The following is a 72,089-nucleotide window of genomic DNA, read 5'->3' on the forward strand; positions in this document are numbered from 1 at the left end:
GTTCAAAGACCTATTAGTTTAAAATTTATATTAATATATTGAAACCTTAATACTCAACAGAATGGTATGTTGAGATGGTGTTTTGGGGAAGTAATTAAATCATGAAGATGGGACCACCTTGACAATATCAATTCCCTTGTGAGAAAAGACAAGAGAGCAAGCTTCCTCTCTCCTTATCGTGTAAAGACACAAGATGATGACCACGTGCAGACCAGGAAGAGTCCCCTCATCGGAAACCAAATCAGTGCCTTGGCCTTGGATTACTCAGTATCCCAAACTGTGAGAAATAAACGCTTGCTATTTAAAACGTTCAGTCTGTGGTATCTTGTTACAGCAAAATGAGCTAATAAAGATAGATTGCTACTCTAATAAAAGAAGTAAAGATCTTTCAAGCAGATATTTCAGATTAGGATACTATCAGGTATCTAAGATTCCTAGCATCAGCTTCCTAAGACTACTGACCTTTTAACATCAAATAGTAATTTTCAATATCAGCCTCGTTTGAAAAGAAAAATGTTGTTCTACACTGACATTATTTTCCTCACTTCCAGATAACAATCTTTTGGTAATAGCATTGCATATTATGCAATAGAATTCTGAGACAGCTTTGGTAGAGATTTAATAACATTTTCCTGGTGCCCACCTATATTGTTGACATGCTGTTTCTTACAATAATAAGTTACCAGATCAGGGGTTGGCAAACTTTGACCAGGAACCCAAATTTTGACCAACCAGCTGTTTTTGAAAATAAAGCTTTATTAGTATGCGGCCTCACCCATTCTTTCCTGTGCAGTCTTTGGCTATTTTTCTACTGCTGATTTATTGTCACTAGATTACTTTTCCACTTTGGGGACCCGGTAATCTGTAGTACCACACGTGATGGGGTACTCTGCTCAGGGGTCTCCTTTCTAAACTTCATGATGCTTTTTCCTGCATCTCATATGTGCATACATAATTTTTAATTTATCTGGAATGTTTTACAGGTATTCAAAGAAAAACCAACATACTATTCACAGGCAAAAGATGAGTAATTTTACCTTCTGGAATCTCAGCTTTAGTAGAGTCTTAATGTTTAAAAAACCTTCTAGGACCGGCAAGTTTGGTTTCATACAGAGACACAGAGCATGCTTTGTTTCATAATCATGATTCTTCATCTAAAAAGGGGAAATAGCTTTTTGTTCCCCCTTCCCCCGTGTTCTCTATGCTTGCATTCCATCTTTTCCTTCAGCTAGTCATGTCTTTGAAACTTTGTGATGACTCCTCATCTCCCCCAGGGTGAGTTTAAATTGCTTAATTAGGCATTAAGGACTTTGCATCCCGTGACCTGAATTCATCTGTCCTGGTTTGTCTCTCACCACCTTTGCACACTCACACTTTGCTCTTGCCACACCTCATGGAGGCTTTCTCACGCCTCCAAGATTTTGCATCTTCTCCTTTTATGCTCCAAGGAACTTGTGCACCTCCACATACACAGTACCATTCATCATTCATTTCTTTATTCCCTCCCATTCATCAAATATTTATTGACCACCTGCTCTGTTTCTGGTTCCATGAAAAGCCTTAGGGGAAAAGGATGAATAAGTATGTGCTGTCTCAAGGAACTAATCAATCCAGAGGGAACTTTAACCATATAAACATTTAATCAAAATGCAGCATCGTATCTATATTAAGATAAATAAACATTTTTGAAAGAAAAGGCACATATGTATTTTAATTTTTGTGCTATAATTTTTTTTTTATAAGAAATGTCCCTTTTCAGAAGGTAAGTGACTCCTGGATCCTATTAAAAATGGCACCAAAATGGTTGATATTACTCAGAGTAGTGTGCATCAATCAGATTATCTTTAAATTCCTACCATTATTTCCTGTTCTCATTTATCAGCTAACTAAACAGCAGTAAATAATCTGCATACAATGTAATGCAGGAGATGTGAGTTCGATCCCTGGGTAGAGGCGATCCCCTGGAGAAGGAAATGGCAGCCCACTCAAGTATTCTTGCCTGGGAAATTCCATGGACAGAGGAGCCTGGTGGGCTGTAGTCCCTGGGGTTGCAAAACAGATGGACTCGACAGAGTGACTAAACAACAACAGAGATGCACTTGGATATATTAGCATTCCACAAATTGGTAGCTCCATATCTGAACTCATCATCATATCCACCAGACATGGTCTTTTTGGGTAAACCATTTTCCTTCCCCTGAACCCCAAATTCCCCATCTGTAAACTCATAAGCATCTTGTGAGTCATGTAAACATACACCCATACATACACGATTGTACACACAACTTAAATTTCATTTAACTCTGAGAGACTGAGGCTAGTCTGTTATATTCATTCATAAATTTCTATCCTTTCACAATATTATTCACTGTAGAATTAGGTACTGCATAAAAAAATATATAATTTAAATTTAATCCCTAACTTCTCCCAACCCCATTAGATTATGGCTATTTGTAGCTATATGAAGAATAAACCATTGCATTCCTAGTATATACTCCAGTCTCTGGCACAGAGAAAATATTCAATAAATAATTATTTGATGAATAAAAAGACACTGGTTTTCATGTCTGATGATTTTCTTAGATTTGTTGAAATTACTTCAATACAAGCATTGCATTGATACAGTTTGCCTTGATTTTTATAAATTTAAATTATTAGTCTTCTATTTTTAATCAATTTGATACAGATAAGTCAAATTACCTCACTTGAACTATTGTTCATGTTTACCTTACTAACTCAAAAATTTTCAATAATTTCACATTAACAAAAGAATAATGCCTAATTTTTTAGGCAGAGAATCAAAGCCTTAAATATTTTTTTTCTTGGAATCTATAATTTTTTTTCCAGCTGGCCTTAAAATTGAGTGTGCAGATACAACTGAGTACTGGTAAACAGATTAAGCCATGGTGGTGTGCCTTCCTTCCAGGAAGGGTCCATGAGAAATTTGAATGCATGAGTCTACAACCTTCTCCATCTGTTTGCTGGATGTCAAAAAAGCAGGACACTCTTGGAAATTTTATATTAAAATAATAGAACACCAGTCTCCTATTGGTTGAATGGGTAGAACAGACAAGCTCCCTTCAATCCAACACATCAATTAAATTTTACATGAATCAGAAGTACATTTCTATTTGGTAAAGCTATTGAGATTCTAAGGTTTATTGATTATATTATCTCATGTTGATTAACTCATGTACCCTTACATCAATATTCCTCTTTAGAAATATTTTCCTCTAGTCAAACCAAACTGTAACTTTTTTTCTCTCTACGTATGTAAAAGGCATACCCTGTACTGTGTATATTGCATGTCTAACAGAAAGAAGACCTTGTATTAATAGAACTATATACCACATTATCCCTCACTGAAGTTGCAGATGATCAAGCAAATCATGGTCAAGAATGAATCAGTTCTATTCTCTCTCCCCACTTTGGGACAGAGAAGAACTGAATTCAAGCTGAATGGAGACTGAAAGCTACCATTCTTGATAGTCACAATGGACCAAATATACTAACAGCAGAGAACACAGATATGCAAAACCATCTTTCTCAGCCTCTACTCTTTCAGTGAAGAAGCTACAGGAAAAAAATCAACATTGAGGAGCAGTGTGGGGCATGTGATGTCCCAGATGCTGACAGGAGGTCTGGAAAGCATTGATAGGGATGTAGGGGAAGAAAAGGAACTTCCCTTTACTCTGTAGAGTTCTCATATGAGACCCCTGTAAGGAAAACCATATTCACAAGAGAAAAACAAACAGAGGTTTATTGACAAGTATGTGTCACATATACAGGAGAGATCTGTCAGTTCAGTTCAGTTGCTCAGTCGTGTCCAGCTCTTTGCGACCCCATGGACTGCAGCACACCAGGCTTCCCTGTCCATGTGAGTAGCACCCAGAGGTGGTTTAAATTTCAGGATTAAATGCCATCTTCATTAGGAAAGTAAGAAGGGGATGTAGACCTCTTAGGGGAGAGAAAATGATTTTTTGAAAAAAAGATGAACAGATGGCCTTAGGTGCCCTTAGGACAGATGGGAGAAATGGTGGCTGGTGACAAAGTTTGTCTGGGTGAAGTGTCAAATTTTTGTCTCCTTTCCTGTGATGAATCAATCTTTCCTGGTTGATGAGACTCCCAGGGAGGGGATTTATAACGACTGAGTTCATTGGAGGATCTGTCTTTATGCTGATTAGAGGAGTTCAGAGAAAATGTCCCCTTAAAAATTTGCTGTTTTTCAAGTGCCTACAATTCAAAATAATTGATACATCAGAGCAATGCATTTTGGGATGTCATCTTCTGCTACCCTACAGGGACATACTCAGATGATAGCAAGGTGTGACCAGTCAGAAAGAATATCAGTGATTTAGGACAGTGTTTCATGTGATTTACTTTGGATGCTACATCCTGGAAGGAATTAAAATGATGAGAGGATTTAAGTAGAGAAACCCAGGTGCTCCACAGCACAGGCAGGAGTGTGAGGCACCTTTGGAAGAACACAGTCTGCACTGGTTACTATATCATCTCCAGACCCTGCCCACGAACTGAAAGCATTTTGTGATATAAATTTGATTAACACAGGATACATAGGAAAGTGTGTCTATCTATTGTGTTGATACTTATTGCCATGCACAGATTCCTTCTCAAGAAATCACATAGATAATCATTTGAAAGATGCTCATGTTAGTAAGAGGAACCACGCAAGCCCAGAGAGGGTGAGCTTTTCTATTCAGACCTATTTCAATGCTACCATCTGGAATCTCACTCTTGGCTTTTGTTTCATTTCTGCTACATTATGTCCAGGCTTTGAAAAGCTTAAATTCCCTCAGCATATTGGAGCCAAACCCAGCACCAGTTTAGGACTGTAACACATTCACACTGGCTCCACGCTCTTTTTATTTTAAAACAATTTCTCCATACCTTTCTGAATGTACCATTGCTTTTCTTCTTCTTCTTTTGAAGAGGGAAGTAGATTCCTACAACCCTGAGTCTAATTGCTGGTTGTAAAGTAATCATGGCTTGTTTCTTTCTCCACAGCAAAAGAGACTGGCCAAATGTACCATGTGGAGAGCCAGCAGAGGCCTTGGGCAGCAGGCAGATGGGTTGTACCTGACCCCAAAGATGCAGGAACCCAGCCATGGTCATTCAGTTCTGGACCAAGCAAATCATACAGAGAGGTTTTTCGCTGAGATGGCATTCCTGCAAACCAAATGGGCTCGAGTTCCCTGGAAAGTAATGGGGTCATTGAGAAGCCAGAAAAATAAAGACTCTTAATGGAGTAAGAGTTACAAATGCCTATGGCATATGGAATAAATTGTGAAGAAGTAATCATGAGACTCAAAACCATAGATTTAATAAGACTCCATTTGCACCACACATACAAACAGAATTAGAAATAAATCCTATATGATAGCTTGGGCAAACTAGCATAAGACCACTTACCATATATAGATAGATACAAATGTATATATGTATATATATTTGTTTATTTTTTAAGAAGGAAGGATAAATTGTACTTTATGTCATTATGTTGACACTTGCAAACAAATGCATGCTATAAAATAAGCATAATGCTTGAGAGATCATTTTTAACATTTAATTAGCTCCCTCTTTTAAACATTTCACCTATCATATGATAGTAGACTTAGAAAGTTTGCTTTGTCATCAAGAAAATTCATGCTTTTATAACCTAATGTAATGGTTTGTATCTCTGTTTCTAGCATTGGAACTGAAGAGAGCTAGCAACATTTGAAAGCTGAAATTTTTCTCTGTGAATTTAATTTAATTTTATGTTTCACTCAGCAGGGTGCATATATAGAGTGATTCATTTAACTTTCAGCTTCTCAGATATTTCCCCCATATTTTTGTGTTTGGATTTCTTAAACTATAGGTAGAGGCTTAAGCATAATACTACTTGAGCTTTTTTTCAATGCAGAAAAGGAATGGTTGTGGGGTGTCCCATATTAACCCCCAAATTATGAATGGAATATCAGCTATAAATCTCAATTTGCTGATATGTTTAGTTTTCCATTTATACAAAATAAAAGGTGATTTATATAAAACCGATTACTTAAAGAATACCTTGTAAAACTCCATAGTTTGTGCTCCAAGCAGTAAAAACTAATGCGGTTTGAAATTAAATGATTTTACTCTTCATTGGTAGCAATTATATTAATGATAGAAACAAATTTTTTGTATTGTTAGTTGTGCATGGTTATCCATTCTCCTTTTCCAAATCTGAATGATACTATTTCAGGATTTGGGTCATATCTTTAAAAAATATAAAATAATATTTTGCACATGAAATTAACATATATTGTGCATTTTTAATATTATGGAGCCATTAATGAACTCCTGTGTATACATTCTCCTTTTAAACTGTCCATGTGCTTACCCTAATCACATTACTCTGGGCTCTTTTCCAGGACCAACCACTCTCCTGCATATGCATATGAAATTTATAATTTCTTTCTATTTTATAAATTATAATTTTACCTGCCTTGAATGTAGTCTTAACCAATATATCACCTAATTACTTTTATTTTCAAGCTTCATAAAAGTGTTATTTTGTAGGTTCAGTTCAGTTCAGTTACCCATGGACAGCAGCACACCAGGCTTCCCTGTCCATCACCAACTCCCAGAGCTTGTTCAAACTCATGTCCATCGAGTCGGTGATGCCACCCAACCATCCCATCCTCTGTCGTCCCCTTCTCCTCCTGCCTTCAATCTTGTCCAGCATCAGGGTCTTTTCCAATGAGTCAGTTCTTTGCATCAGGTAGCCAAAGTACTGGGGTTTCAGCTTCAGCATCAGTCCTTTCAATGAGTATTCAGGACTGATTTATTTTAGGATGGACCGGTTTGATCTCCTTGCAGTCCAAGGGACTCTCAATTAGAGTAGGTGGTGGTCTTGTAGGTCATCATCTTGTAGGTGTTGGTCTCTAATTGGCTTGATTTTGCCTAACAGTATTTGTATGAATCATCCGTTTTTGTTGAATGTTGTTATAGATTGTTTATTTTTACTGCTGTATATATTGCTTTGGGTGGATATACTGTAATTTGTTTATCTGATATTCTGGTGATTAAATTTGTCTTGTTTTCAGCTTTTGTTTTATCTTGGTACTATATGTTGCCCTACTATATATTCTACTTTAGACGTCTCTTGGTTGGTGAAATAGCCTCCAAACTTTACTGATGGTGACCCACCACTAGAAAAATTTCACAATATGGCTAGGCAAATATTGTGAAGACCCGTGCAGAGTGTGGGATATTACCCCACTTGCAACCTAGTGATTATTATTACCACATGGATGCTGGCAGAAGACATGAAATTCTCAGGTCAGAGACACAAGACCTCATTGCTCTGGCAAAAGCACTACCCAGAGCTCCACATTTGCTGGCATCAGATTCCCATGCCCTCAAGTTCCACAGGCGTGACAAGAAGGGTTGGTGAGGGATGCCTGAACATGAAGTGATCTGTGTTCCAAGAGAAAACATGCAGCTTGGGCAAGCTTGCGCTTACACAGTAAGCCTGCACTTTGTCTGGGGGGAGACATTACCTCATCTGTCAAAGCTCTTCACTGCAAACACAACAGTGAGTACTGACCAGGGCAAAGAGCTGCCAGAGCTTTAAGGCCTTGGCACACCCAGCAGGAGTGTGGATACAAGTGCCGGTAGTGGATTGCCTCTCACGACAAATATGTGTATGACTGAAGCTCTTACACTTCACATGTTAGGGGAATGTTGATTTTTTTCTTCTACATTTCATTTTCAAAAATCTGTGTGTGACCCACTGAAACAACTGTACAACTTAAAATGCAGCAACTCTCACTTAAAAAAAAAAACAGAAATATAATATGTAAAAGTCAATATATTAAGTCATAGGCCTGAGAGTGTGATTGCTGGATTACATTCGGCCTTAAAATTGAATGTGAACTGTTTTATAAAGTAATTTATCATTATTTTCACATCAGTGTATGAATATTCTCCTGGTATATATCTTCACCACCACTTGGTTTTGTTAGACGTTTTATGTTTTGATAATCAAGTGATGCATAATTATCTCTGATTTGACTTTAATTTGCATTTTAGCATATTTTTAAATTGAGATACTCATCCCTTTCAAATTGACATACAAATTATTTACATTTGTCAGTTACGTATTTTTCCAATATTTTCTCATTGTTTGTGGTTCAATTTTTCATTTAATTTCTGGTGGCATATATAAATGGAATTTCTTTTAATGTTTTCTATTTTTAATTTACAGTTTGTAAGTTTTTCATGTATAAAAAATCACTCTAGATTATAAATCATAAAAACATTCTCCTAAATGCCCTTCAAAATTTTAAATGCCTTTATTATTCAAATACTGAATATTACAACTGAACTGATCATGTCATTTGAATCAACCAAATACCTAAGAAAAACTGTAACAAAAGAAAAGATAAACCTATACAAAGTAATTAAAAGGCATTATTGAGAACGAGTATAACTTAAATGAAAGCAAATATTCATGAAATGGAAGACTTACTATGGAAAGAGGGCAATTATCTTCAAATTCATCTGTAAATGTACTCAATTCATCTGTAAATTTACTTAATTCATTCGTATATTTACTCAAATCCCAAGAAAAATTCCAACAGAATTTTGTCTTGAAAATTACAAGCTTTATGAATATGAAGTTAAATATGACTTAAAATTCATATAAAAATTCAAAGGGCCAAAGATAGCCAATGCAATCTTGCATAAAGAGACTGAAATAGGACTCCCATATATCATACCTTACTTGAAAGCCACTGTAATTAAAATGGGCTTCCCAGGTAGCACTAGTGGTAAAGAACCTACCTGCTAATACAGGAGACATAAGAGCCATGGTTTGATCCTTGGGTCAAGAAGATCCTCTGGAGGAGGGCATGGAACCCCATCTAGTATTGCCTGGAGAATCCCATGGACAGAGGAACCTGGTGGGTTACGGCCCTTAGGGTTGCCAAGATTCAGATACAGCTGAAGAGACAGCACGCATGTATGCACGTAATTAAAATAGTATGTGACTGGTGCACAAAAGCACTCACGAGAACAGAGTAGAGAGTTTAGAAACAGGCACAGCGATATACAGACATTTGATTAATGGTAAAGGTGGCACAACAGAAGTGTGAGGAAACAACAGTCATTTAAGTAAATTAGTATCAATTGGACATCAAAAACAGATTTGGAGAATTCCCTGGCCATCCAGTGGTTATGTTGCAGGAAGGCAGACCTTTTCCAGGGCCCGAAACTGGGCTCTTGTCTAACACTTGGAAATGAATTGTCCGAGGAGACACATGTACTGTCAAAGCAAGAGATTTTATTGGGAAGGAGCACCCAGGAGTAGAGCAGCAGGGTAAAGGAACCCAGGAGAACCACAGTCTTGGGTTTTATGTGATGGGATTAGTTTCCGGGCTGTCTTTAGCCAATCATTCTGACTCAGAGTCCTTCCTGATGGTGCACGCCTTGTTCAGCCAAGATTGATGCCAGCAAGAAGGATTCTGGGAGGTGGTTGGACATGTGATGTCTACTTTTGACCTTTCCTGAACTCTTCGGGTTGGTGGTGGCTTATTAGTTCCATGTTCCTTGTCAGGACCTCCTGTTGTAAAGCAACTCATGCAAATGGTTACTGTGGTGCCTGGCCAGGGTGGGCAATTTCAGTCAATGTGCTTGCCCTGACAGTTAGGACTCTGTGCTTCCACTGTAGGGGATATGGGTTCGAGCCCTGGTTGGGAAACTAAAATCCCATGTGGCACACAACACAGACAAAAAAAGAAAAGAAAAGAAAAAGCATATCTTGGTACACTCATTGTACAAACTAGTTAACTTCAGATAGACTTTAGATTTTAATGTAAAATAAATATTTCAAAGGATAATATAGAGAATATCTTCATTACTGCAGAGTATATAAAGACTATATAGATTAAACAGGGTGCAATCCCATAATTATTTAAAAAATTAACAAATATTATATAGAAGTTAGGGTTTCCCTAGTGGCTCATACAGTTAATAATCTGCTTGCAACACAGAAGATGTGAGTTTGACCCCTGGGTTGTGAAGATGCTCTGGAGAAGGGAATGGCTACGTACTCCAGTATTCTTGCCTAGAGAACTCCATAGACTGAGCCTGGCAGGCTACAGTCCATGGGATTGCAGAGTTGGACATGACTAAGCTATGAACACAGCAACAACAACAATATGGCAACAACATATGGCAACGATATGGCAATATGGAAATTAAAAAAAAAACAATTAAATTTATATATTGTTTGTCAATATACACTATACCTTGAAGGGAAATGATAAGGCTAGCCCTAGAATGAGAAGTTTGCAATACATATTATTGACAAAAGATTAAACATTTGTTTCCAGGATATATAAAAAGTAATTCCTATAAAGTAATGAAAAAAGAAAGAAAACCCAATAAAAAATGACCAAAAGACTTCAACAGAAATTTCACAAATGAGGATATTCAAATAGAAATAAGTACTTGAAAATGTACTCAACCTCATTAATTATCCAGGAATTTCAAATTGAAACTACAGTGACATACAACTTGAGAGGCAATAAATAAGACGAGTGGAAATCCTCTATGTTGGTTAGAATATAAAGCAGTTTCTTAAGCATTGTTGATCCATGTGAGTAGATAGCTTTCTTTGGCTATCATCCTCCATAGAGTCTTCATAATATATCATGTCCAAGTCATAAGTGGTAAATGGATAATCCATAAAAGAATTCAAGTATACTTTACAACTTTACCATGTTTAATTATGAAAGTAGTTCTTTTTTATTTTCAAAACCTGTGTCCAGAAATTTCATTCTATAACAAGCAATTTCTATGTTTTGTTCTATATTTATCACTTATCTCTTTATACATCCACAATTTAAATTCTTTTTTTTGTTGTTGTTGTTGTTTCTGATACTTTATTAAGAAAACTAGTTATTTCTGGGATTATCTATAGAATTCATGAACTTTTCCCAATTGAAAATGTGGGCAGGATTCATTTATGCTTCATTAAGTTGGTGCAATCCCATGTATGATGATTCGATTGACACGTGGGGAAAACTTCCTAATTTCTCTCTCTCTACCTCTCCTTCTCTCTCTTTGTCTGTCTGTCTCTCATTTATCTGTATGTTTAAATGTGTCTATCTATGTGTTTAAATCATTTATCTCAATTACCACTGGTAAACACTCCATCTAAAAAAATATCTTCCCTCTTCCAGTGCCTGGATCATCTATTTTCACTGCCCATTCTACACTTATTTGACATGGCATATTTATTTAAGAACACTAATAATAGTTGGCAATTTGAGCAGTCTCAATAAAATCCACAAGTCAAGGTTTTTTAGTTTTCATATTTAAATACTTTTCATATTACTCTGTACCTTAGCATCTATAAAAGTTGGAAAGACAAAAAAACAGACCATGAAATGCAGGTTGTCTGGGAAAAGGAAACATATTTCTTTGTGGGACCTCATTGTGAGAATGAATAACTTAAGAAAACACTATAAAACCAAGGATTATATGATCCATGAGAGTTATTCAGCAAAAGATGTAGATGATACATTTTTGAGCTGAAAAAAGAACTAAAAGTTCAACAGAGTTTGAATGGAAAAAACTAATGATGCTGTTGCAGAATTCAAGTCTCTTTTCTTCCCCTTATACTGGGCACATTTTGTTAATTTGTATAATTCTCACTGTGAAGATATGTAAGCATGAGACCTCTGTCCTAAATTATTTGTTTTGTTTTGTTTTTCTAAGGAGTTTTCATTAGTGACGGGCTGGGTTAATTCCTGGAAAAGCTCAAATTTATTCTCCTGATGCAATCATCAAATCTGTCTCATGTTATTAGTTCAGTTCAGTTTAGTCGCTCAGTCATGTCCGACTCTTTGCAGTCTCATGAACTGCAGCACACCAGGCCTCCCTGTACGTCAACAAATCCCGGAGTCTACCTAAACACATGTCCATTGAGTCGATGATGCCAGCCAATCATCTCATGCTCTGTCATCCCCTTCTTCTCCTTCCCTCAGTCTTTCCCAGCATCAGGGTCTTTTCAAATGAGTCAGTACTTCGAATCAGGTGGCCAAAGTATTGGAGTTTCAGCTTCAACATCAGTCCTTCCAATGAACACCCAGGACTGATCTCTTTTAGGATGGACTGGTTAGATCTCCTTGCAGTTCAAGGGATTCTCAAGAGTCTTCTCCAGCACCACAGTTCAAAAGCATAAATTCTTTGGTGCTCAGCTTTTTTTTTTTTTTTATTTTTTTCTCTTTTTTAAATTAAATTTATTTTAATTAGAGGCCCATTACTTTACAATATTGTATTAGTTTTGCCATACATCAACATGAATCTGCCACGGTGTACACATGTTCCCAATCTTGAACCCCTCTCCTACCTCCCTCCCCACACCATCCCTCTGGGTCATCCCAGTGCACCAGCCCCAAGCTTCCTGTATCCTGCATTGAACCTTTATAGTCCAACTCTCACATCCATACATGACTACTGGAAAAACCATAGCCTTGACTAGATGGACCATTGTTGGCAAAGTAATGTCTCTGCTTTTTAACATGCTCTCTAGGTTGGTCATAACTTTCCTTCCAAGGAGTTGAGTGTCTTTTAACTTCATGTCTGCAATCACCATCTGCAGTGATTTTGGAGCCCAAAAAATAAAGTCAGCCACTGTTTCCCCATCTATTTGCTGTGAAGTGATGGGACTGGATGCCATGATCTTAGTTTTCTGAATGTTTAGCTTTAAGTCAACTTTTTCACTCTCCTCTTTCACTTTCATTAAAACAATAATAATAATTAAAAAAAAACTAAAAGCCTATTTTAATTACAGTGGCTCATCAAATTATCCATATTTCTTGGGCATAATTTTTCATCTCCATGTCTTATACAATTTCAATGCAGACTTTCATCTTGGCATCTTTATGAATCTTCCTCAGATTACATCAGGTCACAAAATCCTGACATTTCTGCATACAATTCTAGCTCTTAGAATATATATGTACTAATAGTCACACTCAAGTAGGTAATTTCTATTAATTATATTTGTATAATGTCAAATTAATGTAACTATGATTTTCTTTGTATTCCTCTTACATAATCTACAAACCTTTCATAAAACTGAAGCTAATAAATGAATATTGAGCAAAATCTCAAAATAATGTCACTGAAACCAATTTCCAGCTCAATTTTTCTCCCGTTATGGGTCAACAGTCCAGAATTATTAGTATTATCCATAGACTCTGAGCTATTTGTCTAAAGCAGAGTGATACCCATCCCCATTCAAGTTTTCTTGTGGTTGGTTTAAAACCATTCCTTGCTTCTGGAGATATTTTTTATCAAAATTTCCTCTTAACACCTTCTGTGTTGAGGATTTAATACCAGTGGAATTCTGGAAGTGGAATCATTAGGATGTCCTTTACCAACCTAGATAGCATATTCAAAAGCAAAGACATTACTTTGCCAACAAAGGTTCATCTAGTCAAGGCTATAGTTTTTCCTGTGGTCATGTATGTATGTGAGAGTTGGACTGTGAAGAAGGCTGAGTGCTGAAGAACTGATGCTTTTGAACTGTGGTGTTGGAGAAGACTCTTGAGAGTTCCTTGGATGGCAAGGAGATCCAACCAGTCCATTCTGAAGGAGATGAGCCCTGGGATTTCTTTGGAAGGAATGATGCTGAAGCTGAAACTCCAGTACTTTGGCCACCTCATGCGAAGGGTTGACTCATTGGAAAAGACTCTGGTGCTGGGAGGGACTGGGGGCAAGAGGAGAAGGGGACGACAGAGGATGAGATGGCTGGATGGCATCACTTACTCAATGGATGTGAGTCTCAGTGAACTCTGGGAGTTGGTGATGGACAGGGAGGCCTGGCGTGCTGCGATTCATGGGGTCGCAAAGAGTTGGACACGACTGAGCGACTGATCTGATCTTAAGTCCTTTTCCATAAATGAATGATTCATTGGGACAATGAAAGAAAGGATAAGTTTGCCTGCTCAATATTGCCCATCATTTTTGATGAATGTGGTTCACCTTTGTGCAAGAAGTGCAGTTTAGCACTAGTACCTTTTCTGGAATTTACAGAGAAGGAAACTGTAAAATATCTTAGAAATGTATCCATAGAAGGAACACACTGAGGTGGGAATTTTCAAAATCTGAACTACATCAAATGCAACATAAAGTCAGTCCTGTCCAGGAAATTCCTTACTGGTATCAGTGGTAGGACGCCACTTCCACTGCAGGAGGCAGGGGTTCAATCCCTGCGTCAAGGAACTGAGATCCTGCATGCCACACAGAGCAGCCAAAAAAGAAAAAGAAAAAACAAACAAACAAACACAATGCTGTTTGATATCCAAGATATCTACAGGGTAAAATTTGACGTTTTTTTCTTTTTGTAGCCTTATTGGCTTGGTATTGACTTCCACATAGCAACATTTCACTTCTTTATGTCTTCTATGCATAGGAACCTGGAATGACACGTCCATGAATCAAGGCAAATTGGAAGTGGTCAAACAAGAGATGGCAAGAGTGAATGTCGACATTCTAGGAATCAGCGAACTGAAATGGACTGGAATGGGTGAATTTAACTCAGATGACCATTATATCTACTACTGTGGTCAGGAATCCCTCAGAAGAAATGGAGGAGCCATCATGGTCAACAAAAGAGTCTGAAATGCAGTACTTGGATGCAATCTCAAAAACGACAGAATGATCTCTATTCGTTTCCAAGGCAAACCATTCAATATCACAGTAATCCAAGTCTATGCCCCAACCAGTAACGCTGAAGAAGCTGAAGTTGAATGGTTCTATGAAGACCTACAAGACCTTTTAGAACTAACACCCAAAAAAGATGTCCTTTTCATTATAAAGGACTGGAATGCAAATGTAGGAAGTCAAGAAACACCTGGAGTAACAGGCAAATTTGGCTGTGGAATACGGAATGAAGCAGGGCAAAGACTAATAGAGTTTTGCCAAGAAAATGCACTGGTCATAACAGACACCCTCTTCCAACAACACAAGAGAAGACTCTATACATGGACATCACCAGATAGTCAACACCGAAATCAGATTGATTATATTCTTTGCAGCCAAAGATGGAGAAGCTCTATACAGTCAGCAAAAACAAGGCCAGGATTTGACTGTGGCTCAGACCATGAACTCCTTATTGCCAAATTCAGACTGATATTGAAGAAAGTAGGGAAAACCACTAGACCATTCAGGTATGACCTAAATCAAATCCCTTATGATTATACAGTGGAAGTGAGAAATAGATTTAAGGGCCTAGATCTGATAGATAAGAGTGCCTGATGAGATATGGAATGAGGTTCATGACATTGTACAGGAGACAGGGATCAAGGCAATCCCCATGGGAAAGAAATGCAAAAAAAACAAAATGGGTGTCTGGGGAGGCCTTACAAATAGCTGTGAAAAGAAGAGAAGTGAAAAGCAAAGGAGCAAAGGAAAGATATAAACATCTGAATGCAGAGTTCCAAAGAATAGCAAGAGGAGATAAGAAAACCTTCTTCTGCAATCAATGCAAAGAAATAGAGGAAAACAACAGAATGGGAAAGACTAGGGATCTCTTCAAGAAAATCAGAGATACCAAGGGAACATTTCATGCAAAGAAGAGCTCGATAAAGGACAGAAATAGTATGGACCTAACAGAAGCAGAAGATATTAAGAAGAGATGGCAAAAATACACAGAAGAACTGTACAAAAAATATCTTCATGACCCAGATAATCATGATGGTGTGATCACTGACCTAGAGCCAGACATCCTGGAATGTGAAGTCAAGTAGGCCTTAGAAAGCATCACTACGAACAAAGCTAGTGGAGGTGATGGAATTCCAATTGAGCTGTTCCAAATCCTGAAAGATGATGCTGTGAAAGTGCTGAACTCAATATGCCAGCAAATTTGGAAAACTCAGCAGTGGCCACAGGACTGGAAAAGGTCAGTTTTCATTCCAATCTCAAAGAAAGGCAATGCCAAAGAGTGCTCAAACTACCGCACAATTGCAACTCATCTCACATACTAGTAAAGTAATGCTTAAAATTCTCCAAGCCAGGCTTCAGCAATATGTGAACCGTGAAATTCCTGATGTTCAAGCTGGTTTTAGAAAAGGCAGAGGAACCAGAGATCAAAGTGCCAACATCTGCTGGATCATGGAAAAAGCAAGAGAGTTCCAGAAAAGCATCTAGTTCTGCTTTACTGACTATGCCAAAGCCTTTGACTGTGTGGATCACAATAAACTGTGGAAAATTCTGAAAGAGATGGGAATACCAGACCACCTGACCTGCCTCTTCAGAAATCTGTATGCAGGTCAGGAAGCAACAGTTAGAACTGGACATGGAACAACAGACTGGTTCCAAATAGGAAAAGGAGTACGTCAAGGCTGTATATTGTCACCCTGCTTATTTAACTTCTATGCAGAGTACATCATGAGAAACGCTGGACTGGAAGAAATACAAGCTGGAATCAAGATTGCTGGGAGAAATATCAATAACCTCAGATATGCTGATGACACCACCCTTATGGCAGAAAGTGAAGAGGAACTAAAAAGCCTCTTGATGATAGTGAAAGTGGAGAGTGAAAAAGTGGGCTTAAAGATCAACATTCAGAAAATGAAGATCATGGCATCCAGTCCCATCACTTCATGGGAAATAGATGGGGAAACAGTGGAAACAGTGTCAGACTTTATTTTTCCGGGATCCAATCACTGCAGATGGTGACTGCAGCCATGATATTAAAAGACACTTACTCCTTGGAAGGAAAGTTATGACCAACCTAGATAGCATATTCAAAAGCAGAGACGTTACTTTGCCAATAAAGATTCATCTAGTCAAGGCTATGGTTTTTCCTGTGGTCATATATGCATGGGAGAGTTGGACTGTGAAGAAGGCTGAGCGCCGAAGAACTGATGCTTTTGAACTGTGGTGTTGGAGAAGACTCTTGAGAGTCCCTTGGACTGCAAGGAGATCCAACCAGTCCATTCTGAAGGAGATCAGCCCTGGGATTTCTTTGGAAGGAATGATGCTGAAGCTGAAACTCCAGTACTTTGGCCACCTCATGCGAAGAGTTGACTCATTGGAAAATACTCTGATGCTGGGAGGGATTGGGGGCAAGAGGAGAAGGGGACGACAGAGGATGAGATGGCTGGATGGCATCACTGACTCGATGGACATGAGTCTGAATGAACTCCGGGAGTTGGTGATGGACAGGGAGGCCTGGCGTGCTGCGATTCATGGGGTTGCAAAGAGTCGGACATGACTGAGCAACTGATCTGATCTGATCTGATTTGATGTTCATATTAAAACGTGGCTTTAGGGCTTCCCTTGTGGCTCAGCTGGTAAAAAATCTGCCTGCAATACGGGAGATCTGGGTTTGGTCCCTGGTTTGGAAGATCCCCTGGAGAAGCAAAAGGCTACCCACTCTAGTATTCTGGCCTGGAGAATTCTATGGACTAAACCCATGGAGTTGCAAAGAGTCAGACACTACTGAGCGACTTTCACTTTCATTTAGTGGCATGAGGGCTTCCCTGATAGCTCAGTTGCTAAAGAATCCGCCTGCAGTGCAGGAGACCCCAGTTTGATTCCTGGGTCAGAAGATCCCCTTGAGAAGAGAAACGCTGCCCACTCCAGTATTCTGGCCTGGAGAATCCCATGGAATCACAAAGGGTGTGACACAACTGAGCCATTTTTACTTTAGTCGCATGGCGTTCAGTAGTATATTGGGTTGACTTGCAACAGTTTCTGAGAGCACTGTGTGCATTTCTTCCTGATTCCATTTTGAGTGGCATTATGTTTACAGCTTGTAGTTGGTCACAGTGAGAGCATTTATACCATGAAAACTGGCATACCCCTTATTATCAGAGCTTCCCCATTTCCAGCGACCCATTGGGCTAAGAATTAATCATCACAACACTACACTGCTACTTTCAAAGGGTGAATTGCAGAAGCCTCTCACATTGTCACCAAAGTGCCGATGAAAACTGCCAGTATAATATTTTGTTCATCTATAAACACAAAACTGTTTTCCCATTCACAACTTTGCTTGGCTATTACCAACTAATGACTCAATGAAATGAAATATACCAAAAAGAGTAATTGGTATACACTTTCTCAGGTAATATAAAATATATTGTGTTTAAATATAATTTATCTTTTGCAAAGTAAACATAGCCAGAAGAAATGAAATATGGAGAAACCCCAGGAGACTTCAATTTAATTTGAATTTCATCTTTTATGCTTATAATGGAAGTGATCTTAAATTATGTAATTTCTTTAAGCTTCAGATAGTTTGTAAGTAAACTTGGAATTGATATTTACATTTTAGGATTATTGTGGCTGTATGTTTTCCAAATTGTAGGAAATAAATGCACATAACTACTCACACATCAAAGAAAATACCTAAATCCTTTGAGAACACAGTCTACAATCCTTTGCATTGTTGCAATGTTTAGGGTGTTAATTTCTTAAATCTTGCCTCAGTCCAACCTCTTGGGACACATTGAGCCAATTCCCCCTTTTTTTGAAATCTCAGGTATGTCACTAAGTAGTTCAAGTAGTTGTGTGGTTCTGGGCACAGCACTTAATTGATATAAGCCTTGGTCATCTCATATGTAAAATAAGGATAGTAAAACTTACATACTTCTAATAAAAATATATAAAATAATGTTAACATAATTATCCCAGGAATGTTTCCGCATAATTACTTAACAATGACTATTTGCTTTGTTATTATTAGAATTACTATTATCTTTGTTGCTACCATCACTTTTACTAGCAGGAATTTGTATGTTGTGTCTTGGGTGCACACTTCTGTCAAAAATATGAATAGAAGGTAATGGAAAAATGTATCTCCCTTTCACGAAGGGTGTATTTAGCAAAGGGATACAGGTCCGTCTAGTCAAAGCTATGGTTTTTCCAGGTCATGTATGGATGTGAGAGTTGGACTATAAAGAAAGCTGAGCACCAAAGAATTGATTCTTTTGAATTGTGGTGTGTTGGAGGAGGCTCTTGAGAGTCCCTTGGACTGCAAGGAGATCCAACAAGTCCATGCTAAAGGAAATCAGTCTTGAATATTCATTGGAAGGACTGATGCTGAAGCTGAAACTCCAATATTTGACCACCTGATGCAAAGAACTGACTCCTTGGAAAAGACCCTGATGCTGGGAAAGATTGAAGGTGGGAGGAGAAGACGACAACAGAGGATGAGATGGTTGGATGGCATCACCGACTCAGTGGGCATGAGTCTGAGTAAATTCTGGGAGTTGGTGATGGACAGGGAAGCCTGGCGTGCTGCAGTCCATGGGGTTGCAAACAGCTGGACACGAATGAGCGACTGAACTGAACTGGACCGACAGGCCACCTGTCAGAGGTTGCAAACCTGACACTGATACTGACCCGAATATCTATCACCATGTCCTCGAGTGATATCGGGATGCCTAGTCCTCCTAACTTCACATTTCATTTCCAAAACGCCTCAGGAAACAAATGCTAAGGTGTCTTCCTTCACTGGGTACAAAGTCACGAGTTCTGGAAAAAGGAAATACGGTGTGCCTTGCTTGAGGCACTGGAGGAAAACAGAGTCCTACTGGAGTGAAGGCAGTGTCTTGCCTGTTCTTAAAGATGTCATGTTTATCCTTCATCTCAGAATTTTTCTGAGGGGCTGAAGTCAAGGCTGTGGTTTTTCCAGTGGTCATGTATAGATGTGAGAGTTGAACTATAAAGAAAGCTGAATGCAGAAGAATGGATGCTTTTGAACTATGGTCTTGGAGAAGACTCTTGAGAGTCCCTTGGACTGCAAGGAGATCCAACCAGTCCATCCTAAAGGAAATCATTCCTGAGTGTTCATTGGAGGGACTGATGTTGAAGCTGAAACTCCAATACTTTGCCTACCTGATGCAAAGAGCTTACTCATTTGAAAAGACCCTGATACTGGGAAAGATTGAGGGAAGGAGGAGAAGGGGATGACAGAGGATGAGATGGTTGGATGGCATCACCAACTCAGTGGGCATGAGTTTGACTAAACTCCAGGAGTTGATGATGGACAGGGAGGACTGGCGTGCTGCAGTCCATGGGGTCGCAGAGAGTAGGACACAACTGAGCAACGAACTGAACTGAACTGAAGTAACAAGAGAGGCAGTAAAGGCTGAGGTATAGTTTGCGATATTTGATAACAGTGGCATTTAAGTGGGAGGGGAGTGGACCTACCAATTCTTCCACCAGTCATTCACATACTCTGAAACCTGAGCTAATCTCACTGTCACCACGGCTTGCCATGTTTTCTACCTTTAAAAACCAACACGTCTTCTGTACTCTCACCTCTCTGCTTTTCCACAACTCCTAAAACTCCTCTAAACTCCTAAAGTTTCAAAGTTACTTTCTTTCAAAAAATTCAAAAACTTTTTCCCAATATGTGTCTAGATTACACTGGATGCATTTATGTATTATCTCCTATGTCACAGGAATTCATGTTCTTTTTTTAATGAGAGTAGGTGATAGAATTTGCCCATGACCCCCAGCTGTTTAATGGTACAGGAGGGATTTTTACAAAAAATTGATTTGTTTAAAAGTACCTGCTTTTTCTGCTACAGTTCACTAGCCCCACGGGCAAGGTTGGATAAAATGAGAGGATTCAGGCAACAATTCTAAATAACTCAGTTGGCTCTCTAAAGGGTTGTAATTAAAGTTGCTCTATTCTGAAAATTCTTTGTGAAGAAAAGAAAAAGAAAGAGCTTACCGTGGACAGCTGGAGCTGATGAAGGGCGTCCAGAGAGAGAAAAATCCAGACAAATGAGACTCTTGGGAAAGACAGGGTCTGGCAGAAGCAGGATAGAGCATGGGTGGAAAGAATATCATTCCTAAAGGCAAAGAGAAAAAGAAATGTCATTGTGAGGTTTGGGGCATTAGTCTCTCTTTTCTGGTTGAAGGAACTTTATTCTTATCTGGCAGGAAAGAATTATTTATTCTTTGGGAAAAGATGGGTCTTCTAATCTTCCATTTACTTAGAGTGTTAACAGATTCCCAAATCCAGGTGCTAGGACAGTGGAGTGGAGAAAAAGCCATTATGCAAAAACACCTGCAGCACTGGCTTCAGACTTTTTTTTTTTTTTCCCGAACATAGAATTTCCTTTTTCTAATTATATTTTGTGGACCATAGCAGTCTTCAGGGGTGATGCTACTCTCCTCCTTGATGGGGCTCTTTGAGAAGAAAGAAAGGAGCTTGTTTCATTGATTTTGAGGTTTCTTTTTGTTTAGAACTGATGATTGTGCCATATATATATATATATATATATATATTCTGTTTTCTTTATTCTTCCTTTTTATTGCAGCATGCAGTTTGACTTTACTTGTTAAAGTGAGTTGATCAGTGTGAATGCATACCCAGTTTAGTCTGCCTCCTCATTGGCCCCTGCTTGCTCTGCAGACCAGAGATACAGGGCAGAGCCTAAGGAGGCTTCAGCAGGGGAAAAGAAGGAGCTTGTTTTTCGAATACATTTATTCTCCACTCCCCTGTCCACCCTGATTTCTGACCTGAAGGGATTAGAATTGAATTTCTTATTCTACCTAATACAAAATGAATTTTATAAAATAAGTGTAGATTTTCATTGGAACCCAAATTAGATCAGCCTCTTGGTTTAGCATTGCTAAAAGGAGAGGAAGTCTATAATAGCCGTTATTCCTATACACTCAGCAGTCAGATCTGGTTTTGAATCCTCTTATAAATACAACAGCGGACAAGTCACATATTCTGTCTGAACCACAGGATTCTCATCTGGAAATGGTGATAATATTAGTCCTCAAAATAATCCGAAATAATCCTTACAATAACTCTAAGGATATATGAATGAAGCTATGAATTTTGAAGATGATTATGAATATCTTAGTACGTAGAACTTAGTGCAAAACCTTGCATAAATTGTTAAATAAATATGATTTTCTTGTCATTATTTTTCCTCATCTACCTCTTCATGTACATCATTTTCTTCTTCTTCTTCCTTTTTTCTCCTTTAACAAATTCCATACTCATGACCTCAAGATGGGCTTTCCAGGTAGCATTAGTGGTAAAGTACATGCCTGCCAATGTAGGAGATATAAGAGAAGTGGGTTTGATCCTTGGGTTGGGAAGATTCCCTGGAGAAAGTCATGGCAACTCATTCCAGTATTCTTGGGGAGGATAAGAGAAAAAGAAGAATCAAATTTAATTTGCATTTTTTATTGTTGCCAGTACTACTGAAATGTGATTGTAGAACTCAGGCTTTTCTACCTCAGCCTTTGTTTACAGGTCCTGAATTACTCTTCCTTTCAGTAGCCATTGACAATTATACTTATTCTGGAGAAGGCAATGGCAACCCACTCCAGTACTCTTGCCTGGAAAATCCCATGGATGGAGGAGCCTGGTGGGCTGCAGTCCATGGGGTCGCTAAGAGTCGGACACGACTGAGCGATTTCACTTTCACTTTTCACTTTCATACATTGGAGAAAGAAATGGCAGCCCACTCCAGTGTTCTTGCCTGGAGAATCCCAGGGACAGGGGAGCCTGGTGGGCTTCAGTCTATGGGGTCGCACAGAGTCGGACAAGACTGAAGTGACTTAGCAGCAGCAAGTGAAGAAATTCATGGGGTTGCAAAAAGTTGGACACAACTGAGCGACTGAACTGAAGTGAAGAAAATTCAGGTAAAGTTCTCTGGCTATAAAAAAAAAAAAAAATTCCTCAGCTATTAAAATCTACTCTTTGAACAAAAAGAGATGCAACCTGGATCAACTGCTTCTTTAATAGTATTAAATATTCTGAGAGATACCTGGATATCAGCAGGGACTGACAGAGTACAACTGTAATGCCTAAAAGGAAATGGATATTTATTATACACAAAAGAGTACATGTAGAATATTTATTTTGGTGAGGGGAGTATGTCACTTATTCTATGTATTCTTATTCTATATATTTGTGGATATTCTATGTATCCACTTATTCTATGTATTCATAGATAAATATAAGAATACTGGGATGAAGACATAGATCTCATTCCAGGGCATAAAATGTAACAGTAGGGACAAAGTTCTGACTGTATAATACAACGCTTTCTTAGTTCTCTTTGGGAGACAGTTGACAAGCAGAATATTAAATTCTGAAACCTGTGGGTTGTGCTTAGAAGAACAGAGGCTGGCATGTAAAAATTGCTTCTTCTTTGCCTTTTTTTTCTCCCCAGTGCCTGTTGATGAGTTCTCTAGATAATCTCTTTCCCTAAGATGTGCTTTATATTAACAGAGTCAGTATATTTTGCCAGGTGAAAAGAGCCTAAGATTTTCAGTGGTATACATTTATTATATTAACTGTTTCAACTATTTATATGCCTTATTACTTAGTTAGGAATATTCTTTGTGATTTTCTTTTGCTATTGTGCCGAGAATATTTCAACCCATGCTTTTCATAGCCAGAAAGGAGAAATAAATTTTCTATGACTCTTATTTCATAAGGATTTCCCTTTTTATTTTCTTCATGCATGAACACTTTCCAAACACATCTTGGTGCATAGAAATCAAAATGCATTTATGTTAGAAGATTCTAACATAAATGACTGAACAATAACTAATGTAAAGTCTACTTTGCACAATCACCAGCGGTGGACTTAGGTCTGGTGGGCGTTTTTAATAAAGAAGAAAATATTTCTTAGCCAGGCTTAGTCCTTTAGGCCAAGCCTAAGAAAAAAATCAATCTACCTCAACACAGATTTCCTATTTTAAAAAAGAAGAACAAAAAGAAATCCTGCCTCTGTGAGGATCAGTGTCCTGGCTGAAAGAGAAGAGTCCCTTCTTACGGTCTGTAAATGTCATGTCTCCATTGTCAAGACTCTTGGGACTCGAAAATCACTGTACCTGCTCTATGTCATGAAAATGTATTTGGCAGTAAAGTGAAATCAAAAATAGTAGACTTTCTTATTTGTTTCTGATAAAGGCAATTTTTCACGAAGAGTCTAAGCATTTAAGATAAAGATTGTTAAGCCTTCCTTTTATACACAGTTGATCCAGTCTCTAAAGTTCATAGATCTATGGAATTTCTATGCATGGAAAGACATTAGAAGAGAGATCCTGATGGAGAGGAAAGCAACAGAGAGCTGACAAGGCAGGGAAGAATTGCAGGGCAAATGTCTAAGGCAGCTGGTAGCTCTGAGGGATGAGCTTAGCATTGGGTGTTGCTTTGTCCTAGAGGTACCTGATGATACATGAAGATGTAGTTGGAAGACTGAGTAACTGAATGGAATTTTTGAAAATTTGGGCAGGTTAGGGTGGGAGTGGTTAGAGCTAAAAAAAAATAAATAAATGGAGCCCAATGCTTGCTATATTGGAAGAGGTATCCTGGCAAATCTCAGTGGGAAATATATAAGCATAATCTCTGCAGATTAAATATATTTAAGATTTAAGATTGTGCTTAAACATATAAGCACAATCAAAATACATCATGAGGAATCAAATGCATTGAAAATGTTCTGTAATCTTTTATTTAATGTTCTAAGTTATGTTAGACTTAACAAGGCTAGGGTTCATCTTGCAATTTTAAGAGTAAGTGATTCTAGAGAGTAAAATGCAGATCTACTTCAATTTATGATGAAGTTATGTCCCAATAAACTCATCATGGGTTTAAAATATTATAGGTCAAAAATGCACTTAATACAGCAAAGCTACTGAACATCACAGCTTAGCCTAGGCTACCTTAAATGTTCTCAGAAAAATTATGCTAGTCTGTAGTTGGGCAGAATGATCTAACATAGAACCTGTTTTACGGTAAGATGTTGAACATCTCATGGAATTTGTTGAACACTGTACTGAGGGTTAAAAGCAGAATGGCTGTGTGGATATAAAACAGTGGTGTGTCAGCTGTTTGTCCTGTGAGCTGGCTTTGCTGGCTGCTTGGCAGCTCACTGTTCATGCCCTGCCTCATGGGCTGTGTATCATGGCATGGAAATGATCAAAATTAAAAATGTGAAGTAAGGATTTTATTGAATCTGTGTCACTTCCATATTATCATAAAAGAGAAATATATTAAGTGGGACCCTCAGAAGTAGGCATTTATCTGTAAAACTCAACAAATTACTGCAGGAGAAGAAAACATTTTTAAGTGAAAATACATAAAGGAAGAAGCTAAAGAAAATATGAAAAATAAAAAGCAGATAGTAAGAAGAAAGATTCATAGTTATATAAGAATAATTTAATTAATATAAAAAAGTAAGCTGTGATATTATAAAGATAATTTGGCTGAGCTAGGGGGAAAAAAAGAAGCTATAATCAAGTTAAGAAACCGGAATGTAAAAAAGAAGGTTAGGGAAAAATTGAATGTGAGAGATTTTAAAGACATGTAGCATGTAAACATTAAACATGAAAAGGGCAAAATATTGCTACCTTAATATTAAAAATGTATTTTTAAATGTAAATAGTATTGCTAGAAAGAAAAGAAGGATCAAAATGAATAAATATCTAACCTGGAAGGTTATACAGATATTAATAGAGATTAAAATATATAAAAGCAAATATTAATAGAAGTGAAAGAGCTATGCACACTTGCAATCACAGAGGGATCACTCTTTTAGTGAAAAGAATAAACAGCTAAAAACAATTAATAGTGATACAGAATATTTAAATAATAAGCAAATATGGCCTAGATTATACTTTGGAGATACTGTACTAAAAAAATAGAATATATATTCTATTGAAATGATTATAAAAAGTTTGTCAAAATCATATGCTAAGGCATAGCACTGTCTCTATAACATTCATGGAAATTAAATCATCAACAGTGTTTTATATGTTCTTTAACCATAATGCAACTAATAAAGTAGTTAATAATAAAGACTGTAACTAGAAAGTTACTATATGTTTGCATATTAAAACATATGCTTGTATATAACTTTATATTACTTTATATAACTCAATAATTTAAAAAATTACTGATGCTTTTATATTTAGTTTTATGGAAATGTAATGATAGTATTTTCAATAGAGCTCTTGTCACTGATGAACAGAGGAATAAAGAAAGTATAATGGGATTCTAAGATTTTTGTCTCATATATTTATGTCATTTAGAAACGTTCAGTTCAGTTCAATCCCTCAGTCATGTCCAGCTCTTTGTGACCCCATGGACTACAGCACGTTAGGCCTCCCTGTCCTTCATCATCTTGCTCAAACTCATGCCCATCAAGTTGGTGATGCCACCCAACCATTTCAACCTCTGTCATCCCCTTCTCCTCCTGCCCTCAATCTTTCCCAGAATCGGGGTCTTTTCTAATGAGTTGGCACTTCTCATCAGGTGGCTGAAGTATTGGAGCTTCAGCTTCATCATCAGTCCTTCCAATGAATATTCAGAGTTGATTTCCTTTGGGATTGACTGGTTTGATCTCCTTGCCATGTGAATAACAGTCAAGAGTCTTCTCCAACACCAGAGTTCAAAAGCATCAATTCTTTGGCAGTCAGCCTTCTTTATGGTCCAACTCTCACATTCATACATGACTACTAGAAGAACCATAGCTTGAATATAGGGACCTTCATCAGCTTAGTAATGTCTCTGCTTTTTAATACACTGTCTTAAGTCTGTCATAGCTTTTCTTCCAAGGAGTGAGCATCTTTTAATTTCATGGCTGCAGTCACCATCTGCAGTAATTTTGGAGCCCTCTTGGAGAAATATCAATAACCTCAGATATGCAGATGAGGAACTAAAGACCCTCTTGATGAAGGTGAAAGAGGGAGTGAAAAAGTTGGCTTAAAACTCAACATTCAAAAAAATAAGATCATGGCATCAGGTCTCATCACTTCATGGCAAATAGATGGGGAAACAATGGAAACAGTGATAGGCAAACAGTATATTAATTTAAATTAGACAATTAGAATATGGGAGACCATTATTCCATGCTTTAAAAAAGAAATATTCTTTGCTCTGAAACATAATCAGAACCATGTCAATAATTGCATTCATACTGTTTCCATCTAGCCAGCCTCTCATTGCTCTGTGCTGTAATGTAAATCAACAAGCTTTTGAAGTGTTTGATCTGGCTGTCATTCTTTATGATAATGAGTGTTTTGTCAATCACTGCCATGTTAGTTTTTGTTTTTTGCATCTGGATGAGTGTTCCCTCTTTGAGACTGGACAAGGGATGCAAATGAAGGACTAGGAAAAAAACGAGAGGTGATTTTAAAAGACAGCAGGGGTGTCAGAAATGAATTTGAAAATACAATCTTTTTTGTGTTCTTGTTTTTTATTTGCTACCAAGACATTGATCTGTGATAATTATAGGAATAGGTTATTTAGTATGTCTTTTGGCAAGGCATTTCAAACTCTCCTAAGAGGATTGCTGTACGAGGTATTTCCCATGAAATAGCTACTGCTGATATAATTATTAAGTATGGATAGAAACAATAATAACAAACATATTGGCAAATATTTAATTTTTTGTAGCTTTTCCAACTTCTACAACTATTACTTGAAGAATCACAAAATGTAAGTTGCAGAAAAGCTATAAACATATAATATAACCCAAGAAAGCCAACTAGCCAATAATTTCTTTATCCAAATTGTCATGCAGAACTAGCTACATTCTCTACAGAGGATTGTAACATTTCAAATTGGGTTCAATGACATTATTATAAAGATTAAAATGAAATAAGGTATCTTCCAGATTGCCTTGGCAAAGGAAGGCCTCTAAAAAGGGCCAAGATTTGTGTGGAATTTTGGAATCTATTATGTAAAGCAGTGCAATATTAGAGCTTACAAATATTGTCAGCACTAATTTTCATAGCTTGCCTGTTAATGCTCCATTTGGCCTAAATTTCCTCTAGCTTCAGTTAATCAAATCAGTTTCTACTTATGGGAATGAAGATTCAATGCACTTTATAATTATTATCTAACTTGCACTTTAATACCCATAAATAGTGAATCCTCTAAAAGTTACCAATACATTTGCCTCAATAGGCAGCCATGACAATTTGGGAAAACTCCTTCGCCTAACAGATTTCCTTGTGAGATTGTTTCGGTTGATGACAAATGAATTTGAAAGTGAGGGCATCATCGAACTCTCTAAGGCTACGCAAGGAGAATTCTGCTATCTAAGAAGACACAGTTAATTTTGGTATATATCTTAATTTAGATTAACTTCATAACCATTCACAGTGCCATTATTTATCATCTTTCCTTCAACTCGTTAGAATGATTGCATTTCTTATAATGTAGAGCTTGCATTGCATTTAATTCTGTAATCTCAGTAGAAGTTAGCAACACGTCTTTTCATTATGCACCTCTCCCAGCTCCCCCCAGATTCTCCACAGAGATCAAGTCATATAATCATAACAAAAACTAATCAGCCTCCACTTGGGAGAAAGAATGTCAGGGAAAGTAAATAGAAGCAGTAAATCAGGAGACAATTGTGAAGGAAAATAGAGCACGGAGGTTACTAAATAATCCAGAAAGAAGCACTCACAGAATTAACTTTTGCACTTTCTATGATCGCATTCTTTACTCTGGATGCTTGGTGTTCATTCTGCCTGCAAATTAGAAAGAGAAGAGTATGTTTTTCTCCCTTTTCTCTAAATAAACTTTGAAGTAATCGGTTTTGTGCGTTCTCATTTTGTCCTCACCAATAAATGCATGGAGAGAGGGAAGAGTGAGATTTCGTTTGCCTGAATCTATCGTTTTTATCTTTTCCTATCCAAATCTACCCTTTGAAAATGCCTTTTACTAATGATGGTACTTATTATAACTAGTTAGTATATTCACAGGATTTATTTAATTATATTGAATCTTAAGACAGTTTAGAAGGCTGTTACTTTAAAGAAAAAATTTGATGGGTGTATTAATTGTTGTTATTTTAGTTATAATTGAAGACATTATTTAAAGCTTATTGCCCTTCTCTTTAAATTATGCTAATCCATCAGCTTTCAAAATTATCTGGCTTTTTATTTCATTACAAGGATTTTCAAAAAGATAAATTGTCACTAACTAGTTCTCAATTTTTCCCTTAAAGGGCTCCTGGGCATGTGTCCAATTCTTCGCCACCCTATGGACCTTAGCCCTCCAGGCTCCTCTGTGCATGGGAGTCTCCAATCAAGAATGGAGTGAGTTGCCATGCCCTCCTCCAGGGAATCTTCCCAACCCAAGGACGGAACCTATGTCTCCTGCATTGGCAGGCAGACTTTTTACCATTGTGCCACCTGGGAATCCCTGTGTCAAATGAGAAATATTTGTTTTTATATTATCTAAAATATTATCATTATTCATATTTTTCTCTTCTAAATTAAAATAAAAAAGGCAATTTATAAATTGATATAGTAGAAAAAGACTACAAAATATCTCTTGGAGGACAATAATTGTTGCAATATTTATTGACTTATGGACTATATGACATCAAGATCATAGGGCATAGTTTTTGTGATATCGCTGCCCTATTAGTTATTTAGATACAACGATTCTAGTCTCTGATTTTATCTTTAAATCATTGGCTAAAGGAAGAATTATAAGTGAGAACGGGTGGCTTACTATATATCACAGGATCTTCACTAGAAGCGGATAGCAGCAAAATTGATAGGGAATTTTTATCTTAGGTTGTGAGCACACACATTGGAATTTATTGCTGCTAATTTACCAACCAAATACTTCAAGTCATTCATCTATTTTTCTCACATGTAAAATAGAAATAACTGCAAAACTCAGCTTTATTCTTCAGAGGAGACTAAGAAAGAGAGTCTAGTAACATGCAATGAAAACCAGGACTCTGTAGCATTGTATAAGCTATATGTAGAAAATACCTGAAGAATTGTGAGGTCAACTGAAAGTTTGCTATGCAGTTGAATAAATCAAATGTAGAGAATTGGCACGATGTTCATCACAGTTAACCTTGAAGAGAGCTATTTCTGCATGGCAGTGAACACTTCTGTAAATCACCTATCTGCAGTATCTTTCTATATTTGGCTGTGTTGGAGGTGAGAGGCTGGGCCCGGTATTTTTGACATCAAAGGTAGAAAGAGTGGGGTCAGGAAGACCTTGGCCATCTTGTCAGCCCATGTATGATTTTCTTCTACTAACACATAAGATAAACTTATCCCAACATTATGCTATTTGGAGGAAATACCATGTTTCATAAAATCTGAGATACTATCTGTCACAGGGCACACCATTATTCTGTGTATCACTAATAATAAAAAGAAAAAAATGAGCAAAATCTTAAATTATGATGAAATGAAGTTATGTCAATGCCATCAATTGCAAGACATATACCAATTACAGAGATGTTAAGATGTAGGGAAATTTGTGTCTCTGAATTGATGATGTACTATAAATCTCCTCTTAAATAACTTGAGTTATTACTTTTGCATTAAGCAAACTCACAAAGAAATCAATCAGGAAATAAAGAAATATTTCCAAGCCAATGATGAATTCCTTAATGGCCAAGCAATAAATAGAAAAATGTTCCCTCACAGTGAATAGAAATCCATTAAACAGAGTACAGAAAAGAAAAGAATATTCGGTGTTATAGTGTATACACAGTTGGATCCTGCAGTGTGTTTACCTTGCTTATTTTAGTGTCTGCGGCACAGGATATATTTTGATGAGATTTGTATTATGTAGATTAATGCAAACATGGATGAATTACTTTTAAATGGTAGTATTATCTGATGTTTTTATTTCCAGGTCACTGGAAGATAAATACTTTGAGGAAAATAAAAATATAAATGTTGAAAAATTGGTGATGTTAAGAAAGAGTTTACTTGTATCTTGGTAGCAAAAATGGACACAATTGGCATGATGTTTTTATGTGATAAAAAGCATTTTCTCCTTTCTTTAGTAGTTTTAAAGAGGTGAACAACTCCAGCTCTCCCCCACCCACCCAGCCAGCTCTCTCTCTCTCTGTCTTCCTCCTAACTGTGCTTGTAGCCAGTGGGGGATCCCTTTGAATGGCATAACAAATTCAATTTCAGAATGTTAACATGAGTCTGTGACGTGGATTGGGAGTACTTCTTAGAAGTAATGAATTCACAGATTATAGGCAGAAACAATACTTTATTACTTCTTTGAAGGATATTTTAAATGCTAACATTATCTTTATTCATTCCTTTGACTCAGTGTAAATGTCCCTTAGGTTTTAAATACTAACTTTGAAACTGGGTCCTCTGGATTACTAGTTATTACCTTATTAGTCTTTAATAGAAGGAACTTTGCCAACAGCAATATATTGTAATATAAAATTTTGAGAAAACAGTATGTGAAAAATATGCATATTAAAGAATGAAAAGTCTTTCAAGTTCAACATTATGTCTTCCACTTACAGTCTTTAAAAGTAAGAAAACAATATATTTTAGTGGGTTTATACATAGTGGTATACTCAATGGACATAAATTTGTGCAAACTTTGGGATATGGTGGAGTACAGAGGAGCCCAGCTTGTTACAGTCCATGGGGTTGCAAAGAGCTGGACGCGACTTAGCTACTGAACAATAACATACATAGTGGTATCAGGCGACTTACTTCACACAGATACAGAATTTATTGAAAGCATGACTTATTTACCTGGAAGAATTGCCGTCTTAAATTATATATTCAGAACATTATGAAAGTTTTGCTAATAGCTATACAGTTGTTGGTCATAAACACAAGCTGGAATCAAGATTGAGGGGAGAAATATCAATAACCTCAGATATGCAGATGACACCACCCTTATGGCAGAAAGTGAAGAGGAACTCAAAAGCCTCTTGATGAAAGTGATGATGTGGAAAGTGATGAAAGTGAAAGTGGAGAGTGAAAAAGTTGGCTTAAAGCTCAACATTCAGAAAACGAAGATCATGGCATCTGGTCCCATCACTTCATGGGAAATAGATGGGGAAACAGTGGAAACAGTGTCAGACTTTATTTTTCTGGGCTCCAAAATCACTACAGATGGTGACTGCAGCCGTGAAATTAAAAGACGCTTACTCCTTGGAAGGAAAGTTATGACCAACTACTGTATAGCTATTAGCAAAACTTTCATAGTGTTATGACCAACCTAGATAGCATATTCAAAAGCAGAGACATTACTTTGCCAACAAAGGTTCATCTAGTCAAGGCTATGGTTTTTCCTGTGGTCATGTACGGATGTGAGAGTTGGACTGTGAAGAAGGCTGAGTGCAGAAGAACTGATGCTTTTGAACTGTGGTGTTGGAGAAGACTCTTGAGAGTCCCTTGGACTGCAAGGAGATCCAACCAGTCCATTCTGAAGGAGATCAGCCCTGGGTGTTCTTTGGAAGGACTGATGCTAAAGCTGAAACTCCAGTACTTTGGCCACCTCATGCGAAGAGTTGACTCATTGGAAAAGACTCTGATGCTGGGAGGGATTGGGGGCAGGAGGAGAAGGGGATGACAGAGGATGAGATGGCTGGATGGCATCACTGACTTGATGGACGTGAGTCTGAGTGAACTCCGGGAGTTTGTGATGAACAGGGAGGCCTGGCGTGCTGCGATTCATGGGGTCGTGGAGAGTCGGACATGACTGAGCGACTGATCTGATCTGATCTGATACAGTAGTTGCTTATTTCACTTTTTAAAAATAACTAGGTGGTTAGTACTAAAAAGATGTGAAAACTGTGTATATGGAAGTATTTTAATAACTTTGAAAGAACACATGCTTATCATATCCTTCGATTGAGCTAGATTTTATAGAAGAAAGAAATTAAACAAAAGATAATTATGTAATAATAAGGAACAGGAAATATGTTTAAGATTTACAGCTTATCTATAAGACAAGTAAGTTAGCTAATGACTTACTTGTATCTGGAAAAACAATCAATAACCTGGAGGAAAGTTTTCAGAGGAATTTGTCTAGGTAAGAAAAATATACGTAAAATCTGTCTAATAAGAAAAAAGAGGTGTTATTACCAAGGGAAAAAAATCAATAGTGAATGGCATTTCAAAAGAAGGCAATATAATAGGATTACAAATAGTGCATATGATCTCACAGTGTCCTGCTTTAAAGAATGTGGACAACATGAACCAAATAAAGTTGAAATGTTTAAAAAAATGATAAATTGTACATAATGGTAAAAATTTTTCGTTAAAATTTGACAGAAGAGGAAAATGTACTGATTATACTTTTTGAATAGTGTCTGCGTGTGTGCATGTGTTTGTGTAGATGTGTAAAGTGAGGTGAAATGATAGTCATTCAGTCGTGTTCGACACTTTGTGACCCATGGACTGTAGCCCGCCAGGCTCCTCTGTCCGGAGGAGCCTCTTGTCTGGAATTCTCCAGGCAAGAATACTGGAGTGGGTTGCCATTCCCTTCCCCAGGGGATGTTCCCAATCTAGGGATCAAATCTGGGTCTCCTGCATTGCAGGTGGATTCTTTACTGTCTGAGCCACCGGGAAAGCCAATACCCTAACTGTTATTCTATGATTCTACTATAGCTATTGTAGGAAAATAAAGATTGATTTCAAAACAGACTGAAAATTACTGCCAAGAAACAGTGTCATTAGGAACTTCTAGCATTTATCTCTCATGGATGTGTGACTCAGCTAGGAGGGAGTTCTATAAACTTCTGAAATGACAGCAAAATCAATCATAATAACCACAGTAAAATTGGTTGGTGACATGAAAATAAATACAAATTTGAATGTGAAAATCTATCTATGAATGCATATAAAAGAAAAACTTAGAAATAGGTGAATGTGAAAAAAGTAAGATCAGAAATACGTATATTCTAAGAGAAGGATTTGAATTTTGCCCTGAAGAAAATTAAAATTTATGAGTGATTTTTAAACATTAATATGGACAAATTTATATTTTCAGAATATTGTTGTGAGGCCCATTAGCAAGCTTCCCTCTGATCACCAGAGTTACATGCTCTAAGAGCATCCTTCACGTGGTCTGCACATGCAGACACCTACTCTGGTGCTTTGGTAGCCAGGGTAGCCCCTGAACCCTTGGCTGCAAGGCCTTGTCTCTTATGATAGCTGTGGGTCCGTTGGGTCCCTGCACAATTTTCTGCAGGAATGGGAGGCTCGGGGTTGGTGCAGCTTGCTGGTGTGCAGGGTCAGACTCCTGGCACTAACAGCCTGGTACTAGGAGTCCAAAAACACGGTTGCCAGTGCCAATGTTGACTTGGTAGAACAAGCGCCCCAAATGATGCTTCCAGAATCTCTGTCCCCAGAGGTCTCCATCCTTAGGAGGCTTTCCAAAACTAGCAAGTGAGTGATTCAGGCTCCTTTCAAATGATGATTGCCTTTGTGCCTAGACTCAGAGAGTATGAGAGTTGGCACTTTGAGAGCAGAGTCCCCAATTCTTTGAGTCCTCTGGTCTCTCCAAGGCAAGACTCACTGTTTTTCAAGCAATTGTCTTTCCAGGGCAGTACATCCAGACTGGACACTCTGATGTGGGGCTCTGACTCCTTGCTCCTTGGGTAGAGCATCCGTGGCAGTTTTAATCCACCTCTTTGTGGGTGACCAACCCGGGGTGGTGTGGGCCCTGACTTTATCACATCTCTGCCCCTCCTACTCATCTTGTTGTGGCTCCTTTAGTTTCTTTAGTTGTGAAAAATCTTTTCTACGTATCCTCAGGTCATTCTCATAGATGGTTGTTCTGTAACGGTTGTGATTTTCATGCTGTTCATGGCAGGAGTTGAGTTCAATGTCTTCCTATTCTATTGGCTGGGTCCACATCCTCAGGAAATATTTGACATGGTCATAAGAAATTCATTTATTATTCAGTGGTTTTTGTATAAATCTGTTAAATATTTTAGGGGAGGTACTATCTTCACAGGCTTTTGAGATGAAGTTTTAAAAATGCTTTATGTGTGACGTGAAATTTTTGATACATTATTTTTGTAAAATAGATCATGGGAAAGTGAAATGATCATAATTTTTTAACCTGTTCTATAATTTAAAAAAAATCTGCTTTTCTCCAAATACATTCTATGGAACAATTATAGGCCACAGTGGATGTGTTATGTTTTTGGTTTTGAAGTTCAGCACTATTTTTTGAAGCTTAAGAGGAGATGTTTTCAATTTGCAAAGTGACTCTAAGTGGTTTGAAAAGCTTTACAGGGAAAGATAATATGCCTAAAATATCACTTTGTCTAGTTGACAGAATTTAATGAGGAATTTTCTATCTTAAGACTCAGACATGAGTTTTCAATCAGACCATTATCTTTTCTGCAATAATCTGTCTTCTAGACTTAAATTAGGGCAAATGTGAGAGGCTGACCACCTGGTGAAATTGAAAATAAAACTCACTCCCTTTTTTTCAACATAACCATATGTATTCTGAAATATGTACATTCAAAAACTTGCTGCTATTTTGTTACAAAACTAGTAAGGGCCATCTATGTAGATTTTCCTCTCTCTCTCTCTGAATGTGTGATCATGAGAAATGCAAGAAAAATTTTAGTATATCCATTTAATATGGTGTTTATAGTATAGATGTGATTAAACTTACACGTCCTTATATATATTCTAATAAATGCTACTCCTATACTGTCTAAAAGTAGGCACAAGCTTTCATTTTGGGTATAGGATAAACTTGGGCTGGATTCTTAGCTCTGCTATTCAAGTTCATGAATTGGAGAACTTTCTTAACTTGTCGGACTTTCGGTCTTACTATTTGTAAATTAATGTTCTAGTACTACCATGTAGTTATGTTTTGGGAATTAATATAAAGGTATTTGTGACAAAACCTAAGGGCTAGTTTCACATAAGCCCTGACTTATGGGCTCTTTCCTGCCTTTCTCTTCTGTAGAACTTGAAAATGCAAGTCTCTCGCCTTCCCAGACCATTTGGCACCTAGATGTGCACCTGTTGTGAATTCTGGGTAGTAAGATGGAGAGCAAAACCTCATGGGAAGGCTTTCTGAGAATATTCCTTTTATGAAAAGGGTTCACTTGGCATATCCCTTGGGCTTTTAGCCTTTCTTCCTGCTCAGAATGTAGAAACAATACTTGGAGGTGAAAGAATCATCTTGCAAAGAGGAAGATGGAAGCCATGTGCAAGAGATAGTGATATCAAAGATGAAAAAAAATCTCTCCTAATAAACATCTTTAAACCTTTGAACTAACCCTAGATTACTGCCACGAGAATTCTTTTATGCTGGAATAAAATATTTGCTTAGTTAAGACACTGTTGGGCATGAGTCACTCAGTTGCGTCTGACTCTTTGCAACTCCATGGACTGTAGCCTGTTAGGCTCCTCTGTTCATGAGATTGTCCAGGAAAGAATCCTGGAGTAGGTAGTCATTCCCTTCTCCAGGAAGGTACTGTTAGTTTTTAGCTTTTGTTAGTTTGCTTTTGCTTGTGGAAAGCATTCCTTGTTTTTATAAGGTGTAAAGTGTCTAAGAATTTTGTTGACATAATGTGTTCTTTAATATATTTTAATCCTCTCCTAACCACTTTACTGACTCTGAAAGTACATGAGAATAAAACAAAAAACTAACAAAAATTAGAAAATATTCATACTGCACAGTTAGATTTCAATAGGTATTAGCTTGTTATTTTGAAGAACAGAATTTAAGCGTAGCAGAACTTCTCAGGATCACTGTTGCTGTAATATTCACTCATTATAAAGAAGCATACCACTACGAAACACATCACAACAATTGATCAGATCAAATCCCCATCTCATCAATAAGTATTTTAGTAAGGAGATGAGACACACATTTTATGATTTGTAATTTTTACAGAAATTTCATCCCATTCTTTTTAAAACAATTCAGTTTTTCTCCTTTTTCAGCTCATTCATTTCTCAATGTCTTTGCAAAATAACCTTTCCTGCCTAAGCCATTTAGTTCTCACTCCCATCCTGACAAATATAAGCTACAATCTTGTGCTTCACAATCATGTCCTTGGTGAGAGGGAGATGATATAGAGGGTGAACCTCAGTTTATCTTATAACAACTACAATGAAATGAAAGTGAGGCAAATAGGAGCTCTTTTAAATGTTCATAATTTTATAAAATTAGGTACTTTAAATGACAGAAAGAGTTACTTATAGTAACTCATTGCTAGAACTGTTCCTAAAGGGACTGCATTTTGTTGCCAAAAGGCAATTGAGTATGACTACTTCACTTACGCATATTTGTGTATAATTTAGCAGCAAAAGATAGAGTGAAATAAAATCCCTTAAGCTTGTGCTTCCTTTCAGTTACAAGGACTTGGGTACAGGGGAATAAAGAAGTTTTAAAACCCAGATATTTTAAATCTCAAAAGCAATGCTATGCTATGTAAAAAGAGCAAGGTTACTGAAAGCTGTATCACCACTGACTGTGTGGAGGACAAGTTTTAATGAGGTATCTTTGTCCTCTATGAAGTGCTGTTTGCTGTGCTCGGTCATTCCATCAGGTCTGCATCTCTGCGACCCCATGGGTTGTAGCCCGCCAGGCTTCCCTGTCCATGGAATTTTCCAGGCAGGAATACGGCAGTGGGTTGCCATTTCCTGCTTCAGGGGATCTTCCTGACCCAGGGGTCAAGCTCTGTCTCTCGTACTTCAGGAAGGTTCTTTACCATTGTGCCACCCGAGCTAATCGGAAGTTTAAAAAAGTGTTTGGATAAAATCAGTTCATTCAAACAAAACACACTTTTCCCCTCCAGTTTCTTTATGTCTTAGGCCTATTGCTTATTTATTTATATTCTACCTTTTCAGTGTTTGAGCATAAAGTATAATATTAAGGTTCTGTTTATTCACAAGTGCGTCCTGAATCAGAATGGGCTGACTCATCCAGTTAGAGAAGGAGTTTGTTCTTTATTCCTCTCCTCCAAACAGAACTCCCTATTTTATGCCACCAACCACGATTGATACTCGTGCTTTTTTTCATTTTGTTGAAACTTGGCAGAGGAAGCAGGCTGCAAACAAAGATGGGCTTCTCTGTGCTTTAGTGGCAGATTAGCTTCTTGTGCGTCTTAACGTATAAGCAAATCCTACTGAAAAGCAACTCAAAGACTATTCATTGTGGAGGGTTTCTAGTTTCTAAAAGGTGCTTTATTAACACATATACATATACTTTTGGTTTGGTGTTCATATTTATAAAACAATATTTTCATCACAAATCTTTATCTTTGTCTTCCTAGGAGACACAGGGTGCCAAATAAGGTTTGTTTCATTCTTTATTGCTCTGAAAGTTGCTAAATGATAGAAATGACCAAGAGACAAACCCTCCCTTCCCATTTTTTCAAAAGAATTGGGTGATTACTTTAGTCTTCTAAGACTCGTTTCATTCTTATGACTTTCAGAGCTATGAAACAGTGAATCTGTGTTATTTAATGCCACTGAGTTTGTGGTAATTAGTCATATCAGAAATAAAAAGATATACACGTATCTACTGTAAAACTGACTTCCAGAAGATTGGTAACAAAAATTAGAAAAATCCAAGTCCATGTCTCTGTTAAGATGTTGCTGTCACGGGATCATCTGCTGATGATAGAGAAGCAGATAAGGGAAGCCATCTAGTGGAATGTGAGGAAGTATGACTGGGAGTTAAGATAACTGATATGAAGTAGAAATAACAATTATCCAAGACAAAGGAATGTTGTGCGGAAATATTCAAGAAGAGGGAGGCACTTCTGTCAAAGGGAAAAAGTATTTGTAAACAGTTTATGTTGGTTAAAAGCTTGGAGAATATCAGAACTGAAAGAACTCATATCTCTAAAATATTCAAAGTGATGTGAAAAGCAGTGTGCAATGAGACAGGTAAGCTGGAATGAGTGGAGAACTATTTGTTATTTTACATTGGACCGTCAAGGAACTTGTCTTTATTTTAGGAACACGTGGAAGCCAGCAATGGATTTTACTGCACACGCTGGGGTAGTTTGGACTTTTGTTTTAATTAAACTATTTAATTTTATGACTTTCGTCCCACATTAGTCATTCAAATATTTCAGTGCTTTTCTTCACCTCAGCATTTAAAAGCATCTGCAACAAATATATGACAAGGGCGATGATAGTTTTAGGATATCATCCTATTAAGCACTTGTAATAATGCAAATACCATAAGTGATTGTGATGTTTTATATAATAAAATACAATGATTAAATGCCCATATTTCTGGTACTGAGTAGGCAGTTTAGATAATTAATGAAAGTCAGTTAGTTGTCCACATCATCTTAATCAATAAGGTTAGATGGCCTCAATATTTCCTCCTGCCCTTTTGCCCAGCCCTAATGTAAATGGAGATGAAAAAGAAAAATCACTGTGATTAAAAACAAATCTTCTTTAAGTGAACTTTAAAATTAATGTGCCCCTTGTGATAGTCATGGTCTGAGTTTTACTCCCAATTAAGTGCAATGTAAAAATGAAATAAAAATGACATTTGTAAATGGATGGAAAAGAAATCCTATATAAGAATGATTTGATTTTAAATACCTAATGATATTATCTCTTTAAAAAAGTCTGAGGGTAAGAATGAATTGGCCTATAAAATTTCTGATGTCAGTATTTCCCAGAGACAGATGAGGCCTTGCTAATTTTTGCTTATTTGAAGGGAACTGCTCTAAGTTTGATTAAGGGTCTTTCTTAAGAGGGGTACAGGATGACACGGGGCTTCCCTTGTAGCTCAATTGGCAAAGAATCTGCCTGCAATGCAGGAGACAGGGGTTCAATCCCTGGGTTGGGAAGATGCCCTTGAGAAGGAAATGGCAACACACTCCAGTATTCTTGCCTGAAAATGTCCATGGACAGAGGAGCCTGGCGGGCTGCCGCCCATGGGGTCGCAAGAATCAGACAACTCAGCAACTAAACCACCACCACCACCACATGTATATTACTTTTTATAACTTTTATCAGTCATGATAAAAAATTAAAGTGGGGAGAGTCCCATTGAAAATGGATTTCAGAAAGGATAAAGAAAATTTCACGTGATGGCTCTAGTTACAATCAAGCTAAAGCATCTACTTCGCTATCACATATTTCCAAATAGATTTGAGTATACTTTTTAAAAATTAAGATGGGTCCAGATCTTTTTTGTATATTATCATAAACCTCCTACTAGTAGATGAAAAACTCAGGGTGAAGCAGGAAGACTCAAAGTCTCTCTTGGGCGTCAGGATATCTCCTCTTTGCTGGCAATAGTTAAGCTTTTCTCTAGTCAAAGTATGTTCCCTCATTTTAAAATCAGAGTCACTGCATTCACATAGAAATACTTCAAGTACTATGAACAAGTCATACAAACTCAAGGCACCATGTTCAATCTTGGAGATAGAACATCAGATTCTGAGAAGAAGGTCAACGTATTTCCACTCTGTCCTCCACTCATTGACTTCAATTTACCCCCATTTCTCCCATTCAAGTAATTATTTTTTTTTTCCTTCATGCTCCATTTCTAAAGTAAGACCTTGTTGTTTATGGCATTATGTTATTCTTAAAATGATTTTAAGTGAGAGACTGAGTATAATGGTTGTGGTCTATAAAGACATTAACATTTCTGGATTAATTTTCTTATGAATTTCATATTTAATTCATGGTCTTCTGTTTTAGGAGACATTCATGTGTATATATATATATATTTAACTCCATCTCCTTATTCGTAAAGTCTTCAGGAGCTTTGTGATAGTTAAGACCAAAATTTTCCCTAGAGAAACACCTAATATTCACATAAGACAAAATTGCATGCTCTATCATGTCTGACTCTTTGCCACCCCATGAAGTCTTTTTATAAGCAGGAAAGATATAATTAAACGTGGTTGGTGTTTAAAGCTGGATGCTAAACAAATGAAGTTTAAAATAATTTAAATGGTGAGGTGAATCTGTCCCTTGGAAGATTTTATTTTCATCTGGATAACTTAGAAATTAATTTCAAAAATAAGTATATAATCATAGAAGGTGAAGATTAGTGCAGGCCACTCACATCCACTCTTCTCTTGGGGACAAATCAGAACTGGAGAAACCAGTTTAATCACCTGTAAATAAAATCATGTGCTCTCTAGGCATTTAAAATTGTGGCACTAGTAATTTGGAAATATGCCTTATTTGTTTATTGGAAATGAAATTTGAGGAAAAGAGGACTTCAGTATCTCCATTTGTAGCTGAGGGAGACTAGCACTCATGCATGTTCATGACCAATGCCACACAGCTATTTAAAGTCCCAGTTTTCTTTTTTTCTTCTTTTAAAAATTATTCATTTTAATTGCCAGCTAATTACTTTACAATATTGTGGTGGTTTTTGCCATACATTGACGTGAATCAGCCACATATGTACATGGGTCCCCCATCCTGAACCCCCCTCCCACCTCCCTCCCCATCCCATCCCTCAGGGTTGTCCCAGTGCACTGGCTTTGAGTGCCCTTTCTAATGCATTGAACTTGGACTGGTCATCTATTTCACATATGGTAATATACATGTTTCAATACTATTCTTTCAAATCTTCCCACCCTCGCCTTCTCCCACAGAGTCCAAAAGTTTGTTCTTTAAATCTGTGTCTCTTTTTCTGTCTTGCATATAAGGTCATTGTTACCATCTTTCTAAATTCCATATATATGCATTAATAAACTATATTGGTGCTTTTTTTTTTCTAACTTATTTCACTCTGTATAATAGGCTCCAGTTTCATCCACCTCATTAGAACTGAGTCAAATGTGTTCTTTTTAATAGCTGAGTAATATTGCATTGTGTACATGTACAACAACTTTCTTATCCATTTGTCTGCCAATGGACATCTAGGTTGCTTCCATGTCCTGGCTATTGTAAACAGTACTGTGATGAACATTGTGGGACCAGAAACTATAAAACTCCTAGAGGAACACATAAGCAAAACACTCTGACATAAATCACAGCAAGATCCTCTATGACCCACCTCCCTGAGTAATGGAAATAAAAGCAAAAACAAACAAATGGGACCTAATTAAACTTAGGTTCAAGCTTTTGAACAACAAAGGAAACTATAAACTATAAGCAAGGTGAAAAGACAGCCTTCAGAATGGGAGAAAATAATAACAAATGAAACAACTGACAAAGAATTAATCTCCAAAATAAGCAGCTCATGCAGCTCAATACCAGAAAATAGTGACCCAATCAAAAAATGGGGCAAAGAACTAAACAGACATTTCTCCAAAGAAGACATACAGATGCTAACAAACACATGAAAAGATGCTCAACATCACTCATCATCAGAGAAATGCAAATCTAGACTACAATGAGGTACCGTCTCACACCAGTCAGAATGGCTGGTATCAAGAAGTCTACAGCAATAAATACTGGAGAGAGTGTGGAGAAGAGGGAACCCTCTTACACTGTTGGTGGGAATGCAAACTAATACAGGCATTACGGAGAACAGTGTGGAGATTCCTTAAAGTCCCAGTTTTCTATTGATGATCAGAATTAATGATTGACAAAGAATGCTAGAATGAAAACTGGGGTGAGTAAGGCCAAACTGGAACCCATCAAATTCACAGTGGAGATATTTACCTAAATAACGATGACCTTCAGAGTGTCATGGCAACTGCTACTTCTTGTCTTCCAAATCCTGTACAACTTTATTTTGACCAACTCTAATCTGGAATTGGCTTCCCTGGTGGCTCAGTGGTAGAGAATCTGTCTGCCAATGAGGGAGATGAGGGTTCAGTCCCTGAGTCAGGAAGATCCCCCAGAGAAGGAACTGCAACCCACTCCAGTATTCTTGCCTGGGAAATTCCATGGACCAAGGAGCCTGGCGGGCTACAGTCCATGGGGTTGCCAAAGAGTCAGACATGACTTAGAGACTAAACAACTTGGAATCACCCAGGAAAAGGACATTCTATGAACTTTACTGCCTAGAGTAACCAAGTTGGCAGAGCCACAATTCAGCATATTCTCAATGTTAAAGCAAATATTTTGACCAGTTTGTCAAAGCTCTTTTCTTTTTTCTTGTTTGATGCTATTTCTAATTGAGTTATAACTGACATGTAATATTATTATATCAGTTTTAGTTGTATATCACAATGATTCAATATGTATATGTATTGTGACATGATCTCCATAATTAGTCTAGTTTAAGAGAGAGCATGTTCTCTGTATGTAGAAAGAAGGAGTAGCATTAAATAGAAGATATGGTACCCTTAGTATTCTTTTATAAATCCAGGTAATTACCAGTAAACAGTTTTCTAAAAGGCATAGTGGGACCCTGTTTTGAAAATATTAATAATGGTGTTAAGGATCAGAGAGAATAGATATTCTACAGTCAATCGTTTGGTAAGTACGGTGCTAAGCAAAGTTTAGCAAATATTAAAAATGATGATGTTTTTAACATTTTGGTATTTATTTTGATTGAAGGAGAAAGGAACATAGGAGATAATATAAGGAATTTCGTTAAATTACATGTCCACATAGCTGCTACTTTTTCCTTCACCTTGATGACATCTCTAAGAACAAAAAAGGAAAATTTTCTAAAGGTTTAAATATCTGATACAAATTTTCACCTGCATATCTTATTCTCTGTATTTAAAAAGTAAATTATCTCTTCAACATGAAAGATGAGGAAGGTTGATGATCTTTCACAATACACAGTCATTTTCTGACAATTTTGTATTGCCTAAAAAGTAAAGAATGGATGATTTAATGCAAACGAACCAACAATTAAGGGTCATTGTTAGTTAATCAGCAATTTAAAAACTTCCATAAGGTATCCTCAGAGTGGAATTCTTTCCTTGTCCTTGATTCATGATATTCCCATGACTTTGCTCAGGGGGAGACTTGGCAGAATCACGCTGCAGTCAATCATAAAGCTATTATTAAATGCCCATGTTAATGACCAGTTTCTAATCATATTGTGGATAAAGTTAATCAAAGGTAGAGACGTGCTTTGTGAAAAAAAAATTACTCATGAAATTGGTTTTGAGTGAAAAGTCACACTTTTGCTTATAAAGTTAAATTTTAACTTCACCTTTTATTTTTAACAGTAGTCTACTCACACTTCACAGTCTGAAAAGACATGTAGCACTGACAAGGTTTCTTTATATATTATTTAAACATCAAGTCTGTACAAGGACTGCGATGTCTTAAAAGCTCTATTATATTATATAATAACCCAAATCCAATGTGAATGATAACTCAAAAATGGCATCCCGAAGAGACATATAAGAAAGGTCAACATTTTATATCAACATAGGTCTTTTTATGCATAGATCAAAATTAGTGTTTATAAATTTGGTGCTATGAGAGTATTGCAAGAATGCTAGAATTAGAAAAATTAAACACATAAATAAAATTTATATTGGTGATATTTTCCCAGTGTAAATTTAATAAACTTATAATTTCCATATAAATTTCAATATATTCCAATATAAATTCCCAATTCTTTTATATTTGCAATATGATTGATTATTCATTCCAGATGGTCAATGATCTGATTTAAATTCTATCAGGTCTTCTCTAATCTGTCCCTTCTATTGATTAAAGAGGACTATTTAAAATAAAATTAGCTTGGATATGAAAATAAATATATACACTATATATGCAAAAATATATTTTTACAATATTCACATATATTATGCAATGCAATATTATATAAATGTTTGTATATACTATAAATAGCATATTTAAATTAATTCAGATGTAATAAAGGGATGTGAGATTGAGATGAGGTGATATTTCCTATATTTGTAGAGTTGTCATATACTTTTATTTTCTGATCTTTCTGAATATAGTCTATATATCTTTAGTTAAGCTATCTTGTAGCAGAGAAAATTAACTTTTTAAAATTAGATTTTCAAATTGTTGGTAAAGAAAATTCACTGAATTTCCCTGAATAATTCTTCCAGAACAACTGATACCATTATGATTTGAAAACATATTTAAATTTTACAAATTTAGTGAAAGAAAACCCACTGGAAAGAAATTCTAATCAGAATTTCCAAAACTAAATTAGCAAAACTTGAAACTATAAAATATCAGTAGTTATCAAGGTAGGTACATTTGCAGGAAAAAGACTGAATAGATGCTATTTGATAGTAAAGTTAAATGCTTAGCTTTTAAGATTTAAAAGGAGATCACTTGGGAAATAAAGCAAGAGATTCTTTGATGAATAAAATAAGTGCAATTTTTTATTGAGTTAATTTTGAGTAAATTGTCCACTAGAGTATTTATTTGGGCTTCCCTTGTGGGTCTCCTGGTAAAGAATCCACCTGCAATGTGGGAGACCTGGGTTCGATCCCTGGGTTTGGAAGAACCCCTGGAGAAGGGAAAGGCTACCCACTCCAATGTTCTGGCCTGGAGAATTCCATGGACTGTATAGTCCATGGGGTTGCAAAGAGTCAGACATGACTGGGCAACTTTCACTTTCATTTTTCACTTTCAGAGTATTTATAAACTCCAAGAGAAAGAATTTTACTAATTCGGGATATAGTTATTAAAGAAGATGAAAAATTCAATGGATCAATCCTATTAGATCATTTTTTTCTGACCTAGGAGTACAGAAGTAGGTGGGTAGAATGTAGGTCAATCAGCTGATGTAACTGCATCAAGACTCAAGTTCCTTCAACCTTGAACTTGTTTTCTCTAAGGTGTTCTATTAAAGAAGAAATCAGTGCCATCTCACCTACACATTGACTGTTCTATAGTCACTGAGATGGGAGACAGTGATTTCCTTCAAATCAGTTAAAGTCAAGAAACACGTTCCTTCACAAAGATTTGACCTGGAAGTCTCACCCCTTGCTTCTGCTCACCTTTCACTGCTGGAAGCTTACTCATAAGCTGCCACACACAGTTTCAATGGAAACCCAGGTTTGTATTCTCTGAATTAGGTCACCATGTATCCAGCGATACCCGAGGCAGGTGTGGAGAGAGAACACAGGAGACTCTGTGGCTGAAAGAAGATGGAGACAATGAATATCTGAGGGCTTTAGCAGTCTCTACCCCAGGAACCTGGACATTGTGTTCACTAATGTATCCTCTCCTGAACAAGGTTCTAGTTCACTGTAGTTGCTCAATGAATATTTTCATTTCAGGAAAATCAAACCACAAAAAGAAAGTATTATGTTTCACCCAAGGTGAATTGCATTTAACTTATTTATAACAAAATTCATTATTCCTGACCTTGCTGCTGCTGCTAAGTCACTTCAGTCGTGTCCGACTCTGTGCGACCCTGTAGAAGCCAGCCCACCAGGCTCCCCCATCCCTGGGATTCTCCAGGCAAGAACACTGGAGTGGGTTGCCATTTCCTTCTCCAATGCATGAATGTGAAAAGTGAAAGTGAAGTCAGTCGTAGTGACCCTGTGGACTGCAGCCTACCAGGCTCCTCCACCCATGGGATTTTCTAGGCAAGAGTACTGGAGTGGGGTGCCATGGCCTTCTCCAATTCCTGACCTTAGTTGATTTTAAAAGTGTGTTATTCCACTTTATTGGATGTGTACACTAATGTCTTTTGTAAACTTTGAGAAGTTTTGGCTCTGATTTTTTCAGTTTTGTTTCCTTCCCTTTCTACCTTTCCTTTCTTTCTGGAGATCATATCATGTATAAAAGAGTCCAACAGGACTGAGCAACGGAGCATGCACACGTATATTGGTGTGCCTGATTGTATCCAGATCTCTGAGGCTCTATACATTTTCTTTATTGCTTGTATTTCTTAGACTAGAAAATCTCATTGATAAAAATTCAAATTTGCTGATTTTTTTATTCTTCCAGTTAAAATTTGCTTTGAATCCTTTTAGCCAGTTCTTCTCCAGGATTTCTAGTTGTTTCTTTTTTTGCAACGGATGTTCATGGTTATTATCTAGTTTGTGAGACATTATTCTCCTACTTGCTTTTGATTCTATAGACATGGCTTCCTTTAGTTCTTTCAATATATTTACAATCGCTGATTTAAATTCTGTCCTAAGTTCAATATATGAGCTTCCCCAGGGACAGTTTCTATTAACAGTATCTTTTCCTGTGTATCTGCCATACATTTCTGTTTCTTTGTGGGTCTCAATTTTTTTTTTAATGAGTATAGAACGTTTTTGAAAATATACTGTGGCATCTCTAAAAATCACATTTACCCACCTCTTCATGGATTGTTTTTGTTGAAATGCATTGTTTTTGTCTGTTTGGACTATTTTTATAAAGTAAAAGTCTACATTAAATGTCAGATGCAGCAACTGAAAACTTTGTTCCAGTTACCTTAATGATGAGCCTTTCATTGGACAGAAGTATAATTAAATACCTTGAATCTTGCTGAGCGCAGACCCAGCACTTTCCAACTCTGCCTTAGTCTTCAATGTTATTCAAAGACAGCCAGAGAGGAACAGTTAGGACCTTCTTATGTATGGGGATGTACACGGTCTTGCATATGTGTGCGGCCTTCTAAATTTTCAGAAATATATTAAAGTTTTTAAAAGCCCACTATGGACATGGTTTTCCCCAATTTGTCCTTTTAAGATTTTTGGTGAACCCCTTATTCTCCCAGACTGGTTTTGCTGCTTCAGATCTCTGTGATTAAACAATTACCAGAGATTATTTTTGAAAAAAAAAAACAAAAACAAAACCTTGAATAGTAGTCTTTTTGATGAGAGCATGCACTGACTCATATCAGAACAGATGATTCTGAGAAGAGAGCTTTTCAGGAACCATCCTGACATGTTAAATAATGACTCTCCCTTGGGATTTTTGAAGTGGTGCAATCCTGGTCTCTTTAATGATTGCTGAGCTGCTGGACTGCTGGGTTTTAGATTCTGTAATTGAAAATTTGTTAGTTTTCAAGGATATAAAGAATACATAGAGGAGAAGTATGGAAAGATTCGTGGCATGTTAATGTCCCAAGACTTGCTCTTATTTAGATTTCACCATTTTTCTTGATAGACTCTTCTTGGGTTGTTACAAGCTTTTGGTTGATTTCCAGAGTTTTTAAAAGGTTGATTAAGGACAATTTTGACCAATGCTCTCAATATTTTATAGAGAAACAGATTGTTAGATTTCCTTAATTTTTTTGTTTGACATCTGGTTCTTATAATTGGATATAAGTACCCTAATGCTCATTGCAACAATATTTACAAAAGCCAGACATGAAAGTAACTTAAATACCCATCGACAGATGAATGGATAAAGAAATTGTGATACATTTATAATTGAAATATTACTCAGCCAGGAAAAGTAAATAATTTGAATCAGTTGTAGTGAGGTGGATAAACCTAGATATCTCACCTTTCTCAGACCCTTTGTTATACAGACAAAAAGTTTGAGGTTCTGGAAATTTAAATGACTTTCCAAAAGCAACCCAACTGGCATATCCTTTATCTAGATAAAACCAAGGCCCAAGGCCTTCTGCATCCTTGGAAAACTCTGGTCAACACATTTAAGAAAAAAAAAAAAAAGATAATGTATGAAACTAGATATTATATCTTATGTATGTAAATACAATATTATTTTATTTACAATTATAAGCATACAGAGTAGAGTCCAAAGCTAGATAATGGCAGGGAATGCTTGGAGGAAAGACCAGAATAAGTTTCAGATCTCAGAAGACATGATCTTGAATGTCACGAGGATGTTTTAGTCTTTGAAATAACCCATTATAGTAGTGAAAATGAGACTTGACTTTGAATGAAAATTCGTTGTTTGGAAATTGTTTCAAGGATGACGTGTTTTTCTTTAAGTTGATTAGAAAATTGCTTTTTTCTTAAGTAATTGTCTCCTCTTTGCAGTTAACTGCTGCTTATCAAAGGTAGGAATGTGTGTGTCAGTGATGTCAGTTAAGGGTAACTTAATTTTACTTACTTAAAAGTTTAAGAAAGTAACATCTTACAGTTCCACCAAGACCCCCTTCACAAGTTTATCATCATCAGCTTAGATAATTGCCATTCATGACCAGCTCCCCCAGATATTCTTTGGACAGACACATCAAATTTAGCTAGTTATTCTAGAATACAGATCCCCAGCATCCAAGATCTAATGCCTGATGATTTGAGGTAGACCTAATGTAATTATTCCAAGAAGGGGGACCCTTTCCAGGGCCCAAATTGAGCTCTTGTCTAACACTCAGAAATGAACTGTCCGAAGAGATACATGTGCTAACAAGGAAAAAGATTTTATTGGGAAGGAGCACCCAGGCAGAGAGTAGTGGTAAGGGAACCCAGGAGAACTGCTCTGCCATGCGGCTCACAGTCTTGGGTTTTATGGTGATGGGAACTGTTTCCGGGTTGTCTCTGATCAATCAGTCTGACTCAGAGTCCTTCCTGGTGGTGCCTGCATTGCTCAGCCAAGATGGAGGCCAGTGAGAAGGATTCTTGGAGGTGGTCTGACACGTGGTGTCTCCTTTTGACCTTTCCTGAACTCTTCCAGTTGGTGCTGGCTTATGAGTTCCGTGTTCTTTACCAGGACCTCCTGTCATAAAGCAACACATGCAAATGGTTACTGTGGTGCCTGGCCAAGGTGGGTGGTTTCCCTGTGCTTTCCCTAAGATAATAATAATAGAAATAGAGTGCATGACATATGTGGCATGCTTGAATCAACCCGAAACCGTTACCCCTCTTACCCCTGGTTCATGGAAAACATGTCTATCAAAAAACTGGTCCCATATGACAAAAAGGCTGGGGACTGCTGCTCTAGAATTTAGCTAATGTAGTTACTGGGGTGTCTTCTGCAGCTCCTCCAGTCAAATGGTCAAATAACCTTCATGAAGATGTGGGGAAAAAAAATATATGAAGATGACTGGCTCATCATTGGCTACCCACCCTCAGTCTTTATTTTTCCACTATTAGTCAAACAGAGGATGAGATGGTTGGATGGCATCACTGACTTATGGACATGAGTTTGAGCAAGCTCCGGGACATGGTGAAGGACAGGGAAGCCTGGCATGCTGCAGTCCATGGGGTCCCCAAAAGTTGGACACAACTGAGCGACTGAACAACAAGCAAGACAAGTAACTGAGTCTGTCCTGCCCTGTTTTGGAACACATAGTGTGTAGATCTGACATTTCTGTTGCTTTTTTCCCCTACTTAAAGTTGATTTAATTTAGTTTCTTCTGGAAAATTGTTAGTGTTGTGACAGAAGGGAAAAGCCTGTGTCAATGTTTGCCTCTGTTCAGCTTTCATCGGAGGGTTTCCTGTGGCTAAGAACCCTGGGTGAGTTTTATGATGCAGATTCTGCTCACAGACCTGTCATCATCCCTGGGAGAATACCGAGGAGGCAGACGCTCATACTAAACAGAAAACCCCAAGGACTCTGGTCACTTGTCTCTCCCTTAAGCACATAACCAGGCTATCAGATGATCCTTTGAAACAACACACATGGCTTTCACTCATCTGGTTATGTCCCTGTTTCACCAGAGCATTAGGCTGAAATCTGCCTTTGACATTTTCTGTGGTTGCATCTCCACTGCTGGCAGATTCTTTGATTCTTTGTGCAGCATCTTTTGCAGAACTTGTAAAGCTAGACCAGAAATACCCAAGTGGCAATACATTTAAAATGTCTTATTAGAAGCAACTTCACAGGCACCTTTGCCATAGTTTGTTCCAGAAGCTTGAACAAGAAATCTATTTGCGCACACACTGTGCTACAAAGGCCAATGTGATCTTTCCAAACTTGAAGTGCTGCCCCATAAACAGTCTCAAAACACCTAAGTCAGCTGTGACCTACTATGAAAATCTGTTTGGAACTTGGACCACACATTTGTACAATTTTTTTTGGAGATATTAATGTGTTAAAGGCTTGAAAGAAGACAGTGCACTTTCTTTGAGTAGAATGGTTCTCCCTCTTCAGGGAAGCCTAGGTAAACGGATTTTCTGAAGAATTATTACAAGCGAGCTGTTTTTGTTTCAGCTGTAGGAATTTAATTGGTTGATTTGTTAATAATTGCTGTTACATGCTATGCTCTATTTTCTGAAAAGATAGATGCAAGTGTATTTTTAAAGCCTGCTTAAATAAATTATGTTGCTTTTTAGACCTTTTTAAAATGCATAGAGCTGCTTCAAAAACCAAGCAATAGGTGCACTGGTAATTGAAAGGAAAGTGGTTTCCTTAATTCCTTCCTATTGTATGTGGTGATGATGTTAAAGAGGCAGAAATTTGCCATTGGCATTGTAAAGTGTCTGAAGAGGTTATTCTCCGATATTTTAAATTAAATTGTTACTTTGATTTATAAATGAACGGGTAAATACCAAAAAATTAACAGCTATGCCAGCTGGAGCTCTAAAGTAGAATTCAAAAATCTATGGAATGCTGCTGGAAATACTATGTGGTATTTTTGCAGGGAGTACAGAAACAAATTTTCAAAATGTTTTCCAAGTGTTGCCAGGAGAAAATGAAATGGACATTTCAGGTAAAGCTATGAACATTGACAGATCAAGCGTCTAGGATTTCTTTCCCTGATATCATCTAACACAGCATCCTATTATTCCCATACATAATTCTTTCTTCAACATTCAATTAAGTAATGTTTGTTGAACTTTACTATCTTCTAGAGACTGTTTTATACACCTGGATTATGTCAATAAGAAAAAACAAAAAGAAAAAAAAAAAGAACTATGGAGCTTAAGTTTTAGTTTGACAATAAATGATTGTAAGAAATAAATTTTAAGGTATAGATGACAATTGACGTAGTTAACACACACACACACACACACCAAAAACAATAGAACCTAGTAATGTGAGGAAAAAAGGAATAGGTGGAGGGATGGAAGTAAATCTTTCATTGTTAAATAAAGAGATCAGGCTTTGAGAAGACTTAAAGAAAGTAATTGGATTGAACAATGTTTTCATCTAAAGCAGAGCTCTCCAGGTACTGGAGAATGAGTAGCAGGGTCCTATTGTTTCGGAGTCCAAGCTCACTCAGCTGCGTGGCTGTCAGAGGCCAATGAATCCGAGGGAGGAGTTGTTGAGCAAGGAATACAAATTTATTCAAAGCCAGCCAACTGACCAAGAAGATGGCAGACTAATGTCTCAAAATAACCAACATGTTGAGGTCTGGATGTCATGTTCTTTTATGGGTCAGAGATGGGAGAAGTGAGGAAACAAATTATGAAAACCATTTAATTCTTGCAAATATCTCCTAGAATAGAAAACCTCAGGCAGTGGGATGTGTTAGTTTTTGTTTCTTACAGTTCTTCAGGGGTTAACAGTGTAAGATTATCTCCCAGTCATGTAACAAAGGCACTTTAGTTTAAGGGTCAGGCAGAGGCTTCTGAGGCAGGCCATTATGTATGATTATAATAACAAAAGTGGCAAAAAAGAAAAATGGCAAAATCAAAGAAACAGATCTAGCATGGAAGAGTCAAAATCAGCTCTTTCCTGTTACACTATTGCTCCTAGAAATATGTGGCTGGGACAAAGCGGAGACAGAGAGTGATTGTAGGAAAGTAAATTAATGAGATTTTAACATAATAAGGGTAGGGAGATCATTGTAGGTTATTGTAAAATCTCTGGCTTTCACTGTAAATGAAGTTGAGAACTACTGCTAAGTTTTGAGCAGAAAATCTGACTTTCTTGTTTAAAAGATATTTCTTTTGTAGAAGAGAGAGACAAATTTATAGGCTACTTCAGTAGTCATTTTTAGAAAAGTTGGTGACTTGAACCAAAGGGTAACTTTAGTAAATGTGGTAAGTAAATGTGGGAAGAAGTGCTCAGCTTCTGGATAAACCTTGGATGTTAATCCAATAAGATTACTGACAAATTGGATTAAGATGCCAGAGTAGTTTGCAGGAAACTGAGATCAAAGAATCAGAAATTTGGTAATTAAAAGAAAGAAGACAGGATCATTGGAAGACATGGTCAATAATGTATATAAGTATGCATGGGTTTCCTTGGTAACTTAGCTGGTAAAGAACCCACCTGCAATGGTGGAGACCTAGGTTTAAACCCTGGGTTGGGAAGATCCCCTGGAGGAGGCATGGCAACTCACTCCAGTTTTCTTGCCTGGAGAAGCCTGATAGACTTCTCCAGGAGCCTGGCGGGCTACAGTTCATGGGGTTGCATAGAGTCAGACATGACCACAGCACATGTAAACATGTATGCATTATGTCAACTAACTTTTAACTGAGTAAATACTTCAAAATTTTGTAGATTAAGAAAACTAAAATTTGCTTGGTTCATGATTATGTGGGTTAGCTGGATGATTCTTCTGATGTGGGCTTATTTGGATAAACCCCACTGGGCTTTCTCATGCGTCATAGTCAGCTGAAGTGTCAGCTGGTAAATGGATGATCTAGGATGACCTCACAGATAGTTCTGGCAATTAGCAGGCTGTCAGCCAAGGCATTAGGAGTGATTTAGCTGTGGTGTCTTTCATTGTTTAGCAGGCTAGCCTGTCCTTTCACACAGGTCAATGTTAGTTTTTCCAAGACAAGGGTGCACAATGCACACACATTTTACAAATCTCCACTTACTTTATGGTTGCTAATGATCCATTGGTCAAAACCAGCCACATAGCCAACCCACATTGAAAGGATGTTGAACCAGACTCTATCTTCAGATGGAAAGGGACAAATTTGTAGCCATTTTTAAAATTAGCCATATGTATTTATTTTCTGTCTTATCTGCTACGTTCTAACTTCCATGAAACTAAGTCAATCATGTTCATTTATTAAACCTCTATTGCTTTGTATGATATTTGAAAAACAGTGTTCATTGATATTATAAATGCCTATTTATCAGTGTCTAAATATACCCCAAACAAAGTTACCCACTTCCCCAGTAGACCATCACCACTTCCAATTTCCCAGCTTTCAGGAAATACATATCTGTTTCCTAACTCTTTAGATCAAAACATTGATGTCACTTCTAGGCATTCCTATTATCTCTTGCCTTATCAGATCCAGTTCCTTGTTTATTCTAGTTATTCAGTTACTCTCAACTGTACATCTTTCAACTTCTATTAGTTTTATCTTCTTATAATTAAGAGGTCAGATGATCTGTTTACTAGATAAGTTCTAGCTTGACTTTCGGCTACTACAACTCCTTTCATTGTTCACCTGACCTCCCATCAAATCCTGGATTAATCTTTCAAAAGCCTACTACACATTATGCCAACTCTCTGTTCAATGATTTTCAGTACTTTCTTTTTTTTTAAACAACTTGTCAGCTGCATACTGAAAGGTCAAGATTCCATGAAGTTAATCAGCTTAGAGCCTGGCATGCTACATACAGTCCATGGGGTTGCAAAGAGTCAGACATGACTTACTGACTGAACATCAACAACCAGCTTTCACAGTGCTTACTTTCAAGCTTTCAAGTATCTGATATTCCTGATACCTGGACTACAACTCTTCCCCTCAATATCCATATTCTTTTTCTTTCCTCTGTATCCACTAGCATATCAAATTTTGCTGTTGATCACTCAGTCATGTCCAACTCATTGTAACCCCATGAACTGCAGCATGAACTCGTGTCCGTTGAGTCAGTTATGTCATCCAACCATCTCATCCTCTGTCATCCCCTTCTCCTCCTACCCTCAATCTTTCCCAGCATCAGGATCTTTTCTAATGAGTTGGTTATTTGTATAGATGTCCAAAGTACTGGGACTTCAGCTTCAGCATCAGTTCTTCCAATTAATATTCAGGATTGGTTTTCTTTAGGATTGACTGGTTTGAATTCCTTGCTGTCCAAGGAACATTCAAGAGTCTTATCCAGCACCACGATTCAAAAGCATCAATGCTTTGGTGTTCAGTCTTCTTTATGGTCCATCTTTCACATCAGTATATGACTACTGGGAAAACCATAGCTTTGACTGTATGAACCTTTGTTGGCAAAGTGATGTCTTTGCTTTTTAATTTGCTGCCAAGTTTGTTATAGCTTTTGTTTCAAGGACCAAGTGTCTTTAATTTCATCGCTAGATTTACCATCCAAAAGTGATTTTGGAGCCCAAGAAAATAAACTCTGTCACTGTTTCCAGTTTTTCCCCGTCCATTTGCCAGATGCTATGATCTTAGGTTTTTGAATGTTGTTTTAAGCCAGCTTTTTTGCTCTCATCTTTCACCCTCATCAAGAGGCTCTTGAGTTCCATTTTGCTTTCTGTCATTAGAGTGGTATTACCTGCATATCTGAGGCTATTGATATTTCTCCTGATAATATTGATTTCAGGTTTTTGTGTTATCCAGCCTGGCATTACTCATAACGTACTCTGCATATGAGTTAAATAAATAGCATAACAATATATTGGCTTGATGCACTCCTTTCCAAATTTGAACCAGTCCATTGTTCCATGTCCATATCTAACTGTTTATTCTTGTCCTGCATACAGGTTTCTCAAGACATAGGTAAGGTGGCCTGGTATTCCCATCTCTTTTGGAATTTTCCAGTTTGTTGTGATCTACACAGTCAAAAGCTTTAGCATAGTTAATGAAGTAGAAGTAGTTTTTGTTTTGTTTTGTTTTTAGAATTCCCTTGCTTTTTCTATGATCCAATGAATAAAAATTTTCCCACACTCTGTGCTTCTCAGTGGTCAAATTCCAACTCTCTGAACATTGTTCTATTCAAGACACTTCACAATTTCAAACAAAACATAAAAAAAAACATAAAAAATATTATGAAGTTTTAATAGCAAAAGCAAAATTTTCTTTTTGTGGGTTGGGTGCTTTAGACAAATTGTTGAAAAAAGTGCCAATGAATGTATGATCTTTGGTGTTTCAATGGAATTAAGAAAGAAATCTAGAAACAAAAGTTTTGTTACTCAAATAGGTTAGGAAAAACTGTGTTCAGGTTATTTTAATGAAAACGTTTTACAGTGTTCTACTTTGCTGATTTATTTGATGAATATCAAAGGAAAGGATATGGTTATTCTCAGAATTCTATAACACTTGAAACAACTATATTTTTCCTTCTTCATATGCAACCATGGATCTACTAACATACTGAGGATCACATTTTGGAAAATAGCTATTGATAATTATTGGCTACTTTATATGTTTCCATATCTGTGTTTGCCATTTACATTTTACTAATGATATTGGACATTTGCTGTCCATGGCTGCTTGCATTCATTCATCTGGTTCCTATGAAGCAGGGGCCTCAATATACTTTCAAGCAATTCCCTCATTTAGTATAGAATTGATGGGGGTGATGGCACCATCTGAGCCAAGCAGGGGATGTAATGACCCAACCTGGGCTATTTGTACTTTTTGGAATTTTGAATCTTTAGTAGAGAGCCAGAAAAAATAAAGAGCTAACTCATTCCAGTAGCAGTAGCCTGCCAATACCATTAATGCATGACAGGTAGAGTAGACACTCCTGCTTCCCGCCACCCCTCAACTTAAGATAACCATGTCTTAACCCCTATAACCTGTGAAAAGGTGAACCAGGTGGGCCAATATAATTACAAGTGTCTTTAAAGATGACAGATGAAGAAAGGCACCTAAGCTAAGGAACCTGTGCAGGCTCTTGAAGTTGAAAACTTAAGGGAATGAATTCTCCACAAAGTCTTAGAAGGGAATGGCATCCTGCTGACCTGCGGGTTTTAGCTCAGTTGGATCTGTTTCTGGCTCCCCAAATTACACAACAGTAAGATAGTACATTAGTGTTTTCAGCCAATGTGCTTGTAGTTATGTTTTATAGCAGTCAGCCATAAAAAACAATGCAACAAACCTATCTTGATTCTTGAAATCAGGTTGGGTCTTATTTATTCTTAAATGGTTCCTCAACTTTCTTGTACATTGCCTAATACTTCCTAAAACATTCTGATAAATTCTGTCTTTGCTAAATGTATTCAGAGTCAGTTTCTGAGGCTTTATAAACAAAACATACAGTTTAAAATGTTTATCCATGTATTTTTGTCATTTTTTATCCTTATTAGATTATAAAGTCTCATGGAAAATATCTTCATGTGTTTTATATATACATATGTAAATATAAATGGAGTCTAATGTAGTCATTAATTATTTGCTGTTCAATAGATGTTGCTAATCCTTATTAATTGGATTCATTAAAAAATACAAAAAAAATCTTATGGAGCAACATACAATATAGGTATTTTATTAGAAAAAAAATGGAATGATGCAAAATTAGTAACAAAGCATAAAATTTCCTCTGAAGTCTTGTTTAAATGTATGAATACCATTACATAATTCCAATATAGCTGTTTTACAATTTTTATTTTTATTTTTTACTTAAGCATTTTGTGTGTTAGCATGTGTTTTCATTACTTTTATTTTCACTGGCAATGAATTTCATTAAGCCAGGTGGTGTAGTGGTAAAGAATCCACCTTCCAATGCAGGAGACTCATTGGACTTAGGTTGGCTCTCTGGTTTGGGAAGATCCCCTGGAGAAGAAAATGGCAACCTACTCCAGTATTCTTGCCTGGAAAATCCCATGGACAGAGGAGACTGGCGGGCTACAGTCCATAGGGACACAAAGAGTCAGACGTGACTGAATGACTAAGAAAAAACACACATTACAATCGTTAGAGTTTGCACTGTTTTAATTTTCTAGAAAACAATTTATACTGCTTCTCTTATAGTAAATGTCCACGGGCTGCAAGATTTTGTCCAAAGTAATTAATCTGATTATTTTATTTATATATATGGTGTTATCAAAAAGTTGGCATTAACTGTATATGAATGCAAAAATATTTGCTACACTTTTGCAGAATTTTAAATCAATAGCTTTTATTTGTTTCTGTTTTTGTCTTTTTGTTACTGTTATTCTTGTTCAGTTGTGCCTGACTCCGTGACCTCATGGACTGTAGCAAGCAAATTCACAGGAAAACAGGATAATTCATTCCTTCCTACTGGCTTTTGTCTGAAGTGTTGCTGATAACAAGGCAGCTGTCAGTTAAACTGTCATATCTCACCTGGCTCAGTGACTCAGTGACTCACCAGGCATCACAGGCTCAGTGGATTGAGTTTGAACAAACTGTGAGAGATAGTGGGGGCAGGGAAGCCTGAGGTATTGTAGTCCATCGGGTGACAAAGAGTTGGACATAACTTAGCGACTGAACAACAATAGCTGTGTGCATTGTATATGTGTTTTCTAGATGCTTCACAGATTATATGGATTTACCTTATTTAATCTTATTGGGATTATAATTTGAAATATTATTTTTATTGATTTACTTGGGTGACTAGATCTGAGAATGTGTTTCTCAACAGTTCTGGAAATTTCCTGGCTAATAGTTCTTTAAATATTGTTTCTTCATTGTTTTTATGTTTTGGAACTCTGATTATATTTACATTTAAAAATTTTTTGGTCTTTTCAGCTCCTTTTATATTTTTCCTCTTGTTTTCCTTTCATCCTGAAATCTGCTACATTCTTTAAATATAAAAAAGCATTTTATTAATCTTTTTACTGCAATTAATACTTTTTCTAATTTGTTGTTTACCTATCTTTTGATAATTTCAGTGATTATATATACATATATGTGTATATGCATATGTGTACCTACATTTATATTTCTACTTTAAGAATTTATAATCAGTTTTTTCTTTTTTCTTTTTAAATTATATATTTTATTACTTTGAAAAAATTTATTGGCATACAGTTGATTTACAATGTTGGGTTAGTTTCAGGTGTACAGCAAAGTGAATAAGTTATACATATACATACGTCTACTCTTTTATGGATCCTTTCCCATTAAGTCATTACAGAGTATTGGGTAGAGTTCCCTGGGCTATGTAGGGGGTCCTTATTATTTATTTATTTTATGTATAATAATGTATATGGTGACTGCAGCCTTGAAATTAAAAGACGCTTACTCCTTGGAAGGAAAGTTATGACCAACCTAGATAACATATTAAAAAGCAGAGATATTACTTTGCCAACAAAGGTCTGTCTAGTCAAGGCTATGGTTTTTTCTAGTGGTCATGTATGGCTGTGAGAGTTGGACTGTGAAGAAAGCTGAGCACCGAAGAATTGATGCTTTTGAACTGTGGTGTTGGAGAAGACTCTTGTGAGTCCCTTGGACTGCAAGGAGATCCAACCAGTCCATCCTAAAGGAGACCCGTCCTGGGTGTTCATTGGAAGGACTGATGCTGAGGCTGAAACTCCAATACTTTGGCCACTTCATGTAGAGTTGACTCATTGGAAAAGACCCTGATGCTGGGAGGGATTGGGGGCAGGAGGAGAAAGGGACGACAGAGGATGAGATGGCTGGATAGCATCACTGACTCGATGGACGTGAGTCTGGGTGAACTCTGGGAGTTGATGATGGACAGGGAGGCCTGGCGTGCTGCAATTCGTGGGGTCACAAAGAGTCGGACATGACTGAGCGACTGAACTGAACTGAGTGTGTATATGTCAATCCTAATCTTCTAATTTATCCTTTTCCCACTTTCCCCCTTGGTAAAGGTAAGTTTGCTTTCTATATCTGTGATTCTATTTCCATCTTGTGTATAAGATCATTTGTACCATTTTTTAGATTTCACAAAAAAGTGACATCATATGATATTCATCTTTGTCTGATTTTACTCAGTATTTATTTATTATTTAGATATTCACACACTTATCTTTATAAATATATTCATCTTACTACTTTATCTCCATGCTTGATAATTAAGATATAAGCATTTTAAACTCAAATTCTGACATCAATTTTATTTTATTCACTGTAAATCATATTACTTCATGTCCTTAGCTGTTTTGTGATTTTTGACTATAAAGTCGTATTCCTTAGACAATCTGTAGAAATACAGTAAGCTTATATTAAAGTTAGGCTTCTCTGCGATGCAGGAGACCCAGGTTCAATCCCTGGGTCTGGAAGATCCCCTCGAGAAGTGAATGGCTACCTACTCCAGTATTCTTGCCTGGAGAATTCCATGGACAGAAGAGCTCAGTGGGCTATGTTTCAAGAGGTCTCAGAGTCAGACAGAACTTAACAATTAACCCTTTCACTTTTTAAATGTTAAAGTTGAGTTACTCTGGACAGGGTTTTTGTTTGTTTGCTTGTTTTGCTATCACTTGACTGGAGGCACTACAAATCTAGGATCATTTTAAATGAAACTATATGGTTGCATGTGTGATAAGTCACTTCAGTCTTATTTGTCTCTTTGCGACCCTATGAACTATAGCCTGCCAGGCTCCTCTGTCCAAAGGATTCTCCAGGCAAGAATACTGGAGTGGATTGTCGTGCCCTGGTCCAGGGCATCTCCCCAGCTCATGCATTAAATGTGTGTCTCTTATGTCTCTTGCATTAGCATGTGGGTTCCTTATCACCAGCACCACCTGGGAAGCCCAAATTATTTGGTTAAGATTTTTCAAAAGAAACAGACTGAATTTACGTTACAAATCTTCATGAAATCCAGATGGTTAAAAAGAGAGAAAAAAATTTTAATTAGATCCCATTTGTTTATTTTTGCTTTTATTTACAATATTCTGGGAGGTGGGTCGTAGAGGATCCTGCTGTGATACAGAGTGAAGTAAGCCAGAAAGAAAAACACCAATACAGTATACTAATGCATATATACGGAGAAGGCGATGGCACCCCACTCCAGTACTCTTGCCTGGAAAATCCCACGGATGGAGGAGCCTGGTAGGCTGCAGTCCACGGGGTCACTAAAAGTCGGACACGACTGAGCAACTTCACTTTCCCTTTTCACTTTCATGCATTGGAAAAGGAAATGGCAACCCACTCCAGTGTTCTTGCCTGGAGAATCCCAGGGACGGCGGAGCCTGGTGGGCTGCCGTCTATGGGGTCGCACAGAGTCGGATACGACTGAAGCGACTTAGCAGCAGCAGCAGCAGCAACACATGTATATGGAATTTAGAAAGATGGTAACAATAACACTGTATTCGAGACAGCAAAAGAGACACACATGTATAGAACAGTCTTTTGGACTCTGTGGGAGAGGGAGGGGTGGGGATGATTTGGGAGAATGGCACTGAAACATGTATAATATAATATAAGAAATGAATCGCCAGTCCAGGTTCAATGCATGATACAGGATGCTCCGGGATGGTGCACCAGGATGACCCAGAGGGATGGTATGGGGAGGGAGGTGGCAGGGGGGTTCAGGATTGGGAATACATGTACACCTGTGGCAGATTCATGTTGATGTATGGCAAAACCAATACAATATTGTAAAGTAATTAGCCTCTAATTAAAGTAAATATATTTAAATTTAAAAAAAAGAGAAAAAAGATTTTTGAAAACTATCTTTTACTTCTATGTAATTTACATATATAGTTAATAAATATGTTTTTATATTCCCTAAGAATATTTGAATAGGGGGAGTGTCATGCTTTGAGAAATTTGATTTTTTCTCTAGAAAAGTGAATTCCTTATAATATTAATGCATTTCAGTAATAACTTACCACAGGTGATTTTTCAGAACCCATAGGGACCAGATGAATAAAGAAGGAGGGCTGGAGAGATACGGTTAACAGAGAATAGATGTTATAAAATAGGAAAGTACAGCTCAGTTATCACCATCCTTTCCTTGATCTTTTGATAGTAGAGGCACAGTATTGTTAGAGTTCCAAATTTTATGGAGGAACTAGAATTCTAAATTTTGATATATTAGGAGCATATTAAAAATAAACAACAGAATAGCATAACCAAAAATGGTGTGATATGGACTTCTGAAAATATAACCCTCCTTAAAACCAATGAAAAACATCTGTCAAACGTTGTCAGAATTAGCTATTTCAAAACTATGAAAATTAAGCAAAGACTTGCAGCAACACTTATTTTAAAAATTGCTGAATGTTCATATTAGCAGCAAGCTTTATGGTTTTGTAACTTGCTCTATATCTGTGTCCTACTATCTAGCCTAGGAATAGATTGCTAAAATAACAAGTTAAACTTCCTGGTACCAAAAGGAAAAGCATGAAGCTCCAGCTTTTTCAAAACCTTATTCTGAAACAAAAATGAAATGATTATTTTTTTCCTTCCCTGGAAATGCTCCAGATGAAAATTTTGTCTTTATTAAACATGACTTGAATTCATGCATTACTAAAGTTTATCCTTACATTAAAATACTTACAGGAAAGTATTTTAATGTTGCAGTTGCTGCAGGTGAAGATAAAAGTTGGGCCAAATAATAAACCATCTAAAAATCTTAAAAAGAAAAACTGAGGAATAAGATGTTGCCCTAATAAAATGCCATAGCCTGAGTGTCTTAAGCAGCAGAAATATTTTTGCCACAGTTTTAGAGGCTTGAAGTCTAAGATCCAGGTGCCAGTATGGTTGATTTCTTGTGAGAGTACTTTTCTTGGCTTGCATAAGCCACTTTCTCACTATGTCTTCACTTGACAGTGAGAGAGAAAGAGGGACATCTTTATTTATCTTCTTATAAGTCCACACATTCTGACCAAATTATGGTCACCCTTAAGACCTGATTTAACTTTACTTCACAAAGAGCTTATCTCTAGATATGCTTATATGGAGGGGTAGGGTTTCAACAAATGATTTTGGGGAAACACAATTTTGTCCACATAAAATGTCACAGAAATTTTGGAACTCTCTGATATATTGTTGGAGTCTAGAATGCTGTGACCATTTGTGAACTTGTTTATATGTCTAGGAAGGTCTTGAGAATGTCTTAACATCTCACTTACAAATGGACTTGAAACTGCACAACCAGCAATTAAAGGCCAAGACAGAGTGGTAAAAGCTTGTAATGGTATGCACACAGATATTGCAACAAATATGGAGAGATTTATGAATTCTGGAAATTTAGGGAAAGTTCTAGCCACTAAAGGAGAAGGCAGTGGCACCTCACTCCAGTACTCTCGCCTGGAAAATCCCATGGATGGAGGAGCCTGGTGGGCTGCAGTCCACGGGGTCGCTAAGAGTCGGACATGACTGAATGACTTCACTTTCACTTTTCACTTTCATGCATTGGAGAAGGAAATGGCAACCCACTCCAGTGTTCTTGCCTGGAGAATCCCAGGGACGGGGGAGCCTGGTGGGCTGCCGTCGATGGGGTTGCACAGAGTCGGACATGACTGAAGCGACTTAGCAGCTAGCCACTAAGCAGAAAACTCAGTGGAGGTTTGTAGGATTCTAAAATTACTGTGCCACATGTCCTACGGTAATATTGAGAGATGTGTCTTGAAATCTGTTGGGTGATATCCATTTTAGCTTGTATTTTTTTCTTAAAAATATTGTGTCAGGATCTATGGAAAGTGAGTTATATCCTAAAATTCTGGGTACCCCCAAGTGTTTCTGTTTTTGAAAAAGAAAGATAATAGGTGCCTTTCAAGACTCATTTTGAATATCTAACAAGTAACTTGCTGTGAAACACAAAGTACATTGAATGATTTTTCTTTGTCTTTACCATCAAGAATACCACTGAGTCCATAGATGAAAGCCCTCAGACGAAAGACCAATCAGTAAATTTTAGACCCTAAGCATCATATAAAATAAAAATCCATCTCTGTGTGAGTCATTATCAAATAGACTTTGTCACACACTTGAAGTCAGTTCAGTTCAGTTCAGTCGCTCAGTCATGTCCGACTCTTTGTGATCCCATGAATTGCAGCACGCCAGGCTTCTCTGTTCATCACCAACTCCCAGAGTTCGCCCAAAGTCATGTCCATTGAGTTGGTGATGCTATCCAGCCATCTCATCCTGTTGTCCCCTTCTCCTCCTGCCCTCAATCCCTCCCAGTATTAGAGTCTTTTCCAATGAGTCAGCTCTTCGTGTGAGGTGGCCAAAGTATTGGAGTTTCAGCTTTAGCATCAGTCCTTCCAATGAACACCCAGGACTGATCTCCTTTGGAATGGACTGGTTGGATCTCCTTGCAGTCCAAAGGACTCTCAAGAGTCTTCTCCAACACCACAGTTCAAAAGCATCAATTCTTCGGTGCTCAGCTTTCTTCACAGTCCAACTCTCACATCCATACATGACCACTGGAAAAACCATAGCCTTGACTAGATGGACCTTTGTTGGCAAAGTAACGTCTCTGCTTTTGAATATGCTATCTAGGTTGGTCATAACTTTTCTTTCAAGGAGTAAGCGTCTTTTAATATCATGGCTGCAATCACCATCTGCAGTGATTTTGGAGCCCCAGAAAATAAAGTCTGACACTGTTTCCACTGTTTCCCATCTATTTTCCATGGAGAGATGGGACCAGATACCATGATCTTAGTTTTCTTAATGTTGAGCTTTAAGCCAACTTTTTCACTCTCCTCTTTAGTTTTTAAAAATGTTATTCCAGCTTGCGATTGAACATGTGATTGTACAAAACCGACTTAGTCACTGGATATTTTTGGTCCTTGAAATGCCCTTTCCAATTTTTGGAGCAGAACTTTTGCCTTGGGCTATCTTTAATAATATATTAAGCATTAAATGTATGAGCATAGTATAAGCACATTAGTTTTTTTTGTTGTTTTTCATTGCATGGCTTTTTTTGCGTCTTTAAAATACCACAAATAAGTCTGAGGAGTTATCCAGTTTCATGCTGTTTCTGTAACTGAACAAGCTTTTATTCATCAGCCTAAAAAAACTGTTCCTTTTTTCACAAATGTAGATACTGTCCAAGCTTTTTTTGATATATTTGCTTGTAACTGGTAGGGTTTGCTGAATCAAAGAAGCTAAATTTGGTAGAAGTTCCATGTTGTTCCTTCAAGAATTAACTCATCATTGTAAAGTAATTAGCCTCTAATTAAAATAAATAAATTTAAATTAAAAAATTAAAAAAAGAAAAGAATTAACTCATCTTAAAAATAAAAAATCAACGCATCTTTTTGGGCTTGAGACAACAAACAAACAACTCCTGGCTTCATCCAAGCCCAGTAGATGCGTTGCTTTTTGCCAAAGAAATTTTGAGTTTCCTCACGAGACCCATTCTCTTGAAGAATGACGTTGATAGCAAAGCAGGCCGCAGCACTGCTGTTCTGTACATGACTACAGTTTATGCACACAAGCCGGTGCCTTTCTCTCTCCCCACCCTTTGTAACCTGGAACTTCTTTTTTTTTTTTTCCCCAAGGAGAGTGAGTTCTACATTGATGAGATTGGAGTCCTTCTCCCAGGGTGCCACCAGAACCCTTTGCAACAACTGGGCATCCCTTCAGAGTGATTTTGATATCCTCTGGAATATGAACCAGAGAAGGCGATGGCACCCCACTCCAGTACTCTTGCCTGGAAAATCCCATGGACAGAGGAGCCTGGTAGGCTGCAGTCCACGGGGTCGCTAAGAGTCAGACAGGACTGAATGACTTCACTTTCACTTTTCACTTTCATGCATTGGAGAAGGAAATGGCAACCCACTCCAGTGTTCTTGCCTGGAGAATCCTAGGGATGTGGAGACTGGTGGGCTGCTGTCTATGGGGTTGCACAGAATCGGACACGACTGAAATGACTTAGCAGGAATATGAACAGTCTTAATGCTGAGGACAGGCTTCATTCTTCCAATAGGTGCAACAAAGAATCACATTCATATTTTTTAGCTGCCCTGAATTCCACATTCCTCTGTACTTGTACTCATTCCTTGTCAAGGAAATATACTTTATTTAAATGTACAATTACTTGTTATTTTGTTGTGTGTGTCCTTCCACATGGAAACTATTTTGTTATCTAATTTTTAAGTTGCATTTACTAAATAGTTAATGTTTTCAAGCTCTCTTAATCCTAGACTGGTAAGAGTTTCCTAAGCAGCTATAAATAGAAAAAATATATATACAGCTGGAATTTAAATCTGAAGCCATCATAGTCCTGTGGGTATGAAAATTAACTCAAGTAGCATCATGAACTGTTCACATTTATTAGGTGATCCATTCAAGGAGGGTCCTTTATTTCTTAAATCATGCTCAATACATGAGATGTTATTCACTAAAATCTCAACTAGATGCATAGACTGAGTACGGTGCTGCTGCCCAGATCAATAGTGTGTAGGCTGACCACTGATCAACCATCAGTGAAGCAAGCGTCCACTTATAGTTTGTTTCCACTACCCCAAGAGGTAACTGTAAGCGTTACTGTGGTTACCTCTGCCACTTGGAAGACTGAGTGAAGAAAAGAGCTTCAGGTGGAAATATTCTCCTCATTGAATAAATTGATGAGTGGGTACTTGAAACTTCTGTGCCCAAATTCTTCATCTTAATTCAAAGTAAGGTATACAATTATTTGGCATTAATATTGTATTTAAAATGGCCACAATGACTGTGGTGGACAATGAAATGCTATAGTGATTTCCCACTTTCTGGTACCCAGCAATCTGTGTAATCTTTTCCAGAGTGGAGGCTGGGACCAGTGAGTTGATTCTAACCAATAGACTACAGTAAGTCCCCTACATATGAATCTTTAAGATGCGAACTTTGAAAGGTGTGAATGTGCATTCTGATAGCCAATCCTGTAAGTGAGTTCGAGTGTCTGGAATACATCATCATGTGTGTGCATCCTCTAGAAGTGGTTGTGCTTCTGTGGACCTTACTTGCAGTACAGTACAGTACAGTACTATACAGTCTACTGTATAATGGTACAGTGTCTTTATTTAAAGTCCAGGATGTTCCAAAGCCAGTATAAAAGCAGTGGTATGTAGACAATTGTGGTAGTTGAGTATCTAGGCTAACTTGGTTGTACTTAGGAACAAATTGGACTTAAGAACACAGTCTTGGACTGGAACTTATTCGTCTGTAGAGGACTTATTATATGGCAAAGGTAATGCTGTTGTTCAGTCTCTGTGTCCACCTTTTTGTGACCCCATGAACTGTAGTACACCTGGTTTCTGTGTCCTTCACTATCTCCTACAGTTTGCTCAAACTCATATCCATTGAGTTGATGATGTCATCCATCCAAGTCATCCTCTGTCACCCCCTTCTCCTCCTGCCTTAAATATTTCCTGGCATCAGGCTCTTTTCTAATGAGTTGGATCTTTGCATCAGGTGACCGAAGTATTGGAGCTTAGATTCAGCATCAGTCCTTCCAGTGAATATTCAGGGTTGATTTTATTTAGGATTGACTGTTTGATCTCCTTGCAGCCCAAGAGACTCTCAAGAGTCTTCTCCAGCACCAGAACTGGAAAACATCAATTCTGTGCTCAGCCTTCTTTATGGTCCAACACTCACATCTGTACATGACTACTGGGAAAAACAGAGCTTTGACTATAAGGACCTTTGTCAGCAAAGTGACATCTCTGCTTTTTAGTAGGCTGCCTAGGTTTGTCACAGCTATGCAATAATAATAATAACTAATTTGATTTAGTTTATTTTATATGGAAAAGGTGATGGGAAAACACCCCATGATTATTTTATATTCTATAAGGTTCTGTCTTAGCATACTCTCTTTTGCTGGTCTTGAAAAAGCAAGCATCTATGCTGTGAACTTCCTATTGAGAGAGTCACATGGAAAGGAAGAGAAGGTAGTACAGAGGACCTGGCAGTTAGCAAAAATGGGGAGACCTCATTCCAATAATTGAAAGAAGTTGAATTTTGCTAACAACCCTAGCCAACTGGGAAGAAATTCTCACTTTGAGCATTAAGATGAACACGTAGCTCAGCTAATACCTTGACTGCATTTTCTGAGGTCTTGAGCAGAGGGTTGAGATAAATTGTGTCTGGACCCCTGACCCACGAACAACATGAAAAAAAAATAGGTGTGTTGTTTTAAGCCTCTAAGTTTGTGGTAATATTTTTATTATCATGTTGAACATGCATACAATAACAAAGGGGTAATTTCCACTTATATGGTTGATGGCAAATATTTCTGATAAAATAATGCTGTAACATCATTAGCAAGTAATGATGAATGGTAAATTTGTTCTATGAAAATTCTCCTTAAAATGAGTTATTTATTTAATCAAGAGGGCATATAGTGCTTAAGAACATGAGTCCTGTACTCCTTGGGTGAAATCCCAGACCTTCTACTTTCTAGCTGTATTACCCTGAACAATCCATGGAAACTCTCTGAGCCTCCATTGCCACATCTAAAAAATGGATAATAATTACATATATCTCACAGGCATAGCTGTGAGAATTGAGTGAGTAAAATCATGCCATTTATATTTGTTAAATTATTGGCATAAATATTTTGGTTTTATGCAATATAACTAAACTGTAAAGTGTGTTATTTCTGCCAAAATAATTAATCTTCAAAAGTGAAATAAATAACTCTTGTGCCTAGAATTAATGTTGGAAATAGTAAAGGCTGTGAAACAAGTGAACAAAAAAATTGCAGATGCTCAAAATTTAAAGAAGGTGAATTCAATGACAGAGCAAAAGAACACTGAGAAATAGTCACAGATTCACAGCAGATAATCACAGCAGATTACTGAATTCAGAGAAAGAGACAACATGTAGAGAACGCATTCAGAGAAAATGTGCTACGGTAAAATGTGCTGCAGGTAAAACAAAGCTATAATGATAAAAGTTTTGGTTAAGAAAAGCTACATAAGAACAGAAAACTTTACTTAGTAAGGATATGTAAACAGTACCCAGAAGATCTAGTATAGAAATCATTATGCTAGTAGTAAATTTTAGGAGAATTCTCTAAGGCTAAAGTCGTAAAACACACTAAGGAAAGAAAGACAGAGAGTGGCTAATCCAGGCACATATTTCACAAAGACAGGACAGAGACCATAGCTGAAAAGTCACTTGTTCATAGCTGAAAAAATTACTATCAATTTCTATGTGATCTCACATCAGTGGTATAAACTAAGCTTACTGTCTCTTTGTGTTTCTAGTTGTTTATACACTTCAAATAAATAGTGAATCTGTATATGAGCCAGTCTAATGTATAATCTGATTCCAGCAAATATGTTTTATTGGATTCAACAGTTAACCAATGCAATTTATCCTTGAAATTATGTTGCTCAATGGATTAGCCTTGGTTAGTTATCCTCAGACTTCTCTGTTAGGCATAAGCATTTTTATTTTAGGTCCTTGCAGCCAAAGAGAGGTAATGTATTTGAAACAGGACATATGCCCCTGAAATAAATGGGCATTAAGTTTAGCTACCTTTTCACTGATTGCTTGTGATTTAAGGGCCTTTTCAATGATTATATTCAATAGCCAAAATGATTGAAAAATCAGGATCCTATGAATCCAATTCTTTGTCTTTCTAGGGCAGAGAATTGATGCTTTTGAACTGTGGAGAGAGAAGACTCTTGAGAGTCACTTGGACTGCAAGGAGATCCAACCAGTCAATCCTAAAGGAAATCAGTCCTGAATATTCATTGGAAGGACTGATGCTGAAGCTGAAGCTCCAATATTTTCGCCACCTGAAGTGAAGAACTGACTCATTGGAAGAGACCACGATGTTGGAAAAGATTGAAGGCAGGAGGAGAAGGGGACGACAGAGGATGAGATGGTTGGATGGCATCACTGACTCAATGGACATGAGTTTGAGCAAACTCCGGGAGCTGCTGATGGACAGAGAAGCCTGGCAACCGAGCAGCTGAACTGAACTGAACTTGAATCCAATTCTTTGTCTTTCCAGTGTAGAGACAGCTTTAGTTTTCTATTATAAAGATCAAACAGTTATAAAGTAATTTTTTGAAGAATACAATCTTCTGGTGAAAAATTAAATCAAACTTTAATCCATTTGATAGTAACCAGGGATAAAATTAGATGATGAATATTAAAGGGGATACCTACCATTTTTAAAGAAGCTACAGATTTTGAAAATTTTCAAGTCTACTTTATATCATTGTAATAAATCACAAAAATATAACTAACAAATCTCAGTAAACATGACCTTTTTAAGAAAATTTGTAAATATCACTCTATTTTTCTTTGTCACAGTTCTCTAATTTAGAAAAATAAATAGAATGTAAATATTGCTCTTATGTTGAATCAACCACTCATTAGTACTTACAGTGCCAATGGTTTTTCCCCTTAAATACACAAACTCTCCAAAAATTTTAGATATCCATTAGCTAAATACTTCTTAATATGTTAACATCATATTTATTTTTTATATTTTAATAATGAACTATTTCTTGCTGTGCCTATATATAAAACATAACATATGCTATTGGCTTAATTATCTATATGAGGCCTCAGAAACAGTTTTCTGAAATACAGAATGATAAGAAGAATTACATACATATGTATGTGTGTATAGTTTTAAATATTTATGTTCATATTTCTTTTTTTGTATTTATATATATCCAGACATGAAAATGTATCTCAGTTGAGGCTATTAATATTATTCCAATCTGAAATGTGGGCAATCCATGCAATATTTGCCATTATGACAATACTAAACAATAGACACAACAAATACATTTCCAGATAAGCATTTCTCATAACATTATAAACATAGGTGCATAGATAGATAGATGGCAGCCAGTTAGACAGATGTGCATGAGAGCTATGTCATTTCAGTCATGTCCAACTCTTACAACCCATGGACTATTGCCCCCCAGGCTCCTTTGTCTATAGGACTTTCCCAGCAAGAATACTAGAGTGGATTGCCATTTCCGTCTCCAAGGATCTTCCCAATCCAGAGATTGACCTACATTTCCCAATGGATAGATATCCAGTGGCAGCAAACTATTCTAGTGTTGTATAAATGAAAGTGAAAGTTGCCCAGTCACGTCCGGCTCTTTGCAACCCCCTGAACTATACAATCCATGAAATTCTCCAGGCCAGAATACTGGAGTGGGTAGCCTTTCCCTTCTCCAGGAGATCTTCCACACTGGGGATCAAACCCAGGTCTCCTGCATTACTGGCGGATTCTTTACCAGCTGAGCCTCAAGGGAAGCTCAGTGTTCTGTAAATAGTCACATATTCAAAGAACAACTCTAGCTCTAAAAATAATTCCAAAGATAACTGACAAAGTATTTTTGGGAAAAAAAGGGATTACCTGTGGGATAAATGCATAAATTATGGAGGGAATAGTTAGATTCAACAAACATTTGTTGAGCATTCATTATATATCATCATTTCTTTTAGGGAATTGTATTGGGCATTCTGGATTTTGCTACTTCTATAATATTACTGTTCAGTCGCTAAGTCATGTCTGACTCCTTGCAACCCATGGACTGTAGAATGCCTTCCAGGCTCCTCTGTCCATGGGATTTCCCAGGCAAGAATATTGGAATGGGTTCCCATTTCCGTCTCCAGGGGATCTTCCTGACCCAGGGATCAAACCTATGTCTATTGCATCTCCTGCCTTGCCAGGCAGATTCTTTAGCACTGGGCTACCTGGGAAGCCTAATATTTGCATATTTAAAAGCAAGAATTACTACTTGTTTTTTTTTTTTTTTTAAGTAGTCTCATTTATAGACATACTGAAAAATTGGTAGCTTAAAACTGCTAAATCTAGTTATATTATTTATTCCAAAATTCTATCAAGTGATGGCATTGTGCTATTCACTTTGTGAATGAGACAAATGTTTCTTGTCCCATGGTGTTAGAAATCTAACAGACAATATTCTTCCGAATTTTAAACTATTATTCATTTAAAAATACTTACAATTGATGGAGAGAAACTTTTAATGCTGATATATGTTAAATGACATGGAAATGTTTTCAATGTGGTCACTTTTGACCAGTGCTCACATTTGGAATAAGAACTGCTGGGGATTGTGGTGATGTACACATATGCATAGATGGATAGATAAATGCTATTTAAATAGTGTTTTCTATTCTTGAAGATCTTTATTTTCTGAGGTACATGTATGACATTGTGTGCATAGTTAAATGATGCTTCAATAACAGAAAAGGAGATATTAATTGAGGAAGACAATATCAGATTGTTACTCATTTGTTTATATGAAGACAAGGTGGAAGATCATGCTCAATTTAAACGTATTGCTCTATTTAACATGAAAACTTGATTACCATTTCACTGGGGAAAATGAGACAGAAAATATATATTAAATTTGAGAAAATAAAAGATGATTCACTTTAGGTATGACATTAACATGAATCCCAGGCCATGAATTGATGGCCTCTGTACCATATCAAGAACAATGACCTCAATTAACTTTATATAAGTGTTAGTAAATAATGTTGGAAATATGTGTTAATAAAAAGAATAATTAATTTAGTTTCTTCTATTTTTAAAGAAAATTGATTTTGCTATAAGTAAGCCATTTGTATCAAAGTCAGTTCTTTTGTCTATTAGTCTGTTCATTCATTAAACAAGTATTGTTATTTAGGAAGAAATTTTGAATGTATAAATATGTATTAAAATAGCCAGTTATTTAATTTTTCAGTTTAATAGATACATATTTGACATTTAAATGATTGATTCTTACAAAACTGATTAATGTCTAAAAATGTGAGCTCATTGAAAATACATTATATATTGTGTTGATGCTATTAATTGATGAATTATCTTATTGATAAAATAATACTCATAGGAATAGCATTACTGTTGTATATAGCAGTAGCTGTCAC

This window comes from Bos javanicus, chromosome 10 (genome assembly GCF_032452875.1).
Source record: "Bos javanicus breed banteng chromosome 10, ARS-OSU_banteng_1.0, whole genome shotgun sequence".
Lineage (NCBI taxonomy): Eukaryota > Metazoa > Chordata > Mammalia > Artiodactyla > Bovidae > Bos > Bos javanicus.